Source organism: Hemitrygon akajei, chromosome 32 (assembly GCF_048418815.1).
Source record: "Hemitrygon akajei chromosome 32, sHemAka1.3, whole genome shotgun sequence".
Classification (NCBI taxonomy): Eukaryota; Metazoa; Chordata; class Chondrichthyes; order Myliobatiformes; family Dasyatidae; genus Hemitrygon; species Hemitrygon akajei.
In genome coordinates this window covers 12,786,454-12,850,317 of record NC_133155.1, presented here as the reverse complement: position 1 = coordinate 12,850,317, position 63,864 = coordinate 12,786,454, and the positions used below count along the sequence as shown (strand labels likewise).

The 63,864-nt window shown below is 41.8% G+C and overlaps 1 protein-coding gene across 1 annotated transcript; it reads right to left on the bottom strand.

Annotated features, from left to right (window-relative positions):
- Positions 1-6,265: 6,265 nt before the first annotated feature.
- LOC140719790 (transcription factor GATA-4-like) lies at positions 6,266-35,547 on the bottom strand. Its single transcript, XM_073034659.1, has 6 exons — positions 34,673-35,547; positions 19,728-19,894; positions 12,249-12,374; positions 8,944-9,031; positions 7,576-7,700; positions 6,266-6,906 (listed from the first exon to the last, which is right to left on the bottom strand). Exons 1-6 carry the CDS (start codon positions 35,160-35,162, stop codon positions 6,769-6,771), a joined length of 1,134 nt encoding a protein of 377 aa, XP_072890760.1. The 5' UTR covers positions 35,163-35,547; the 3' UTR covers positions 6,266-6,768.
- Positions 35,548-63,864: the final 28,317 nt, after the last annotated feature.

Sequence of the window (63,864 nt, the reverse complement as noted above, 5' to 3'; positions counted from 1 at the left end):
AGAGGGGAGGCAAAACCTTACTGCATTCATCAATGGTGGATCATAAATGTAAACAGAGGACGTCAAAATTAATACCTTTAAACCACCAGCCCATTATTGAGTGTTTGTTTATGAAGTTACAACTTTTGAACTTCAATTGCTAGTTCCTAAATCTAAAGTAAATTAATTATCAAAGTAAGAATACTTACTTTGCCATATGCTGTCTTGAGTTTCACTTTGTGCAGGCATTTACAGGAAAATAAAGAAATACAGTAAAAAATTGTGAAAAAGAATACATAACAAAGACTGACAAACATTCAAGACTGGCAAGACTGCAAATGAGAACAAATTGTACAAATAGTTTAAAAATAAATAATACAGAGAACATGAGTTGTAGAGTCCTTGAAAGTGAGACTATAGACTATGAAGTTAGTTCAGAGTTGTGGTGAGTGAAGTTATCCACACTCTCTCAGCCTGAGGGATGAAGGGAATAACTGTTCCTGAACTTGGTGATGTGGGTCCTAAAGCTCCTGTGCTCCTTGTAAATGTGTTCACTGATGGGAGGCTTTGCCTGTGATGGACTGTTGGTGCGTTTAACTTTGTTTAAGCACTTCATTAATCAGACAAGTATAATGATATGTATGCAGAAAATCAATTTTTTTCTTTGCATGACTCATAGGTTTTTTCAGCATAATATTTTCTCTCTAAAGAGGCCCAAATCTTTAGTTTAAACACAATACAAAAAGTAGGAGTAGGAGAAGCCCCTCAAACCTACTTCACCACTTAATATGATCATAATGGATCTGTACTGACTTCAACTACTCTTTCATATCACTTCTCCACACTTCTCATTCCCCCAATTTCTCAAATATTCATCCAGCTCCAGTTCAAAAACTTCTAATGATCCAGCTCCCATTCACCACTGTGGGCAGAGAATTCCATGAAGGACAACTTTTCCCAGCTATTGTTCCCCATTCTCTCACATCACTGCTGTTTGTGGCTGACCCAAAGGAATCTAGCCCTCTCCAGGTAGGTGTCACAGCCACGGACTCTGCTGCGGGCTTCTTGCATCCATGTAGACGGGCAGTGCTCAGGTTCAGGAATCGCACTCGTAAGTATGCATGTCCCAGCTCATCACTGTTTCATTATGGTTCTAATTAACTCCTTTCTTTTCGTTCCAGTCTTGTTGAGAGTTAACCAAAATCACAGCAACATTTATGCTCCCTGCTTACCCTCATCCTTGTCTGGGAAAGAGGACTACTGTTTTGATGGATGCTATGAAGAAATAGTATTCATTTAGTATGTAGTCATGCTTCCAGCCATAGTGTTGGCATTAACTTTCAGTTTGAGAGTTTTAGCTAATGTTTCTTTTGGCCTAGAGTTTATTCTTTTTCTTTTCCTTTAATTTCTGCCACAGTTCTCATTAAAGTCAGTGAACCGTCGGCTCGCTTCAGTGCCTCTCTCTCCACACTTGGGCCGTATCAGAGCATTCCGACAGTAGGTGCTTCTTCATCGATAAGCCCTGAATGACAAGTGTCAGCAGATGAATCATCGGACATGGCCTCATGCCAAAGCCTCGTTCAGTGACCTTATACCCACACTTGCAGGACTCCTGACTCCTCAAAGCCTGTCCACCATCTACAAGTCTCAGGTGAGGAGTGTAATGGAATGCTCGCCACTCGCCTGGATGAGTGCAGCTCCATCAACACTCAAGAAGCTTGACACCATCCAGTACAAGGCAGCCCACTTGATTGGTACCCCTTCCACAAGCAACCGATCCCTCCATCGACGAACAGTTGCAGCAGTGTGTACTATCTACAAGATGCACTGTGACAACACACCAAAGTTCTGAAGGCAGCACCTTCCAGACCCATGACCACCACCATCTAGAAGGACGAGAACAGCAGATACCTGGGAACACCACCACTTGGAAATCACCATCCTGACTTGGAAACATATCGCCGTTCCTTCATTGTTGCTGGGTCAAAATCATGGTACTGCATTCCAAACAGCACTGGGGGTGTACCTACACCTCAGGGACTGCAGCGGTTCAAGAAGGCAGCTCATCACCACCTTCTCAAGGCCAACTAGGGATGGGCAATAAATGCTGGCTTAGCTGGCGACACCCACATCCCATGTATTAATATTTTTTAAAAATCACCAAATGGATGTCAGCTGTTTTTTCTGCATCTAGAAACATTGTGATTACCCCTGGTACTATTTTGAATATAATAAGAAATAGGAAGGAAGCTGGTGTTGGAGTTATTGCCTCGAGTGGACATTGATAGGTGACTGTCCATTGCTTCACCAGATCCCACATGACACTTATCAAGACCAAGATTCTTTGCTTTCCATATTCTACTGCAAACATTGCCAATGTCTATATTATCCTTCAGCTGATCTTTAGCATTGGTTAAAATCTTCTGATTGGTGATCAAGGAGCCTGTATTCAAAGTCCACTGCTCAAAGTAAATTTATTACCAAAAGTGCACAACAAGACTGTGTACTTAGCCCCTGCTCTACTTAATTTACACTTATGACTGAGCTCCAATGCCATATTTAAGTTTGCCAAAGACACAAATGGGTGTAGAGCGCTCCTTCCCCCCGCTAGCCTGTAGGTCACCCTTGGGCAAAGCGTAGCATCTGCCTACCACCCCACCCCCGATCAGGGTCATGTGAGTCCATGGGAGCAGGTGGTGGATGGTCATATGAGCAGCTGGAGCATATCACAATTTCTGGTTGTGCAACCACTGACACCTGGCAAACAATCTCTGAAGAGTATTGATAATGTCTGGGGTCACCCATCTTGTAAATACACTACCCAGAAAAGGGCAATGCCACACAACTCCTGTAGAAAAAATTGCCAAGAATAATCATGGTCATGACCACATCATAGGACACGGCACATAATGATGACGGCACCACTGTTGCTGGCGGAATCAAAGGTAGTGACGAATTGGCATATAGGAAGGAGATTTGAAATCTGGTTGAATGTTGCCACAGCAACAACCTCTCACTTGACATCAATAAAGCCAAAGAGCTGATTATTGACCAGAGAAAGAAGAGACTGGAGGTTCATAAGAACTCTCTGGTGTGTGGCAAATGACTACACTTGGCATGTCTGACACTTCTGTTTGCCACATGGGCTCTCTGTAGGTTTTTGCCTAATAAAATCAAAACATAGAAAACTTACAGCACAAAGCTGTGCCGAACATGTACTTACTTTAGAAATTACCTTAGGTTACCCATAGCCCTCTATTTTTCTAAGTTCCATGTACCTATCCAGGAGTCTCTTAAAAGACCCTATTGTTTCCACCTCCACCAAACATCATAATTTTTCTTTCTCTAGGGTTCTTTTGCATAGGAAGGCAGATTGATAAACATATCGTCTTTCAAGCAGGAAGCCTGTTTCACAAGGCTGAGGCAGGCAAGAACAATAGGTGTAATGGGAGAGTGAGAGAATGCTGTGGAACTGAGGAGGCGTCCTGGTCATTTGGATGGAAATCTGATGATAGTTGGTTGTTCCTAATTGCTGGAGGAAGCTTTTGGTGATTTGGGGGGAAATGATATTTAAGTTGTGGACTGCAGGGGGGGGGGGGTCTGTTTATGGGACACTTCAAAAGTTACTGATAGGTTCAGCTTTCATCACTTGTTTTCACCAATGCTGTTTTCCAAAACCAGATATTCTCTGACATAATCCCATCCCATACCATTTCTGAGCATTATTGGTTGAATCCTGTAATTAGAAAAATGCAACTGGGCTTGTAAAAGTGAAACAGAGATGGTTTTAAGAGGGAATGATGACCACAGAGTGAATGCAAGATATGTTAAATGCTGTTCTGGATTTATAAAAGAAATTACAAGCTATACAACACCACAATGGCAGAAGCTGGTGCCAGAGAGGTTGCTTGCAGCGATAAAGGCATATTATTAAAAATTACCCTTGAATGGGTAAATTCTGACTAGTATGAATCCAATTCACATCTTTAACTAGATGTGAATGTTAAATCCTTCAGTGTGATACTATTGGAGTTTAGTTCTGGAAGTTCAGAACAAATTGGACATTTATTAAATGTTGCTAAGTTGCTGCTGTGTCCATTTTATGTTTTCAGAAATTCCATGCTTTAAAAGTAAGTATTTTACCCATATGTAAAGGACAACATCACATTGTTTATTGAATGACTCACAAGGTGCAAATAATGATGCAACATTTGAATTTCTAAGGGTCTCTTAGGGTAAATTCAAGAAAAGTCACACATTCTTCAAAGAGAGATATTTGTTAAAAATTCATTATACCATTCCTCAAATATTTCTCTCCTCTTTCTCTCTTTCTCCCTCCCTCCCTCTCTCTCTGACACTCCCACATCCCTCCATCCTACCCTTCCTCCTGTCTTCCCTTTCCCTCTTCCTCCTTCCCACCACACATTAGCTTCCTGAAGAAAGATATGTATCTGAGATAGTATATTTCAATTAAAAATTAGATGTTGCCTTCACTTTCTGCACGTGCTTTTCATTCACATGCATAGAGTAACTTATGTGTACCATACATTTTGTGTCCATTGAGATCTTGAAGCACTTTCCTTGCATCAAGATCATGTATCTGTAAAATTATGTTCAGTCCACCTATCGATAATAATAATAGTTGGCTGATAGTGTAGTGGCATCAGAACCAGACTTCGAGGCAAATGGTCCCGAGTTCAAATCCAGTTGGCTCCTTGCATGCTCTCCATCCATGCTGGGTTAAACATCGAGCTAGCAACTCAGCCTCGTGACAAACAGACAAATGCTAAGGAAATGGTAAGGTGCTGCCCGATGCACCACAAGGTGTGGAAAGGAATATATGTGAAATAGAGTAGTCAGCATGGTTTCCTCAAGAGAAAATCTTGCCTGACAAATCTGTTGGAATTCTTTGAAGAAAGGGAGGCTACAAAAGGACTTAGACAGATTGGGGGAATGGGCAAAGAAGAGGCAGATGAAATACAGTTTTGGGAAGGGTATGGTAATGTATTTTGGTAGAAAAATGAAAGGTTTGACTATTTTCTAAATGAAGAGAAGATACAAAAATCTGATGCGGGGGATTTGGGAGTCCTTGTGCAGGATTCCCTAAAGCTTAATTTGTAGGTTTAGTTTGTGTAGTGGAAGGCAAATGCAATGTTAGCATTCATTTCAGGAGGAATAGTATAGGTAAGGATGTCATGTTGAGACTTTAAAAAGCACTGGTGAGGTCTCACTTGGAGCAGTTTTGGGCCCCTTATCTTGGAAAGGATGTGCTGAAACTGGAGAGGGTTCAAAGGAGGTTCACAAAAATGACTCCAGGATTAAATGACTTGTCATGTGAAGAGCCATTGATGGCTCTAGGCCTATATTCACTGAAATTTAGAAGAATGAGGGGTGACCTAATTGAAACCTATCCTTGATAGAGTGGATTTGGAAAGACAGTTTCCTATGGTGGGAGTGTCTAAGACCAGAGGGCACAGCCTCAAAATAGAGGACATCCTTTTAGAATGGAGACAAAGAGGAATTTATTTTGCAGGAGACTAGTGAATCTGTGAAATCCATTGCCATAGGCAGCTATGGAAGCCATGACTTTAGGTATAGTTAAGGCAGAGGTTGATAGATTCTTGATTGGTCAGGGCATGAAGGGATACAGGGGAAGGCAAGAGATTGGGATTGAGAGGAAAAATGGATCAGCCATGATGAAATAGAGCAGACTCGATGGGCCAAATGGCCTAATCCTGCTCCTATATCTTATGGTCTGAGATATGTATACCTATCAACGATAGTGTACATTATATACATTGTTCAATCTGTGGGAGTCTTCAACATTGAATGTACTTATAGTTTGAAACACATTATTTAATGCATCTAATGTTATGCTTCCTGCCACTCCCAAGAAAAATTCTTTATTATGCTACCCTTCATTCTGTCGGAGTATTTGATCATCATGTCTCATCTTGCATCTTTTGAACCTCACTACTGCTCTTATCAAATTGTACTAGTCTTTTTGCAAAACAAGAAATGGGCTATTGTGTGTATGGTATCCCTCATATATTTCAATAAGTTGTGTAACAGTGAATGCCATTAGTTTGAAAATATATCTTATTAAAAAAGGATAAATAGTTTTATCTCAAGTCCTTTGAACATACCTGGCCCTGCAAATACCAGCAATTAATCTTTAAAGGCCAGTTTCAAAGATATCATTAAATGCTCCAGTTTTCATTTTGTGGTAAATACCCCGTGTTAAGCCACTTTGATTAATACAGTACACACATTGCAGGAGACAATCTGAATTTATTAAGTTGCATTTTATTATTAGCCTGAACCATCCATAATACAAGAACTACTTACATTAAGAAAAAATAATTTCCCAAAGAAACGCAAACGCACTTTTACCAGAGGCAAGATCTGTTCAAACTGTTCCAAATGTGCAACTGTCCAGGGAGCACACTCCAAATATATCCATTCAAGTGGAAAGTTAGAGATATACAGCAAATGGTGATCCATAAAAGGCACTTAATTACAAATAATGTTGGATCAGGATTGCGCCAAGGTCACCTACAAGGAATTTAGGCAGTGTTAAGCCTTAGCAATAAGACATCATTTTTGCAACACTCACTCTTTTAAATTATAACATGATATGACCCAGCATTCCATTTGATTTTTCTTCCTGGCATTCTTTTATCTTCTTTATCATTTCCAGTTTTCCTTTAAGATAAAAATCTCAGTTGCAAACTCCATCAGTGAAATTGTAGCTTTGAGAGATTTGTGGCGGTGGTGGTCTTGCTGGTGTCAGACCATCTCCATGCTGCCGAAGGAGTAGGACTTGCCTTCCTTGGATTCTCTACTAGTGCTCGGTTCACTTGAGTTTGTCAGTTTCAAAGCTGGAATGCTGAAGCGAAGACAATTGCCACCTGCCCCTAAAGTATCCTGGAAATAACAGACAGAGGAGGCATTGAAGTGGATCATTGGGAGTATCAGAAGTGTCACTTTATGTTAAGTTTTTAATGCTGATATGGTTCTGTATTAAAACTTGACCTCTAGAAACTTTGCATGAACTTGGAACATGTCAGGGAAAAATTGGGAAGAAGCCTAAGTCAATTAAGTAGGCACCTTTGATTGCACTATTTGCCACTGAGGAGGAACAGGGGAGATTCCTTCAAGTACCAAGAAGGTTACTAAATCTCCAGCTATGTGCTGTTCAGATTTTCATGCATTGTCTCATCAGTTTTGTTGTCAGTGGAGCAGGTCTTTAACTTGGCTCAACACTGAGTACACCCTCCCACCCCCCCCCCCCACCCCCCACCACCACCACCACCTTTCAGGAGCAGCAAATTCTACTCCTTCTCCGGACAGACAGAAACTCTGGCCATAGACAAGAATGTTGAACTAAGTCTAGGGTTTGAGACTGGGTTGTGGCGAAACCAAGCGGTGGATGGAGTTAATATCACCTAGTTAATATCACTAATATCACCTTCTAAACTCTTGTAACACATTGCTCTTTTCCACATGCTCGAGAAGACAACTGAGCCATCTTTCCCAGATCCCGGTGGATCATGGAAAGGTTATCCATCAGGTTCTTCACACTTACGGGCTTACCTGAGTGTTAAACCTCTGGGCCCTGCATGCAGGTGAGTAAAGGCCGGGCTCGGTCTTTGGTGTGATAAGCTCTAACGCACCAGCAGAAGTACTAGTAGGGGTGGATGGCAAACTTGAAAAGGGAGCTGAGAGACAAAGATATAACAGAAATAACGGATTTGTGTCAGTTAAACATCAGGTAACCATATTCAAAGTTCCCAGCAAACGTCGCATTCTGTGCCCAAGGTGAGTGATCCACATTCACAGCGAAATGAAACATTATTGAAAACAATGCAGGTTATACGGGTCGTACAGTCTGTTATTATTGTTGTCCCTGCATCTGACACGCCAATGCAAAGGCGCTCAACAACCTGAAAAGAACTGTAAGCAATGTTTCCATTCTGCACGCAATGTCAGACACTGACTGCCACCCTGATCCCTGTGCCACTCCGGTCACAAAACCCCTTGGCAGTTTGCGTCACCGGGTCGGCGGCAGGACAGGGCAAAACTATACTCCCTCATCTCCCGGCAACCGCAACCCTACGCTCTTACTAACCAACCACCCATTATCAGGCACCAAGGCCGGTATGTCTCCCACCAACCGAATCAGCAATCCCATCAATTCCACCCGGCCCAAGAGCACAAGCCCGTGGCTCCTCTGTCTGATCCTCGGGCAGCAGGCCGCCGATTTTTAATGACAGAAAGAGAGGGGATAATGCCAATTCAACGTTACCGGCCGGGCACCTCCCTGCATCTGACAAAAAAAAAGCGCCGTTCGAAAGCAAGCGAAGCAAATTTTCTCGTGCCTGTAATGTTGGCACCGCCTGTTGAACGGTGGGCAGAGAAACCCTCTTGTAGGTGAAGTAGAGGGACCCTGGTTAAAGAAATCCGACCAAAGTAGAGTCGCAGGGTTACCCTGGTCATAACATGCCGGCCTGCCGCTGAGATTTTCGGTAACGCACTGGAACATAATTCTACAGGTTTCTCCAGCCTCAACCAACGCCCACAGTCCTCTGTGTCGCACCAGCCCATTCCCAACCATCTCGGAGAAGTTTCCCTTACACACCTGTCTGCCATTAATCTTTGGCGTAGTTACATATTCTTTGTCAGCGCTTGAACTTCCCGTTTTTTAAAATTATTTTAAACTTTCTATCATTAGGAATGCGATGTGAATTATATATTTTTTCTCTGCGTGGACCTACGTAGGTTGGCTGGAAATGTTTACATGGAGCAAAGAGTTGTAAAAAATGTTTCCCATTGAAAGTCGAGCTTGCCGGTGTACATTATTCCATTAATAATATATCCCGTTCTTTTCCGTTGCTGACTTGGACTAAAAGCTGAAAAGCTGCCTGGTTAAATTTACCAGCGGTTAAATTTATTGTTGCTTACCAGCGGAAGATGTGTCCTTGTTCACATTCTTTGGTTTCCGCTTCCTGGTCTGAATACCCTCTTTTTTCATTGCTAAAGGTCGCGGTATCTACCGGGCGAAACAAAACAGAAGTCAGTGAAAATGGCCAAATCAAAGTAATGTATGAAATATATAAATAGTCCTGATGAAGGGTCTCGGCCCGAAGCGTCGACTTATTATTCCCATCCATAGATGCTGCCTGGCCTGCTGAGCTCCTCTGCCATTCTGTGCGTATTTCCAGTATCTGCAGTAACTCCTGTGTTTATAATGTAATAAATAAAGTGAGGAAAGTTAAGATCCCAGGCACGGTGGGACGTTGGCCTCCCTCAGAGCTGTAATTTGCACCATTACCATTGAAGTGTCACATTACGTCAATGTGGGGGTGACCTGCACTCACGAATTACATTAAACCTTTCAGACTAATGACTGAGTGCGACTTCGCAGTGTAACGTCATTCATATGCCAAGTGGTGTCGAGTAACTAATACCCTGCGCCCAGTTAGAAAGAAAATGTTGGGATTTAAATAGGCTATTGCTCATTCGCGTCGCCTCATGATTATCTTTAAATGAGGAGTTGGCATGTGAGATAACTGGCTGAACTAAAATAGGAGGACTGTATAGGAGGACTGTATAGGAGGACTGTATAGGAGGATTGTATAGGAGGACTGTATAGGAGGATTGTATAGGAGGACTGTATAGGAGGACTGTATAGGAGGATTGTATAGGAGGATTGTATAGGAGGACTGTATAGGAGGACTGTATAGGAGGATTGTATAGGAGGATTGTATAGGAGGATTGTATAGGAGGATTGTATAGGAGGACTGTATAGGAGGATTGTATAGGAGGACTGTTCAAGAAAGGCATTCTCTGTGGCGTGTGGTGTTGTGTACCGCACAGCCTTAATCTCCGCACACTTACTGAACTACATCCATTCTTTTTCGTTCAAATTCCGAGCAGAATGGGATTTAGCGGAATAACGAAATCCGCATTTGTAGCGTCCTGCAACCAATGAAAGGCGTTTTCAAGGGTGGTCTCACTTTGGGAAAAACGGATCCACGATTTTTGCCTCGCACGCCCCCGCGGCGTGATCGTCTGTTTGCATTACTGTTGATTGAGGACTAAACATTGCCCGACGCGCCGGGAGTATGACGCCTCTGCTCTTTTTCCCCAATAGTTCCTTGGGATCATTGCAGCTGGTCTGAAGGAGGCAGTTAGAATCTGGGCGTCACAACGCACACGGAGGGTGGCAGCGCAACTCTGCCGCGCTCGCTCATTGCCCATTCAGCCTGTGGTTCAGTTTACAGCGTGGAATTCCGGCCTCTGGTGTTGACGCGGCCCTGAGGGCGCCACTAACTGAGTCCCTATGAAATTGATCTTCATATGGTGTGTGGTGTGTGTGTTTTCCCCTGCCAACATCCACCTGCCCGACTTTAGAACTGATACTTGAGATTTGGCAAACAAAATATTTTATAATGGTTTTTTTAAATTTATTTCTATAAAATTCGAGCTTCCAAAGGAAAAAATGTAACTGAAATTAGAATTTCTATTTTGGGGCATTGGCAATACACGTACAGAAAATTAAGCAATGCTGATTCGGGAGGCAACAGAAAGTAGCAAAAGTCTGCTTTAGATTCCGTCATTTTATTTTTCAGTGGACTCAGAAGTTGCGACCGTTGTGCTCAGCCGAAGCCAAAAATTAATCCAATCTTCAGTTTTCCAGTATCTGCATTTTTTTACATCGTCAGTTCTCTGGCGTCAGATCAGAATAAGGTTTATTATTACTGACACGTCATGAAATTTGTACTTTTTGTTGTTGTGGCAGCAGTGACGGGGCAATACATTACAATAATGTTTCCTGAAAGGAAAATCCTGCCTGACAAACCTATTGCAATTCTTTGAGGAAATTACACGCAGGGTAGACAAAGGATGTGCAGTAGACGTGGTGTACTTGGATTTTCAGAAGGCCTTTGACAAGATGCCGCACATGAGGCTGCCGAGCAAGATAAGAGCCCATGGAATTACAGGGAAGTTACTAGCATGGGTGGAGCATTGGCTGGTCGGCAGAAAACAGAGAGTGAGAATAAAGGGATCCTGTTCTGGCTGGTTGCCGGTTACCAGTGGAGTTCCACAGGGGCCAGTGTTGGGACCGCTGCTTTTTATGATGTATGTCAACAATTTGAACTACGGTATTAATGGATTTGTGGCTAAATTTGCCGATGATACAAAGATAGATGGAGGAGCGGGTAGTGCTGAGGAAACAGAGAGCCTGCAGAGAGACTTAGATAGTTTAGGGGAATGGGCAAAGAAGTGGCAAATTAAATACAATGTTGGAAAGTGTATGGCCATGCACTTTAGTGGAAGAAATAAAGGGGCAGACTATTATTTGGATGGGGAGAGAATTCAAAATGTAGAAATGCAAAGGGACTTGGGAGTCCTTGTGCAAGATACCCTAAAGTTTCACCTCCATGTTGAGTCGGTTGTGAAGAAGGCGAATGCAATGTTGGCATTCATTTCTAGAGGTACAGAATGTAAGAGCAGAGATGTGATGTTGAGGCTCTATAAGGCACTCGTGAGACCACATGGAGTAGTGTGTGCAGTGTTGGGTTCCTTATACATCCCGAATGTTAAGAGGCCTCAACAAATTACATATGGCAAAGTTATTTCCCATGGTAGGGGACTCTAGGACAAGAGGGCACGACTTCAGGATTGAAGGATGTCCTTTTAGAACTGAAATGGGGAGAAATTACTTTAGTCAGAGGGTGGTAAATATGTGGAATTTATTCCCACGAGCGGCTGTCGAGGCCAAGTCAATGGGTTTATTTAAGGCAGAGATGGATAGGTTCGTGATTAGCCAGGGCATCAAAGGGTATGGGGAGAAGGCCGGGGAGTGGGGATGACTGGTAGAATTGGATCAGCCTATAATCGAATAGCGGAGCAGACTCGATGGGCTGAATGACCTACTTCTGTTCCTATATGGTCTTATCATCTAATAAGTATATTAAAATTTAGATAACCAAAAATGGCGAGTGTTCATGGGTTCATTTGCCGTTCTGAAATCTGATGGCGGAGGGGGAAGAATCTGCCCTAAAACGTTGAGTGTGTGCCTTCAGGTTCCTGCTGTACCTCCTTTCTGACTGTAGTAATTATTACAATGTGCAAATTATCTCTCCGGAGAGGACCAACATTTGCAATGCGAACCAACTGAGGTGACGTTGCCTCAAGTCAGTGGGTGTTGAATCCGCGTGATGCGTTTGGGAAGTGTGCTCCGCCTCTCCCCGTCCACTTACCCCGTGGAGTTTCATGTAGAGCCCGCAGGCGTTGCACACGGGTTCTCCCTCCGCGTTGCGCCGCCACAGGGTGGTGGTAGTGGTGTGACAGTTGGAGCAGGAGAGGCCCTCTCTCCGAGATGCAGACTGAAAAGAGAAAAAAAAACCCGGCGTTACTATCCACCAACGGCAGCCATTATGAAATGAATCTCTATACAATGCCTTTTCCAAATGAGACGAAACACTTACTACAGACAGGAAATTTCAGTCTCCTGGCGGGAAAGATTGGCACCTGCTATTGTGCAAGATCCAAGAAAAAAACTTTGCCAATGGCTCCCTGGCTCGCAGTAACCTTTAGCACTACAGATTGCCTTGGTTCAAGAACCATTTTAAATTGTACCGAACGTATTTACAGAACAATGGCAGATTGAACCTTTGGTCACGTTCGTAAATCATTTAACCTATCTGACAGTCACGCCAAAATAACTTAATATTTACTATTGCTTAATAAGTAAAGCTATTAAGACTATCTGTTAGACTTTAATAATACACGGTGGCCTTTGTTAGTTTTCTGCCTTTAAATGGCTGACCTCACGAAGGGCGTGTACTGTTCTATCGCAGGCTGAGGTGGGGGGGGGGCGGTTGTTATTCCAAGGTGGGCTGAATAGAAATAACTGACCGAGAAGACTGGTTAGTATAATTGACCTAGGTGTGAATTCAGAAGCAGAAACCCGTTGAATGTCGCTGTTCCTGCCCAGTGTTTTATTTGCCTGCGGTCTGATCACTACTTGCGATGCAAAGGCGTGAAAGAACGCGGTTATGTTCTATAAGGCAAGAGCGAGTAAATTCCAGGAAAAGGGGAAAAATTGTCGGCCATATTGCAACGGAATGTGTAAGCTCAGTAATTAGATCACGTTTGGATCTATTTCTGTTTGACGCTTGTTTATTTTCACATTAAACATCTCAGTTACATATTTCGCACAGGAGGAGAAAGCGTTGTTTATTTTTCAGTTTTTTCCCCTTGTCTGTGCAATTTACCAACAGGTTAAATATCCCTTGCTGAACTGCGGCTACCAAATCCGGCTTATTATAAAACTGGCTTGCCTTTACTGTCCCTCCAGTTTACTTCCTGCTCTAAGAGTTGCCAAGTCTTGCTACTGTATTTGGTGGCTGGTTCCACCTGGGCGCTTTTAGGTCTGAATAAGAGAAGCAGGATGGAGCCAATATTTTCCTTCAGAGGATTTGACGCTCATTTTACCGTCTCCAGTTGGCAGAGCGAGGCCTGGACAGGGCACGGAATCATTTCTTATGTTTTCTGATAATGCTTTCATGTCGCAGGGAGTAGGGTCAAAGTGGAAAATCCACCACCGCCTGATTTGCATATATTTTTAAAGAATGCCAGGAACGTGCATTGAACGAGAGGATTAACCTGTCCAAACGTGGATCAGGTGGCAACGCTATCTCGAACCTGGGCTGACAATTCATCAATAATTGACCAAATATACTCTTTTCAGTTTTTGTGAGGGTCTGGCCAAGAATGAGCGTTGAGCTCACATTTAATCTGGGTTCCGGATCCCATTCTACGAAGGAACGCTCGAGAAATTTAACAATAAAACAAACGTTGAGATACATTGTTTTAATCTGCATCTTGTTGGCGAGTTATGGGTATTTTCCCCACCGTTACGACATAACAAATTGACATCATACTGAGCCGGGAATTGTCCAAGTAATCCACGGCTCACCCAGGTTACATTGCACAGACGCGGCATTACCGTAGCAGCAACACAGTTGATAAACCACACGCTAAAAAAGATTGTCATGCGAATGAAATCCCTGCTTCCTTTATCAGGTGTCTGACTGATTAATGGATGGATTGAGAACCTGAAGCATGAACAGTTGCTTGTTTAAAATTAAACGCCTCCTTTGAACCCGAACACAATATTAATTACATTGATAGTGATATTAATTTACAAAACAAACGTAAGTATCACGGGCCCATTGTGTATATGAACAAATTAATTATCCAGTGTGTAGCTGAGAATTAAACCGAACCCTTCCCGCAAATCAGCGAAACGTCCTTGATATCAGTTTTGCTACTTCTAGCCCTTAGCAACCTCTCAGGTGTTTGCAGGCCCTCCGTTTTAGTCAGGGCAAGTTTAAGCTCCAGATAAAGAGGATCCCGTGAGAAGAATTATTATCTCACGAGTTTTAACTAATAAGATATCCAGATAGCTAAAATGAGGATATCTATCCCGCAAGCTAAACAAAAACTTGCTATAAATACGTGGCGCTCAGTATATTATCACATCATTCCGAGCAAAAAATAATTCAGTGAATGTCTAATGTGACTTATTGAGATTCAGCGCGGAATCGGCCCTTACTGCCCTTCGAGACGCGCCGCCCCCGATCTAACGCACGGGCCGATTTACAATGATCCTAACCTAGTAGCCGGTAGGTCTTTGGACTGTGGGAGTAAACCGGAGCAGCCGGAGGAAACCCGCGCCTTCACGGGGAGAACGTACGAACTCCTCACAGGCAGCGGTGTAAATGGAACCCGGGTTGCTGGTACTGTAAAGCGTTTTGCTAACACTACGCTATCCGATCATGTGACCTACTGTCGTCGCTCACACCATGAGAAGCTCCAGCAGTTACCATATCGTATCTACCGGAATGTTCAGCCATTTTAATAAAATACACTAAAATTACATGAAGTGCTTTGTGCAGGAACTCAACGTTCATGGAACAAAATAACTGCGTCAATCTGCCTTCTGAATGGCGATAACCACGTGACGCCCTCCTGTATATGAATAATTTGTATTATAATAGCCTAGTGACAATTTATAAAGGGATAAAGAGATTCTCAGATTCTGGAAATCTTGAACATCACGCACAAAATGCTGGTGGAATACAGCAAGTGCAGCACATCTCTGGGGCCCCCGGGGCCAGGGCGGAGTGAACAATAGTCATTTTGGTCCAAGACCCTTCATCAGGACTGTGCCTGTGACAATTCACATTACCCTGTCACGATGACCGTGAAGGAAAACATTATTTTATAACCAGGTTATATCCGAACGGGAGCTGTTGTTTTCTTTTTGGAATTATTCAGAATTTACATTTTACATCAATCGGCAAATTGTCTGGATTAAGTGGCCGTTTAAATGCTGCTAACCACAGAATTTGCACCATTTCCTTCCATTGTGGTTTAAACTTGCAATAAATCTTGTAGCTGCTAACATTGTAATACAGAACCGTATAAAACATATCAGTTCTTCCATTTCAACTAGTAACTGGAGAATCATTTTTGACATTTGTTTTCGTGGGAAGTGAGTCGCAGGGAAATCGTTTCACAAGAAAATTATTTAATCTGAATAAACGTCTTGAACGTTATGGGAGTAGATAGAGCACATTCGATAAGACTTGCGTTAGGCAAGGGTTGGGGAAAATTTGAAAAATCACGAGAAGAGGTGGGAAACAGTGAATTGTAGCCCAGACAGTCCACCCTTTATTAGAAAATCACCTGTATCCATTATATAGGATGCAACAACTGCACAGTGAACATGTTCACGCAACACACGCAAAATGCTGGAAGAACTCAGCAGTTCAGGCAGCATCTGCTGAAAAGAGTAAACAGTCGACTTTTCAGGCCGAAGCCCCTCATCTTGAGTCCTGGTAAAGGGTCTCGGCCCTAAACTCTCTTCCACAAACGCTGCCTGACCTGCTGAGTTCCTCCAGCATTGTGTGTGTGTGTGTGTGTGTGTGTGTGTGTGTGTGTGTGTGTGTGTGTGTGTGTGTGTGTGTGTGTGTGTGTGTGTGTGTGTGTGTGTGTGTGTGTGTGTGTGTGTGTGTGTGTGTGTGTTGTTCGGATTTCCAGCACCCGCTTGTGCGCGGATATTTTCGGTTGGCTAGAGAGAAATGACAAGAGTTTGAAAGGAAAGCTAATGTCTGATAAGTAGCAGAAGATGAGCTACTGGAAGAACTCAAGCCTGTCAATGGGACGTTCGATGTTTTGTATGGAGACCTTGCATCTGGACGGTGTATGTAGAGAGAAGATAGTGTATTGAAGTGAATGGGAAGGGTGAAGAGGAAGCTCGTAGGTAATAGGTGGAACCAGATCAGGGTATCAGGGCATGATGGGCAGAAGGAAACAGGGTGGGGGAGGGTGGCGTTGCGACAGAAGCGGATAAGGGAGAGCTGATGGGCAGATGGAACCAGATAAAGAAGGATAACCGGTTAGGGAAGGGGAAGATGGAAAGGTTAAAAAAAAACAACGCCCCACAATCCACTTGAGTAGTTTACATTTCAATGTTGTGAACAAAAAATCTTCCAAGTTCATGTAACCCTTACCTTTTGTGTTCCTTTCCCACTCCCGCCAGACCACCAAAGTTTGCTCTCTCTTTGTTTATCTTTGTCATTCGCTCCATCCCATCACTAAATCTGGTTACCCTCCGCCACCGAGCTCTGTCTACTCATCATCTCTCTCGCTTAATTTGGTTCCTCCTATCACCTACCAGCTTCTGTCTCCTCTCACATCTCTATCCTCTTTTGGTTCGGATATAGAACATCGACCCGAAGCACTGACCATCATTTGACTCCACGAATTCTGCCTATCTCGGCGAGTTCTTATAGCAGTCACTTCGTGTTGTGTTTTTTTTTTTTGCTCCGGCTTCTAGTATCAGCGGCCTCATGCGTTTTCAAAGCATTTTTTTTTTGTATAGCCGAAAGTAATCGGCAAGTGAATGTCGAGAGAACTTACATGAACTTCCAGGTAATATTTGAAAAATTCCTTCTTAAGAGACCTCTAGGTAAAGTTGTAAACTGTGGAATTTAATGTTGTAGATCTGAGCAGGAAATGAGTTAACTGGCGGGAGACTGGGGGCATGGACAGGACTGCAAAGTGCTAGAACTTCTGCTGAAGTCGTCATTGGACCATACCTGGAACTCAGCGGGCAACCTTAGCGCAACATCTTAGAAAGAACACATTGCTTTAGGAGGAAGTGTAATATCGGTATCGGCTTGTTATCATCGCTAGTATCGTGATGCAGAGAAAAACTTGTCTTGCTGGCTGCTTGTACAGATAAAATCATTACACAGTGTAATGAGCTAGAGTAAAGTGTAAAAGCTACTGGCAATGTGCGGTGCGGGTAAAAGATAAAGTGCACGATCATAAGGAGGTAGAATAAAAGACAAAGGGGCGATCTTATTGCAAAAGAGGTCCGTTCAAGAGTCTGATATCAGTGAAGGAGAAGCTGTCCTTCACTCTAGCGATATCTGCTATCAGAATAATATCTGGAATCCGGTGATTAAATTGTAAGGCAAAATAATTGAAAATGTGATTGGATTCACTGGAAATTAACAGGCAAATTGAACGGTTATAATAGTTATAACGGACAACTCACTTGATAAATGCAGATAACCTATTTACCCTCATTGGGAAGTCGAGCAGTGTGGTGTAGAATCGAACAGTTGAAGACAATTAACCACTGAGACGACTTGTTATTGCCTTCAAAATAATGACTTTTGAGTATTAAAGGATTTAAGGACAGAAAAGGAAAAACGCGTCGAGGTAAATGATCATTCATAAACTATTTGAATGGCAGAGGAGGCTTGAGGGGCCGAATTGCCTCCTCCTGCTCCTAATTCTTGATTTGGACGAACCAAGCTGGACGTCACTTCCACGTTGGAAGGATGGGGGAGGGGGGCGGCGTGTGTAGACTTGGAACTCTTCCTCAAACAGCCATTGAGGCTAATTAAATTGTTCATGTTATAACTGAAACTAATTAGAAGAACATGGAATATGTGAAATAACATGGTACGACGCAAGGTTACAGGTCAGCTATCAACTCATTGAATGGAGGGTCAGGCTCGATAGGCTAGGTTGTCCTCACCTGTTGCTATGCTCTTAACCGTTTAAGCTCAACTGACTTCGTGCTTGTGTCTTTACCTAATAATAGATTTCTACATTCAAGTTACCAGATCTATCTTGTCTCAGAGGAAAGGAGATCAATGAGAGTGATAAACGCTCGCGTTCTGATCGTTCACTGGAATAAGCACTGCAAGACGAACTAAAGGAATAGGTCGATGCAAGGTATCCGACAGGCATAAGACTTTGCCCCGCTAAGAGTTGAAACATTTTTATATCGCATAGTTCAAATATGGTCCCCTCATTATAAGAATTCGACAGGGTTCAGAGGATGCTGCCTGGTTTCGAGAGCATATACTACGAGGAACGTTTGAGCGAGCTCGGGGTTTTCCCTTTGGAGCGAAGGGATATGAGCGGTAACTTGATATATGTGTATCTATGTAAGAGGCATAGAAAGAGTGGACAGTCATAATCTTTATCCCGCAGGGCGTAAGCAGCTGCGTCTCAATGTCCAACGCTATGTCCCTGTTGTGAGAGGTGGAAACGGGTAAGGCCGACCAACGGGGCTCTAGTGAAGCCGTATCGGCCAGTCCCCCGTACAGTCGACGCAATGGACTGCAGAAGCGATGATGAACTACAACCCAGGGCATTAGAGATGGGAGGTCATCGATGGCTTATGCTCCATTTAGCAGCTAAGTGCCCAAGCAAGCGACAGAAATAGCAAATACGGGTTAATATTGTTTTAAAGTGATTGGCGGAAAGAATAGGGGCGGGACGGGAGCGCGGTCAGAGGTCTGTTCCTTACGCAGAGAGTGGTAAGCGTGTGGCACTTACCGTTCTGTGTGTAAGAAAAATACCTATCCTTTCCTCTGGGATTGGTGATAGTAGCATATATATTGCGGAGATTTAAGAGGATCTTGGATAGGCACGTGGATGAAAGAAAAAGTTGAAGGTTGCGTTGGAGGGAAGCATTTGAGTAGATTAAAAAGTCAGCACAACATCGTCGACCTGAATGGTCTGAACTGCTCTGTAGTGTTCCATCCTCTGTATTCTCAATAATTTATACCCTGCTAACAAAACAATAGTCTCATAAACTGAGCTCTTCAATCTTGTCATCCTAGGATTTTTTTTTTATGTATTGAAGATTTTTAACCGGAATGAATGAAAATCAATGATTGCAAAGCTTAACAAATAATTATATCTCGTAAACAAAATAGAAGTGCTTATCTAAATTAATAATGAGTATCAATGTACACATATTAAGCTGCCTTACTGATCCATCATTAATTAAACTTTGCTTACATGTTTAAAACAAAACAAGGAAATTATTTTAAATCTTTCCTGAGGGCTCTTCAAAGTTCAAAATTCTAGCTTGATTAAAACAAATCATTAAATATAACGGGTACAAACAATGGAAACAAAATGCCTGTTCATCATGAATAACTCCAGCTCGTGCTGAACAATCACGTTAATCAAGCGTGGGGGGGAGCCATTTATTGACTGTCGGAGACCACTTTGAGATTATTACTCAGGAGACGTGTTTATGATTGTTCAGGGGGAAAAAATGAGAACGATTCCTTTCTGTCAACATCAACCTAAATCTCCAACCTCGCTACGGAGCACGCTTTCCTGTATCTTACCAGCCGTTTGAGAGGTTTGATAAGAGGTCGATTAATCCCGTTAATTCTGTTATAGAGTCCACAGGCATTGCACAGATAGTGGCCAGTTCCATCTCTCCGCCACAGTGGAGTAGACATGGCACCGCAATTCACGCACTCCCGGCCTTCAAGGACGTCATCAAGTAGTTCTAGGCAAAAAGAAGATTTCAAAGTAACTGCTATGCACACTCACAAGAGTAATATAAACAAATGCCATTTAAACGACTAACAACACAGTTTATTGTTCTACACGTTAAGAAGGCCAGCCATATTAAATTGAGGATCCAAAAGCAGGGTTCGGCGGATTTTCATATCAAGGGCATCAGTGGACACGGGGCGACCGCTGGAAAATGGCGCTGATATCATCGGATGGTAGAATAGGCCAGAGAGGGCCGAGTGGTCTACTACTACTTTTTACTCATATTTTTTTTAGTGAGATGTATAGCCACTTGTGCATTAACGTAAACAAGTTATTGGCGAGGAATCGGCGGCAAAGAGCTGGTTTTACATTCAGTATGTGACCAATCACAAACGAGTCCAGACTGCAGTCCCTGTCCCCGAATACGGATTTTTGCAAAAAGCACTCACAGCAGCAAAGCCCGCGAGGAGTTTGCATTAAGGTGAGAGTTGGACTAACTAAGCGGCGTCAAGCTAAATATTCGAGAGAAGTGCCGAGTTATTAGACTATGGAGCACAAACCTTTCAAGCAACTTCGTAAGATCGTTCTCAATTTAAAAAAAAAATGATGCCCGTCTCTTGTGAGGTATTAAAATCACTAGGCAATGGTTTGGTTCGAGGATTGGGGGTTGAAGAGGGTCTTAAAGGCGGAAGGCGGAGGAGATCAGAGGGAATTTCGTCCTATCTGGGCGACTATTGGTGGACTACCACATAGAGAATTGGAGGAGCAAACATCTCTGAGATTTATAATACTTAAGGGAATGGCAGAGTTAGAAACGACCAAAGCTTTTAATGTAGCCGAAAAAGAGATCTTAGAATTCCCGTGGAGCCACCGCGTCGCGATGGATGGATCACGGGCGCGTGATAGATATTGATGGGCAGACAGTAGAGTTGTGGATGTCCTCAGGGCTGTACAGAGTAGAACAAAAAAGCTCGCCGATACTTTGTTAGAGTATTCATGCATGAAGTGAGGCATGGCTGAGGTTTTCAGCGGGCTAATGTCGCAATGGATCAAATTAACATCCTTAGTAGAGAGCGGAGGAAGAGTCCGAATCTCAGCACAGGGTCAAACAGGACACTGAAATCATGTGCAGTCCGATTCGACATCAGGCAGTTGCTAGGGATTGGAATGGCTGGAGTACTGGGACAATAGCTTCAACCTGTCCAATACCCCATTCAGTTAAAACAAAACACGGAAGAAGATAAAGCCAGCACATCAGGCAGCATCTGTGTTAAATAATATACAGTTGACGTTTCGAGCCTGATGAAGTCTCGGCCCGAAACGTCAACTGTTTATCCCTTTCCATAGATGCATTTGACTTGCTGATTTCCTCCAGCATTTTGTGTGCGTTGCTCTGGATTTTCAACGGAAGAAGATAACATTTGCAGCAAGTGGGCAGTCCGGTTGTTATTCTGGGTGAACTTTTAAAAAGCAGAATTCTACCCTGCGTAATTCCGCAGGTACAGAATTCATAACGTGATATATAATACAATGTCACCTTGGAAAAATTGCAAAGAGCAATCTTAATTGAAGCATAACTTCAATTAAATAACTAAACAAATTGTCAGGATTAATCGCAGGCCTTTTTTATACTGGCAGTATAATTCGATATTATAATTTTGCACGCCACAGTTCCCGAGGAGACACTGGATTGTGCATAACTAGGCACTGTGGGTAAGTTCCAAAAGAAGTTAGGTTGAAGCAGATCGGCCATTGTGTTGGAGTGGGGAGTCGAGGCTTTGTAGGTCGATTTGTATTCTTCATTAGTTATTCTTTCCTTCTTTCTGACTGAACATTTAGAGCAGCGAGGACGCTAGGTGGAATAGTGGAATGCTCCTTTTAAGAAGTCAGGGAGACTTGCAGTGTCTCTGAAGACTATAACTGCAAGAAGAGTATCGAGCTAGAATTTCTAACAGACCTTGTTAAGGAACTGGAGCTGGAACTGGCTGAACTTCGGGAGGCTGAGGGGGTTGATGGACAGGACATATAGAGAGAAGTGCAGGACGTAGGGGGCAAGGCGATAGGCAGCTCAGCAGAGTACCCTGTGGCTGCTCTCTTCAATAACAGGTATATTGCTTTGGATAATATTGGGGGTGAGGGGAATGTCCTAGTAGAGGACAGCCGCAGTAGTCAAGTCTCCTGCAATGAGTCTAGCGCTGCGGCTCAAAAAATAAGTGGGGAGAAGAGGCGAGGCGTAGTGATAGGGGATTCATTGGTTCAGGAAACGGACAGGAGTTCTGTGGACGAGGAGGAGATCCCCGGGTGGTATGTCACCCACTGGATGCGAAGGTCTGGGACTCCTCCGATCGAGTCCACGGAATTCTTAATTGGGAGGGTGAACAGCCAGAGTTTGTGGTCCTCATCGCTACCAATGACATCGGTGAAGAGCTCTTAGAAAATGGGTTCAGGGGGTTAGCTGCTAAATTAAATGAGAGGAACTCCAGGGCTGTGATCTCAGGAGTGGAACCCATGCCACGTGCTAGTGAGGCCATAAATAGGATGATGGTGCAGTTTAACACGTGGCTAAGGAGGAATTGCCGGGGGTGGATCTTCAGATGTTTGGACCATTGGGCTCTCCTCCAGGGAAGGTGGGTCCTGTACAGAAGGACCGCTTTGCACCCGAACGGGACAGCGGGACCGTCACTAATACGCTAGCGTGGAGGTTTGCAGGTGATATACGGGGGGGGGGGGGTTAAGGTAGAGTTAATGGGTGATGGGAACAAGAGCGCCAGAATAGATAGTGGAACGGTTGTGGACAAAGATGTTGTAAATCCTACATACAAAGTCAGGAATCAAAAGGTCGAGCAAGTTAGGACTGATCTTCTGAGCCGCGTTTACTTCATTGTAAGGAGTGTTGTAGAATTTTGACATTGTACCTATGAGTGAGACTTGGTTCCAGGAGGGGCAGGACTGGCTGCTCAATGTTCCGGGGTACTGTTGTTTTAGGCGTGATAGAGCAAGGAGAATTAAAAGAAGAGGAATGGCATTGGGTACTTGGGGAAAATTTCACGGCAGTGCTCAGACAGGACAGACTGGGGGCTTTATGACTGGGTTAATGGGATTATATCATCGACTCCCCAACAGTCCGCGAGGTTCAGAGAGCAAAATTGTAGCGAGATAGCAAATTGTTGCAAGAAACATACGGTGGCGATAGCTGTTGGTTTTAACTTCCCTCATATTAACTGGGGCTCCCATACAGTAAAAGGGCTGGATGGGAAAGAGTTTGTCAAATGTGATCAGGACAGTTTTCTTAATCAGAATTCTCAACTAGTGAGTGTGATAATGGATCTCCCATTAGGCAATGACTCAGGAGAGGTGACAGAAATTTCTGTAGGGGAACACTTTGCAACTCGTGATCATAATGCCATTGGTTTCATGGTAATTATGGAGAAGGTTAGGTCTGGTCCTTGGGTTGAGATTCTAAACTGGAGAAAAGCCAATTTTGGTGGCATCAGAAAGGATCTAGCAAGTGTGGATTGGGACAGGTTGTTTTCTTGCAAAGGTAAGGTGTACTTGAGATGTGGGAGGTCTTCATAAGTGAAAATTAGAGAGCACAGTGTTTGTACGTGTCTGTCAGAATTAAAGGTAAAGGTAACAGGTTTAGGGAACCTTGGTTTTCGAGAGATATTGAGGCCCTGGTTAAGAAAAAGGAGGTGCACAGCAGGTATAGGCTGGAAGGAACAAATAAAGTACTTGAGGAGTATAAGAAATGCAAGAGAACACCAAATAAGTAAATCAGGAGGGCTAAAACAAGACATGAAGTTGCTCTTGCAGACAAGATGAAGGAGAATCCGAAGGGCTGCTACAGAAATCTTAAGAGGAAAAGGATTGCAGGGAACAAAATTGATCTTCTGGAAGATCAGAATGGTAACTCATGTGTGGAGCCAAGAGAGATGGGGAAGATCTTAAATTGACTTTTTGCATCTGTATTTACTTGGGAGACAAATGCAGTCTATAAAAGTGAGGCAAAGCAGCAGCGAGTTCATCAACCCTATACAGATTATGGAGGTGGAGATGCTTATTGGCTTAATGCAAATTAGGGTGGATAAATCTCCAGGGCCTGAGATGGTGCTCCCTCGGACCCTATAGGTAACCATTTCAGAAATTGCAGGAGCTCCAGCAGGAATATTTTAAACATCCTTAGCCAGGGGCAAGGTGTTGTTGGATTGGAGGATAGTTAATATTCTGATGTTTAAGAAAGCCTCTAAAATAAGCCAGGGAATTATAGGCTGGTGAGCCTGACGTCAGCAGTGAGGAAGTCACTAATGGATATTCTAAGAAATGGGATATATAAGTATTTAGATGGACAGGGTCTGATTAAGGATAGTCAACATGGCTTTTTGTGTGGTACACCATGTCTAACCAAGCTTATAGAATTTTTCTAGGAAATTACCAGGGAAGTTGATGAAGGCAAGGCAGTGGATGTTGTCTACATGGACTTTAGCAAAGCTTTTGACAAGGTCCTACATTGGAGGTTTGTCAAGAAAGTTCAGTCGCTTGGCATCCAGGATGAGACAGTAAACTGGATTAGACACTGACTTCGCAGAGGAAGCCAGAGAGTGCTAGTAGAAAGTTGCCTCTGACTGGAGGCATGTGACTAGTGGTGTGCCAAAGGGATCAGTGCTGGGTCTGTTATTGTTTGTCATCTATATTAATGATCTGGGTGATTATATGAGAAACTGCATCAGCAAATAATCGGATTGGGATTGCAGTGAACAACGAGAAAGACTATCAAAGATTGCAGCAGGATTGGGACCATCTGGAAAAATGGGCTGGAAAATGGCAGATGGAATTTAATGCGGAGAAGTGGGAGTTGTTGCACTTTGGGAGGACCAACCAGGGTAGGTCTTACACGGTGAGCGGTAGGACATCGAGGAATGCAGTCAAACGGGGGATTGGGAACATAGATCCATAATTCCTTGAAATTGGCATCCACAGGGTCTAAAACAAACTTTTGGCATATTGACATTTATAAATCTATGTATTGAGAATAGGAGTTGGGGTGTTATATTGAGTTTCTATAAATGTTGGCAAGGCCTAAATTGGAGCATTATGCACAGTTTTTTTTTGGTCACCAATCTACAAGAAAGATGCAAATAAGATTTAAAGAGTACAGGGAACATTTACAAGGATGTTGCCAGGAATTGAGGACCTGAGTTGTATAGAAAGTTGAATAGGTTAGATCTTTATTCCCTGGTACATAGAAGATTGAGGGGAGATTTGACAAAGGTATACAAAATTATGAGGGGTATAGATAGGATAAATTCAAGCAGGCTTTTTCCTCAGTGCTTGTGTGGCACTATAACTAGAGGTTATGAGCTAAGGGTAAAAGGTGAAATGTTTAAGGGGAACATGAGGGGGAGCTTCTTCACTCGGGGGCGATGAGAGTGTGGAATGAGCTGTCAGTTGAAGTGGTGGATGCAGGTTCGATTTTAACATTTAAGCAAAATTAGGATAGGTACATGGATGGAAGGCGTACAGAGGGCTATGTTCCAGGTGCAGATCAATGGGACTAGACAGATTAATTTTCTGGCATGGACTAGATGGGTCAAAGGGCCTCTTTCTGTGCAGTGGTGTTGCATAATTCTGTAATTCCGACGATCGCCATTGGGCATCGGGTTAGAAATTGTGTCCAAGATTTATTAGTTGGAAGGATATGTATTTAAGTATTTAAGATAAACACTGAATTTGGATTTCCCTTTAAGTAATAATGATTGCAAAGTATTGTTCGTCTTGCACCGGAGACAATAATTGGTCAAACTGAGACATTCTGCTTCAGGTTACTGTTTCAGAACTGCACCTTGGAATGGAATCAAACTCAGTGCAATTATCGTAGTGTCAAGTCCTGGCTGGCCTGAATGCCAACATTAAATTTGGCCCATGTTTTTAAATTTTAGACAAGCTGTAACTCTTCCAGGGAATCTTACTCTGCTTGGTTTTAGTGCTAAGTTGTACCTTAATTTTGACCTGTAGGTCATTTGACTTGTCATTTCGAGGCCAATCCTTTTTTTTTCTATCGGTAGGACACAGTTGGCTATAGTGTTCGCCGCGGTTCTTTTTAAATAATCACAGGTCAAGCAATTCAGCAAGCACTGAGAGACTCTAGATTCCAATTCGGTACGATTTTTTTTCCAAGAGGCGAAATATTTATTATATTAAGCACAGCACTGGGTAGAAAAAGATGCCTTCAAGTCCAAGTGGGGAAAACGTGGAAAAGCCATTGTGATATCGACTATGGCCACTTGCTCGCCCATCGATTGTACGGGACGGCACTCTTCCTATGTTCAAGAAAACGTCGATGTTTGGAACCCGTTAATTACTTTGCGTGCCTCTTTTTTTTATTATCAAAAACTCCCAACTCAGATATAAAGCGTTACAAATAATAAGACGGCTCATCTGCCCCCAACGGCTATCCGGAACAACAAATCCAGTTCGAGTTATCACCTCTGACCCTTCTTTGACCACCAGTCCTGCTCTGAGACTACATTTAGTTGAAAACCAATTAAAGCGGCTATAATGAACCTCATTGACTGTGTGAATAAAGTATTTTCAATCGGTTGCTACTGACTGAAAATAATTTTATTCGCACAATCAATGAAGTTCATTATAGCAGTTTTAATGGTTGCTATCATCAGAAAGGAGATACGGGTGCCTGTTGGCTCATACTCAACGATTCAGGATAGTTTCTTCCCCTCTGCTATCCAATTTCTGCATGGCCAATGATCCCATCAACGCTATATTATTACTTAAAAAAAATTGTACTACTTATTTAATTTAATATATACTTACTGTAATTCAGATTTTAAAATCTATTATTCGGTCTTGCATAGCACTGCTGCCGCTAAGACCGCAAATTTCACGACATTATCTGGTGATATTAAGCCTGACTCTGATTCTCTGGTTTCGGAGATAAAAAGATTAAAAATCCTTGCAACGTAACAAATCGCACAATTGCACATTGGTTGCAGTTCATTCATCTGGGCTTGGGGGAAGTGGAATGATTGATGAAATCAGTGTCTGCACCGAGTTTCAGTATAGCTTCCATGTACAACCGATAAAACAAATAACTGGCAGCCTTGTCTAAAGATGTCACCGTGTTACAAAAGTAACCCGTACAATCATTGTGGCTGTGTCGGTAACTCAACCGAACTTTATCTAGATTTACATATGAGGACTGGTGGATAAATCTTAATCTGCGGCCATTTCAATATTAGGTTGCACGCAATTTTCTCTAAACACTCATCTCAAGCACCCAGTTCTTTGCATTCAGGCACCAGTCAGACCAAAATCCCTTATTTCAATCGAAGACGTGATTTAATTGTAGATCAGATGCCAGATGCCCCTCACTTATCCGTGTACATTCCGCCACCCGCACGTGATCAAGGTGAGAGCACTTCTCCAGGAGGCGGTCAACGTATTTCCGACCGGGTTTTGCAAAAGCAATCAGTCCGCTCATTTATCTTTGACGTGGTTTCATCTCCGTCGGCGATTTATTGTTCACACAAGACACATAATATTAGCGAATCACTGTGTTCAGAGCTTGATGTCGGGACAGATTTCAATGAAAATTATATCCTCTTTCTTAATTCATTTCCGTCCATATTGCCCCAAACTAAGGAAAAGGGATTAAAAGCGGATGTTGACACATCAGCAGGCTCATGAACAGCTATTACCCCCCCCCCCCGCCCCCAGCCATCAGGCTCTTGTACCAGTGGGGATAACTTCACTCAACCCATCACCGAAATGTTCTCACAACCTATGGACTCATGTTCAAGGACTTCATCCCCTGCTCTCTATATTTATTGCTTATTTATTTCTTATTATCATTTCGTTTTTTTTTACCCCTTTTGTATTTACACAGTTTCTTGCTTTTTTTTTGCACATTGGTTGTTTGTCCGCCCTGTTGGGTGCGGTCTTTCACTGATTCCATTATGGTTCTTGGATTTACTGAGCAGGCCGGCTAGAAAGTGAATCTCAGGGTTTTACAAGGCGTTGATAATAAATCGACTTCGAATTTTAGTTGGAAAAGTGAACGGATATCACATTTTCTTCGTCAGTGGAACGTCTCGTCTACTTCTGACGAAATAAATCAACTAGGGTCAAAAGATGAGGGACCTGTACATTTGCAATCTGATGAAAGAAACGGCGGGGATATAGAACGGCGTGCGAATGTGACCCCATTCACCAGAAACCAACAATCCCTTATACTTGGTCCTTTAACTTACTGCCTAACGCTCGTCAAGTTATTTCCACACGCCTGGACAAAAGGGTTTTCTTTGCTTCTAATGAAGCAAAGCAGCCGGTGTCTGCGATATTTAATATTCAGCTCGAGAAGCTGTAAAAATAATCACGTCAGATGAGTTGGATTTTAAAGAGATATAATTATAAAATTACATCATTAAGGAAGGCCGGCCTGCCGCACCAACACGTCTATGGCTTGCAACAGAGACGGGGAAAATGTGTTAATTGGCGAGCAGCGGTAGACTTTGGCCAGAATATCGATGAGCGTTGGTGGTCAAATAAAATAGTAGTGAGCTGTTAATTTGAGGGGGATACATAATGCCCTACAAGACATCTTTAAATGTGAAATACCCTTAGAGAGTAAGACCATATATTTTGGATATATACCTCAAGAATGGTTGAAAAGAGATAAATATTTAATGAATATACTGTTGGTGGCTGGTGAAAAGACTCTTACTAGGAAATGGTTATCACAGGAGAGCCCAACTTTAAATACATGGATGGAAATTACAATGGACATTTACAAAATGGAGAAGATAACAGCATCTGTTAATCATAAGCTGGAACAATTTGATTCATACTGGGGGAAATGGTTTAACTACATAATGCCTCATAGGCCTGATTTTATTCTCACAAATCAATGAATCTGTTGTAAAAAAAAAAGATCACTCCCTACTTGTACATAGTTCTTTCCTTTTGCCTGTTTTTTTCTTTCCACTCTTTTCTATAAGTGTATATCTCAGATAAATACTTTGTGGAGATATATATGATATATATGTACAATGTCTGAAATACGTCTTATGGAAATGTTTGTTTGATGATGAACTTCAATAAAAAAATTACAAAAAAGAAAAAAACCGTGTTCATTATATTTATGAAATAAAAATAATACAGAGGACCTGGACAGGTTCAAGACATAGAACTACTGAGGAAAACTTTAGGAGGCGTTTTCAGATTCTGCTTCAATTGCGAGCTGTGATTTTGACTGCTCCCAATGTGTCCAGACCTCGATCATCTCTAAGTAAAATGATTTGAAAGAAAATGACTTAAACTTTTGATCAGGCAATATTTAATTACGCCTGTGCTTTGTGAAAAAAAGACACGGGTTTAATAAATTATTCTTTAAGAGGCACTGCGTTTACGTTGTTAAAATGGAACCAGTGCTTCTGTGCTGTCGGCGGAGTCGGCGTGTAATTCCAGACTATCGGAAAAGCAATCTTAATTACGTCTGAAATACTGCAGCTTTCTCAAAATCTTAAGTGCCCGCGATGCATAATTCGGGCTTTCAATAAATCCTCGGATTGACTTCAATATCTTGGCAGCTGTGAGTTTGTGAGCGACATTTGTGACGCAGATTACGGAGAGGACAAGAGTAGAAGTGTGAAAGTGATTTTGAGTCTCAAGTGCAAGTTAAACAGACAGTCGCCGGTCGTTCGTCCATATCCACCCCGCCGCAAATTCCCCGTTAGCTTCCGTTACTTATCCAGTTTATATCTCCTCCCTTCCCAGTCGCTCCTAATCCCTCATCCACTTCGCTTTAATGAATGAATTATTCTTCCCAAGGGCATTATTAAAAGCAGTTTACTAGACTGTTAAGGACTGTTCCCAATCTCGTGTAATTTCCACCGACTTTACAGCTCAAAACGGAGTTGATCAATCGGCCCCCCGCTAACCATTGCGTGATGGCAAGAAATTGTTTGTTTTGATCTATAATAACATTTTTGTTCTCATTATAAACCTGGCCACACTGTCAATCTCTACACAGTCCTTCGTGTATCTGTGCACTGCCGAGGCGCTGGGTGTAGTTTTACAGAAATAAGTCACTATCCGAACACAGAAGGTGAATCTCCCAGGGAAGGAGAACCGTTCATCGCTCCGTCTGCATTGCTCATGCCAGAGGTGATTCTGCTCGGAGGGTGCTACCGTCTCCCATCGCCGCTGCGCCCAGACCGGTGAAAGGGCGGAAATGTTTACACAGTCAGACTTCCCTGGGCGCCGAATTATCGGCGGGCCCGAAACAATTCTCAATTCCTGCAATATCTAAATTAATAGCAACAGTTTCAGTTGAGCTTAAACACCGACAACTCTCAATGTGCCCAATCTTTATTGGCGAAAAGCAAAATCAGTGCTGACGAAGGGTCTCGGACCTGAAACTTTATTAATAGTTTCTCCCTCCATGGACGCTGTCCTATTCTCTCTTTCCTTATAGTAGCGGGAGTTTACCAAGACCACGAAGTCTTACTGAAATTCAGCAGGGGAGAAAAAGGATGTATTTTTATGCCGAGAGAAATGCAAATAATAATTGACTTTTGGCATATTCTCCCATGATGGGGAAGCTCGCAAAGTGTAAAATTGATACGTGGCTTTAAGTGATCGATCGCGAGGGATCTCGACGGTAGGTTCCGGAACATGTTGGACGGTAACACCTGTCATAAACCCAGGTACTAGGGTGCTCTGTATTTTAAAATTTTGCATTAATTAACAACCATACTACATTAAAATCAGGAAGATACATTGGTAGCTAGACTGCAGAAGAAATCAATTCCCACTTCGTCCTCAATGGAAACTAGCAAGGTAACTCCACCTGATGCTTGTCCGTTTGAATATTGCAAAGGGTCCATCTTTATAAAGAATCGGCCCTTTCCCTTCCCTATTGTACATCGCCATGTTAGCTGAACAGAAACAGAATCAACTAATATCTGTAAGAGGCGGCTGACGTTCTTCATCCCCCGGCCCAATTCTGCCCACGCATCCAGTCTGCGGTCATTTCCCAAATGATCTCTCTTCGGACCTCTAGGTCCGTAATAGCGTCCCAAAGAGGACGGAAGGTCAAGAAATGGGTGGCTGTGGACCGGTGAGGGAAAAGCGGGCATACATACCCGGCTCTACACCTAACCACGCAAAGTGTCCCATTTCGTACAGGAGCGGCCTCCCCTTGCCCCTCACCTACCTTTCCCTCCCAAAGTGTGTAATAAAGCATGTTTGTAAACTGTCCCGAGACATTATCGACTCAGAACGTCTCGCAGTGTTCCACAATACGATACAAAGCACAGAACAGTGATCGCTGCAGCTTTATGTAATCCTGAAGCTTTTCCTTCCCTCGTGCCGAACTAGTAGCAATCGACAGAACTTTGGGCCCGCCTGCTCTGTCCAAAAAATATGATTTGATCTTAGAAGTAACCATATTAATTATGTCTTTAGCAAGGCAATTAATACAGTTATTTCTCAACTGGCTTTGATCATTTTGCAGTGCTCCTGCACTTTGCTTTAGCACTATCGTTTCACCGGGCCTTGAACCCTAAATTAACCGGCGATAATTTGGGGTAGGGAGTGGTGCAGGAATCAATTTGCGCCCTCCTCGGAAACGCCCCGTTAGGGTTAGGTTTTATTTTACAGAAAGCACGAGGTCCGCCTTGACGTGAGACAGGGGGGAAAAAATCACAAATTAGAACTGGGCGACGATTATCATTGGCATTATTTTGGGATTAACAGCTTGCTCCCCATATCGTACTGGCCAGGTTTGCGTGTACAGACAGCCAGGAAGCAATATCCATGGTCAAATCTGACAACGGAGGCCTCACACTTTTCGGGAATATTACAGCGGGATCAGATCTTATCTGTTAGGGCCTGGTTGATTTTGCAATGGACGAAGAGCCTTGTGTACCGACACATTCTAACATTTGTGAGATTTTGAGCCTACTCACAAACAATTCCTTGCATGACTTATTGGCCGTCAGCAACCGGTTGTGTTTTAATTTTTTGACCAATTCCAACTACAGATGAGGGTATAGTTGATTTCTACAAGGACGCATTTACACTTTTAATTCAAACCAAGACTGGGAGAAACTTGCGGTCCAGGCATTTTTATAAAGAGAATGCTCAGCACCAAGTCGACCAGTATTTATTGATTAATTCAAGAAAGGTTCTCAAGCCCAATTTGCGAACCGCCTTATCATCCCCATATTTACACGTATCACACAAATCTGGCACCGTTCTATACAAACCAGGCTAATTAATCTTTTGAAAATTATCTTTGCAAAACAGCAGCTTACTTTATTTGTATGTGATAGTTAGGTCTAGACATTTAAGAAATACCTAAGAAAAAAAAAGTGACCATGTATTTCAATCACTGCTGTGTGGGCCGGAGCTCTGAACGCGAACGCACTACCTATAGGCCCTGTTTTGTTTTTAAAAAAACATAACATTCAGTAAAGATTTATATTTCAACAATCGAAATCTTCTAAGTTCAGCAAAAAAAAACAGAACTTTCCATGATTCCCTTCCTGATACAAAACATGTACCGCTCCTGCCAAACACCTTTTCCTGTAACTCTCCCACTCACAGCTATATCATTCTGCAACTACAAAGGAAATCGACTCCCTTTAAACTAAGCAGCAACGCCGTTCCAAAGCGGCCTGCAGAGCCTGAACAGACTCAGTAAAGCGCTCAGGAAAATCGCCCTTACTTTCCGTTGCCTGCTTACAGACCGAAGCAGTAGGCGGATATACTGTATATGAACTTTCTTTCCCACATTTAGTAATTACACGACTTCTGGGTTACGTACGTTTTACTGATTCGTCTAACACGGAAAAATTAAGTGTAAGATGGGATGTTGGAAGCGAATTTTCTTCACTCTTCACTCCTTTGATTTTTTAATAATCTATACCTTACAATATGGATGAAGAATGTGGTAGCATAATACACAGATTTTCTCTTACCGCATTTCCGAGGAGTTGGAGAACGAAAGTCTCAGGGAACTCGCAAACCTGACGTGCTTTGCTAAAATATATTTTAATATTGTCAACAGTGTTCTGTTTTTCAATGGGCCAAGCATCTATCCCACTCCCAACCTCACTCACTCCTGCACTTACAGCTATTATGCACAACGTACACTAAAGGCGTTTACACCTCCCCGGGAATCAGAGCTGGGCCGTCACAACGGACTACATTGAAAAGCTAATTACAGACCTTACTCGAAGTATGTGAAAACTTAAGCGCAATTCTACGAAAATAAACACTGCGGCCAGCCATTGCTACCGACCCTTAAAGTGCAAATCAAGGAATCAGGGAGGAATTGTAGGGAAAGTGCTCTAAGTTTACTTGGAATATGTGGCATTGGTCCTTAAGAAAATATGTACTTTATCAAGTATTAGGGGCAACATCTGGATACAGAATTCAAGTTATTGGTTTGCGGGCTTCTTTCTAGTTGTTGCCCGATCGATCCCTTTCTCAGCATGTTCTGAATCTGAGGGATAACACTACCCATTTAGTGAGTTTGTAACTCATAAGGAGGCAAAGTGGACAACATTCACCGTAGTGAGGTTTTGACTGTGAAGTCGGCCGCTCGATTACCTTTAAATTACTGGAAGCTTTAGCCTAGTAATGCTGCCAATCTCTAACCAGGCTCCGTTGCCAACTCATCAGTTTGATCACTGTAAGGTTAATAGACAGAAACCGGAATCGGAGTAGCAGAACTACATAACACACACACATCAAAATAAGGTTTGGAACCTAAACTAACGTAACCTCACAGCGTCAGAAACGTTTTGTTTCTCTTTTTCCCGGGGGTGTGATTCTGCTCCGCACAGACGGCCTAATAAACGAAGCCGGGCGACTTGTTCGTTAACCTCCGTGTTTCTAAATCCTCATTTTAATCACTGAATTGCGAACTTATTTTTTTTTTAAAAAAGCAGAATCGACTGTCTCTCTCTTAAACTAATTGAATCTCATGTTCCAACGTGTACGTTCTGCTTAAGCCAGGCATAGAATCGCTACAAATTTCTACAAGGCCTCATCTACGCTTGTTCAGCAATCGAGGTACGATCAACCCCCCTTCGTTTGGATTCAAAGCACAATTTGTGCGCCGTCCTAATCTATTCCAGTTAATTGACATCACGGTTTGAACACAATCTGCGAAAACACAGATTACGAAAACTAGCGCCTGAAAAAAAATTACAAAATTAGCTGGCCACGTCATAAAATCTGTTGCTTTCAAAAGTAAGTCGAGAATGACACAGTTTGTCCGTAACATCTTTCCATTAATGAAACAGGGAAACTAAGTACGGGTACATTGACAGCTTCTTTAAAGTTATCAGAATGATCTATTTTAGTCCGATCGTGAACCCACACTGTGAAACCGGTGATGTTTATAAAGCTATAGATAGCATCAACACTTTCATTGTAACAATAACTTTTAATGTTTCCAAATTGTAGATTTCAGGTAAAGCAAATTAAAATGCCAATATTAAGCATTAGAAATACGTTTCTTGATTTTCTTCCGTACCTAAACCTACGAATAACAAGATTCGTTGGAACTCCACTTTATGTTGGAAGTAAATAAATGAATTGTAGTCGAGACCCGCGGGCGGACAGAACAAGGGAAAGGTTCGGAACAGTTATTTTGGCGCACAATAAATGGGCTCAGTACCCGCTGCTCCCGTGCCTCTCTTTTGTTTTGGAACATTTCCCCCACATTCCCTAGTCCACAAACAGCAAGATCGCGTCTTACCTTCGCCGTGCCTGCGAGCCGGGATGAAACTGAAGGCAGGATTGTCCATGGGAGCCGAACTCCAGGCAGTAGCCGCCTCTGAACTCAGGTACTGTGGGTAGTGATTGGGGAAGGAGCCACTGAGGGTCCAGCTGATGCTGACCTGGTCCCGCACGGCGGCAGCGGCGGCGGCGGCCGAGGAGATGGACAGAGGGCTGCTGAAGGCGGGGGTTCCGCTGGAGATGGGCGGGCTGGAAGAGTAGGAACCATGGTTGCGGCTGCACGAAGGCTCGCTGCTCGCCGCCTGAGCCTGCGTCTGAGCCCAAGATGGGTGCGGCGACACCGGGCTGCCTTGTTGGGGGGAGCCGCCCTGCAGGTAAGAAAAACCCGAGAGCCCGCTGGTCATCCTGGTGCCGGGGACGTAGACGGCGGAACTGGCTGAGTGCAGGAAAGCCCCGACCGGGTCAGGGTGCGCCGTGTACGGCGAGGGATTGGCCAAACCCTGGTACATCTCCGGGGCAGGGTACCGGGCAACGGGAGGGCAGTCCCCTACCGAGAGAAACTTCAGCAGTGCCACCCGCCTGATGTCCCGGGATACCGGGACCCGGCTTAGGGACGCACAGTGTTGCCCCCCTCTCACTGAATATAGATGTCCTTTAGTGGAAAGTCCTGGCGATCTCAGTTGGTGCCAAATGGTGCCGGTTCCGAGTCCGTCCCAAAGCAGGAGAGTAAATCCAGACCACTGACATCCGCCGAGGGAGGGGATTGACTGACAGAACTACTGAGAGAGGGTGCGAGTGAGAGAGCGAGAGGCAGAGTTCATCAGCTGGTCAAAGATCGAAGGAAAAAGGGAAAGGAAATGGAAGTCAAATCATGGGGGATTTTGGCGGAACCTCCCACCTGCCAGCGTCTCCCAGTGAATGCATCTCGCTGTCAATCTGCCATTTAACTATTTCAGCCCCAGCCCTCAGTCAACTTCCCTGGGCGGTCTTTATTCTGCTCTGTTTACCCGGCTCTGCAGCCGGCGGAAATCCCGGCAGATTCCGCTCTCCAGGTGCGGGGACGCGCGCCTTTACCCACCTCGTTTACTCCCCTCGTTTACCGGCGCTGCTTATGGCTGCTCAGCAGGTCGAAAGGCTCGCAAATACTATTATTTGTCGTTATAATAACAAGATCCAAATAAGGATTTTGATTTCAAGAAAGGAGTGACCAATTCAACCTGTAAAATTTTCTTTTGATTTGCTGCTAACTCTCTAAATTGCTCTTTTTAGTTAGTAGATTCAAGACTCCCATTCTTTCTATAACCCGTCTTCTGTTATTCTTATTCTACGTGGTTGTAACCGGATTAAGAGAATACGCGTGCGAGAACATTTAAACTTCAGAGATTCTGATGCCGTGCAAAATCTGAAAAGGGGACTTTATGATCTTTTCGTTACGCAGGAATACGCGTGATAAGATCGCTCTAGGCAGCGGACAATAATTCATCCAGAAGCAAAAACGGCGGCGACAGAAATAACCCAGTTTGACCGAAGATTCGGGGCAGATGCAAATACACTAAACAAGTGCGTTGCGTCTGAGCTGGGAACATGGCGGCACGTTCAGACTTCGCGGTTTCCACCTGGGCTAACAGTTCATGAAAGGAAAATCAGGACAGATTTGTGCTGGGATGTTGAAAATATTAAACCATTATTCAAAGCATAGAGCTGATGGTAACACATGGACATTTACTCAACTTAAATACTTTTACTTGACGATCTGCAATCTCTTTCGACGAAAATTTTAATCGAATAAAAGAAATTCTTAGATCTTGTAACATATTTATTTTTCTTTGGTATCAAGTGAATTCTATGTCACACCGGAGCGATACCAACCAACAGCTTTTGCACTCTGACAACCGTTCATCTGGTGTTATTCCAAAGCGATGCCTTAAATGTTTGGAACAGACTAGGTAAACTGTGGCCACGAGCCCATCTAGTATATTAATTTTCTCTCTCATGCAACTTTTGAAAAACAAAAATTGGGACTCTATACTTTGTGGAAAGTCAGTAAATGGTCTAGACTAGGGAAATAAACCCCCTCCAACGCGCCAATAAGCAATCCAGATAAAGCGCCCTGAGATGGCTCCAGAACGAAGCAGAATTCTGCTTTTACATGAAGGGAAAGATGATGATAAATATATACAAGGCCACACTAGATTTCAGTACCGTTTAAGGCATCGTTGCAGAAAGGAAACAAGTAACTTGGCATGATTCATCCAGACCTTTTGAAGAATAGAACGTTATGGCCATCGAAGGAAGGCGTGAGATTTGGGGACGATTGCCACAGAGATAGAGAGAGAGAGAAAAAATTAAAATTATGATGAGGTTTAAGGATTGCCTTTGCTTATACATTTTCAAGAATTTAAACAGCTCGTGAGGAAAAGCTGCTGCTGACTGGGCCGATTATTTAATTAACATTATGGGGCTGGGGAGAAAGGTGAGGAAATTATTGGTTACAAAGTGATATTCCTAAAAGATGGCTGGAAGGAAGATCAACTTTGAAACTAGGACATGAAATGGGATTAATTTCGCCTTGTGCTAACTCGCAGCGGGTGCAGACGCATCGGGTCGAAGGGCCTTGCAGTGGCCTGAAAACCTTCCTTCAGCTGAATGCACCTACGGAACAAGGCTGATGGGGGGGGGGGGGGTGGCAAACTGAGGTGATTCTTATAGGACTGAGTCTTTGAATTAACCCAAACTGACATTTAACCTGCTGATCTATCCAGTACCGTGCTTTGGAAGCAGTCTACAAAATGTTCATTGTTGAAAGCTCCACATACATTAACATCAAATCCCACGAGTGTCTTTTCTATCATAAAAAAACGATTTCCCCAGCAATATTATCAACCATGGACTGGCACAACCTTACCTACCTACTTTCTTCTTGTTGCACTTTACCGCTTTATCTGATGGCGTTGACGTTAAAAGAACTTCTGTTGATAGGCCTCTGCCTGGCATGGAATGTAGCAGGTTTGGGGTTCATCGTTTCTGCGCGAAAACAGAGCATGACCAAATCTGACACTGAGAAGCTAGAAGGTTTTGCTCATTAGGTAGACTTGACTTTTTTGCCCCAAGACCGTTGTCGCAGGAAACGTGAGGGACCCCACTACCCAGGACATGCTCTCTTCTCGCTGCTGAAGGTACAGGAGCCTCGACACTCACAGCCCCAGGTTCAGGAACAATTATTACTCCTCAAGCACCAGGCTCTCGAACCAAAGGGAATATTTTCCCTTGCCCCATCGCTGAAATGCTCCCATAACAATGGACTCACTTTCAAGGACTCTTCATCCCACGTTCTCAAAACTTACTGCTTATTTATTTATTCTTATTATTTCTTTCTTTTCGTTTTTGCACAGTCTGTTGTCTTTTGCACGCTGGTCGAACGCCCAGTTGGTGCCTTTCATTGATTCTGTTATGATTACTATTCTATAGATTTGCTGAGTGTGCCCGCAGGGAAATGAATCTCAGGGTTGTTTATGATGACATACATGTATTTTGATAATAAATTTACTTTGAACTTTGAACTCTGAACACGACGTATCTCTCTTACTGTTATAAAAATTGGGCTCATGTATATCAGTTTTGAAAGTGCACAGCTGACAAGGGCCTGCGTGAGAAAATATACATACCTGAACATTAATGTACATACTTTCTGCCCTTGAACAGATTAACCCCATTACATTTACATATCATTTTTATCTCACTAAATCCTGTATTTAAGTGCTGAGAAAAAACACGTGTTTACTGCGGATTTTAACATCATTCTTTAGTCAATTTAGACCTTTTCCATCTCTTAATCTAATCACTGAAGACTTTTACATATTGAAGCAACAAGAGTTCCCACCCCTTTCAACCACTGGAAGTTAGTCACAGGGCACAGTTTGACCCTCTTTATGTTAAAAGTGTTGGTTTTGGCATTGATTTTAAGCGACACATTAAACAGGACACCACTCCCCTTCCATGTGCGATAAAAATGTGTCAGGAGATAGGTGTGAAGGCTGCTTTACACTTGTTCCATTTATTCTGCATTGTCAGGTGAACTTCTTTTCACAGTCACCTCATTAATTACAATAATCAAACTTAACGTTGTTTGAGAATGATTGTTAGCACATTTTATCTATCCGTTCAAAAGATGTTTGAGCAAAAGAAAATGTTGTCTTCCTTAGCTAGCACAAGACTCAAGGTGATACTCAGTGGGAAAATGGGACCTGTAAAGGCAGTATTGCAGAGATCTTTTTTTGTCGCTGGTAATTACAATATTGACAGGGAAGTAGTTAGAAAACTATTAAAACCCCAGTTAGCAAAATTGTTATATGATTTTATTTTTAACATAGTATAACAAACATTATCAAATCATGTTTATAAGCAATTGTTATGGTAAAATTAACTAAGCAGGAAATAATCCGATTGCTTTGGAAGAGGTAATGAAAAAACAAACTATTCCCATTGAGAAATTATCGGAAGAGCTACTGTGAATTTTTTCCGTGACCATTTCAAAGTTGAAAGCAAATTTTATTATGGGAGTACATATATGACACCACATACAACCCTGAGATCATTTCCTGCTGGCATACTCAGCAAATCTATAGAATAGTAACTACTGTATAAAACGATCAATGAAAGATCGAGTAGAGCGCACCGTGCAAATGCAAATACAAATAGCAAATAAATATCGAGAGCATGAAATAGCAAGATAAAGAGAACCGAAGGTAAGGAACATTTTTGAATATGTGATCTCTTCTGTTGTGCTTTAAGACATCACAAAAGAAGAAAAAAGTTTAAATGTTGTGGAAAGGTGAGAATAAAAAAAAGACGAAGTAAATGTCACAAGAATGAACAGAGGTTATTTTTGCTCCCTTTTGAATGTCTGAATAATGCTATTTCTTAAATCATGTTACTTTAAACATCTTTTTAGACATGAAAATAGCCTCAATATGCCTCGTTTGATGATATTCACGTACAATTTGTCATACAGTATATCTCCTAGCTGGTCAAGGTCTGGTGACACCCACACAGCCATGGTATATCCTGCAAGGCAACGCACATTACTAGCAGTTACATTATCTGCATTTTCCAGGTATTTTTCCAATCATTTACACAAATTTAATAAAACATATTAACACCATTATGCTTTGGAATAAAGTTATCAGTTTAATATCCTTATGGTTCTCACTTTTTACCAAAATTCATGACATGAGCTGACAAGATTACTTTGTGGAATATGATTCCCTTACAATGTAGGCACATAAATATAACACGGCGGGGACCTAATAAGGGCTTAAAACAACATTACGTAAATCTTTCAGTCCAACAGACTCCAATGGTATTTATGCTACGCTCAAAGTTAAATATCCTAATCTCATGATTAACCAGCCACCCAGCATTCTTAAATCATGACAATAACAAATGCAGAAATATCACTCAGGAAACAACATGGAACGTGCAAAACTAAACAGTAAATGATTCGCATTTTCTGGAAATTACTTGTTTATATTTTGAAACTGGCTGATCACTTCTATAAAAATAAAGATATTAGGGTTCCCCCCAAATATCACTATGATTTATTCTTATTTAATTGAATGCAATACTTATTAATATACAGGGCAGAATAGGCCCTTCCGGTCCTTCAAGCTGCGATACCTAGCAACCCCCGATTTAATCCTAGCTGAATCATGGGATAGTTTACAGCGACCAATTAACCTATCATCTGGTACGTCTTTGGACTGTGGGCGGAAACTGGAGCACCCAGAGGAAACCCACGCCAACACAGGGAGAATGTACAAACTCCTTACAGGCTGCGGCACGGATTGAATCCAATCACCTGTACAATCAAGCGGTTTCCTAACCACTGCGCGACCATGACACAATAGTTTTTAAATTCACGACGCCTTTGGTCTAACAGTTTTGAAAGCATGAAAAATGAATCAGATGCTCTTTCTTCAGCTGTAAGTAAAACAAAACATTCATAATCTGGAAATCGATTCAAACGGTAGAGCCGTACTAAAAAGTAAATTTCTTTTCAATGTGTAGTGTTAAGATAATCTGACAGCATCTACTGTGTTTAGTGGTTCCTCCCTTGTGCAATTTCATTTAGCTATTTTGATATCATTGGCTGACCTAAGGTTCAACAAGAAACGCTTTCACTGAAATGACTCTGATTGGTGGGTGCACGTCGACTATAGCAGATGGCAGAAAATGTAGAATACACAAAGCAAGATAATTAATATTTTGCTTAAGTCTGCAGTAGCTACTGCAGTGATGGGAAAATGATGCAAGGACAATGTGAGAATTCATTTTTATTCAGAGGGTGTTAATGTGGACCTTATTGCTCGAAATGGTTTGAGAAATAGAAGCAATTGAGGTTTCATGAGGTAGATAGATATTATTTAAAATATCTTTGATGGTGGCCCTAGACAAATAATGGAGGAAATCAAGGATCTAACGTAATAAAAAAGTAAAAATAAGTAAACGTAAATTTATTAGTTTAGTACATATGTCTCCATATACAACCCTGAGATTTATTTCCTTGTGGGCATTCTCGATAAATCCAATAATCATAATGGAATCAGTGAAAGACCAAACCAACCGAGCAGACAACCAGAGTGCAGAAGACAACAAACTGTGCAAATACAAAATAAAAGAAAGATAATAATAAAGAATAAATAAGCAATAAATATTGAGAGCATGAGACAAAGAGTTTCTGAAAGTGAGTCCGTAGATTGTGTGAACAGTTCAGTGAAGGGGCAAGTGAAGTTATCCCCTCTGGTTCAAGAGCCTGATGGTTGAGGGGTAATAAGTGTTCATGAACCTGGTGGAGCGAGTCCTGAGGCTCCTGTACCTTCTTCCTGATGGCAGCAGTGAGAAGAGAGCATGTCCTGGGTGATGGGATGAAGTGCTTTATTCTGTACTGTAACTATTCTGGGATTCCATTTTAAGATTTGTAACTAACATCTCTCACCTGGCATTGCCCAATTATAAATCATAAGCAGCAAAGATTTAGCAAAATATTACTTATTGAGAACCCATCCCTTCAGTCTTTTATAGGTAATTTCTTGGAATCTACCATCACCTGAGAGAGATTTGCAAAATGGGCAACTAAATAGTAAGGTTATTATTTATTATCAGAATTTAGACAGAGTAACAGACAACAAAAGTAAATTTTAAATAGTTTGTGGATGTCATCTGGACCAGAAGATAAATACAATCTACAGTTTTATACAAAGTATTATCTCAATAATCTTTAATTAACTATCTATAATTAAAATTTAAATTACATTACTATGTGAAATGTTTAAGATTTAAACAATCAAGTCCCACTTTGTTAGCTCGTAAGGATAAGATTGTATTTTAATTAGTTTAATTTTCCTTTAACATAACTCAAAGAGGAACTAACATGCTGGGTGCAGACAATAACATTTTCAGAGCACTTAAGATTGGAAATTTAAAATCCTGCTGTGATTTTATTGTTGCAGAACCTTCTTGCCAGAGAAAATGATCCCAAAAGAATTTTCAATGCATCTAAAACAGGAGGTTCCCAACCTTTTGGTTAATAGTAGGGGTCCATGGCATAATAAGGTTGGTAACCAGTGATCTAATATGAAATTAATTAATTTAGAACCTAGAATATATTAAATAAAAGGTATTACTTAATTAATGAGGTTTTTGAATAAATTATGGTTTGCTACAGATCACTATGGCACAAATAGACCATTGAGTCAGCCCATCTATCCGATAAAAACATAATTGATCCTACACCATCCACTTTAGTGTTTAATTTCCTTTAGCCCACAAATACCTTAAGTAATCCCTCCCTGTCCTGTATATATACGTTGGTCAAATATCCACTGTCTCCTGGGTAATAGTAAAGGACCTATGAATTGGTAAATAGTCTATGGTTAGCCTCGATGCTCTTAAATTGAGTGAGAGTTAAAGTGGTTTGATTCCCTTCCAACTGTCCATCCAGCTATTCTAAGGGTCAGGCTGGTATTGCTGTCGACATTACCACTGCGGCAAGTTCAACAGAATTTCCAATCACATTCACAGCTAGAAAATTGTCATAAAACAAAATAAAACATTTCATTCACAAAATGCTGGTGGGACACAGCAGGCCAGGCAGCATCTATAAGGAGAAGCGCTGTCGGTGTTTCGGGCCGAGACCCTTCGTCAGGGTCAGGGTCTCAGCCCGAAACGTTGACAGTACTTCTTCCTTTAGATGCTGCCTGGCCTGCTGTGCTCCACCAGCATTTTGTGTGTGTTGTTTGAATTTCCAGCATCTGCAGATTTCCCCGTGTTTGCTCTTAAAACATTTCATTAATGTGTTCCCAAGGCATCACAAAGTATTTTACAGCTGATGATGCACTTTTGAAGTATAGCTATATTTATTATGTAGGAATTGTACAGGCCTATTTGCCTAATCAGCAACGTGATAATGACCAGAAATATATTGAGGAATAAATGTTGACCATGACGCAGGAGAACATTTATAAAATAGCATCAAAGGATCTAATAAATTCACCTGAGGCAGTGGTTGAGGTCTCAGTTTAATGTCTTAACTAAAAGATGCTACTCCCCAAAGCACAAAATGGCCTCCCTGAGACTGAAAAATTGCCGAAGGAACCCAGCAGGCCAGTTAGCATTTATGGAAAAAGAGTACAGTTGATGATTCAGGCTGAGGTCCTTCATCAGGACTCAGCCCAAAGGGTCTCGGCCTAGAACGTTGACTGTACTCTTTTCCACAGATGCTGCCTGGCCTGCTGAGTTCCTCCAGCGTTTTATTTGTTTGGCTTGGATTTCTAACATCTGAAGATTTTCTCTTGTTTGTCCTTGAAACTTAGTGTAGGTTTTTGTGGCTACATTTCTGGAATATGAAAAGTGTTTTCAAAGTATAGGTGAAGAGGTGAGTTTGTTACCAGCTGTGTAGCTTACACAGAACAATGAGAAATTTGGAGAAGATGATGAAAACAAGGTATGAACAAACATCATCTCAGATATTTAAAAGAAGAAAAAAAATTAAAATATACAAAAGGACACTGGAAATAAATGTTACTTTGCAACAAAATGCACTGAAGATCAGTAATGGATCTCTTGTGTTTGCCAAAACAATCTGAAAAAATAAGTTAAAAACTAAATAATGGAATATTAATATTTGACCATATTGCTGTAATAGTTTGAAATTGATTTATGAGTGAGGGTGCTAATCTATTGTGTTTTTAATGAATAACATCTCGATAAACAGCCAGTGTCCAAGGTCATTAACCAGCAAGTTTAGTTCCATTTCTATGTCTTCAGGCACAGTCTGGCCTGCTGAGATTTTCAGCATATAATTTCCTTGTTTCTTGCTGCCAACATTGGCAGTATTTTGCTGGAGTACTTTTGAGGCGTAGTCCCTGTTGCCATTTGTGTACCGTAAGGTCCCACAAACAGCAACGTGTTAACAACAGCATAATCTTTTTGAAGTATATCAGAAAAGGGAAAAAACAGTGGCTTTAGAGGGACTACTCCCTCCATTGTCTGTAGGTGTGTGGTGGGATTGTCACCATCATCCTATGTGACATTATAATGCTTCACTGTTGGTATAACATTAGTATAGCACTCCTTTAGAATTACATTGATAAGGGCACCAGGAGGTTTGCAATATTTCCATGCAAGTGAGTGACTGAGCCACTTTTTAGCTAACAATATCATGTTTAAGAATGCAACTAATTATGATGCCATTTATCACAGACAGTAAATATTGACAGTTTGGTTATTAGGCAAAAATGCTGGCACCCAATACTCTAGTGAAACCTCTTATATTGGAAACGTTAGTACAGATCATAAAAAGAATGGAAAAATCCAGCAAAGGTGAGACAGGAAATGAGTTACTCGGAACTGCTAACCAAATAAATTAATAAGTTCAACATAAAATAAAAATCAAGAAGTTTGGCAGTCTCACACACAAATAGTCTTATTGACATTACTTTCTGCCTGTTAAGCTGCTGGTGTTTAGGACAACAATAAAGGTCTTCCCTCTCTGGTGGTGTTCAGGACTTGCCTCATCATGCTAGTAGCTTCCTCTTGGTTTTCACTACTGTCCATCATGCAAGTCCCAGGTGGGGACTCAGGAATACCGTCGCAGTCAGAGTTCTTCATTACTGTTTCCGTAACAATTCAGGGTTGTTAGCCGTGAGCTGAATCCCCGAACCTGGAGGACTGGTGGACCACTCTTAGTCTGGCCTCTACCCTTTGACCTGTTTGGCATGGGTGACTCTACCAAGAGCCAAAGCATAAAAGCCCTGACTCCAGCCAACACAGCTCTCTGGATCATTGAGGCACACAAGCCTCCAAACCATGTCAAAGTTGTGGTCCTCGTGCAGGATATTGACATTATTAACTTGATAATTACTAATTTAATTGGCTCATCAAATAGGATTGATCTGGGGAACAATTGTAACAGGGGAAAGTGCTGCATGTTGCAGAACTATAGAATCAGCTACTTTTCTATCTATTGATAGTTGTCTTGATTTCTTCCTGCTGGTCTTTAGAACCGAAATGCCAAGAGATGAAGACCATGAACAGATGAATCAAACTTTCATTAAAATACCATGCTCTGACTATAGATAAATGCCCACAATTTTTGCTTAAATGGATTGAACGGAAAAATTTCCACCTTTGTGCAATTATATTTCGTTGTGCGCCATTCTTGTGAGATAGCATTCATTGTCCAAGGGCTTCTGTATAATAACAGGTATCTCTATTTTATTCATTGAATGTTCCTGGAATCAGTTATCTTGTTAATCCATGCAGTGACAATGGCAAAGGAATGCTTAAAGGATGGAAGGAAAATTGAGGGAGGGATAGAGTAGTGAGCGGAAAGAAGGAATGCATGAAAAGGAGAGAAGGAGAGAAGGAAGAAAGAAACTTTCATTACCCCAGGATATCCCGAACTGCTTTGCTGCCAATTAAGGACGGCACGTAGTGTAGTGGTTAGCACACCTTACAGTACAGGTGATCCTGGTTCAATTCCTGTCTCTGCCCGTCAGGAGTTTGTACTTCATCCAGAGACAGAGAAGCAGTTTCAGCGACAGGTTACTATCGATGCAATGCTCCTCAGACAGGATGAAGAGGTCAATACTCCCCAATGCCATTAGGCTTTACAATTCTACTGCCAGGACTTAAGAACTTTTTAAAAGCTATTAATGCTTTTTGAGATAGTGATTTAGATGCATATCATATTTTTTACTGAGTTAAGTATTGTATGTAATTAGTTTTGCTACAACAAGTGTATGGGACATTGGAAAAAAAGTTGAATTTCCCCATGGGGATGAATAAAGTATCTATCTATCTATCTGTGGAATGCATGGATTTCCTCCGAGTTCTCTGGTTTCCTTCCACAGTCCAAAGACGTACTGGTTAGTGGTTTAATTGGTCATTCTAAATCGTTCTGTGATTAGGTTAGGATTAAATCGGGGGAGTGCTGGCTGGTGAGGCTCCAGGGGCCAGAAGGGCCTATTGCATGCTGAATTTCAATAAAATAAGAATAGAAGTATTTTTCTGCAATGTAATTACTGTAGTAATAATTTTGTCATAGAGAATCCATGAACTACTTTCCATTTACAGTGATGACTAACCAGAAGGGTCACTGATTGTAAATTTTAACTATTATTCTTGAATTGGAATTTGCTAGGTGTGTACATAGCATTCGTTGATAACTTAGGGTTGACGTCCCATTACTTACACAAGGTACAATTTTACCAAACCGGTAATATTCTATGTCATTCTTCTTACTTGCAGCATGTTTAACTATCATCGCATCTATTAGGAGACCAAAATGATCTTCATACAGTGTTGTTTATTATAACCTGTCATAATGTTTGCTGGTTATCGGCATCAGCTTCCTGATTGCAAGCTTGTTTCTCACATTTCCTAACCTGAATTGATTTCTTGATATTAGGATACCATAAACTAGTATGGACAAAGTACACTGCTGCATCAAGGAATTTTTACATTTGGGTGTAAGCATTATTAAAATTTGTTATGAATTACTATATGATATAATATTTAAGTACTAGGACTGCAAATAGAAACTGTCTGGAAAATGTTTACTTTTTACTGCCTTTAAACACACCTCTTCTCCAATGTCAGAAGTTTAATTGAATGGTAAAAAATTAAAATCAAATGTGACTTATTTAAAAAAATGGCTTTTCTATTAAAGCATGTGTGTCTTTTGTCTGTCTGTGTGACATTCTGTTGTCTCTCTTTCTCTCCATTATTCTGTATTTTCACTCTATTCTTATCACTGTGACTTTTGTTTATGTTCCTTTCCTTGCCAGGGTTTGGAAGGAGAAAGCTTTTCAAAGTCAGCTTCCCTATGGACTGTGTGCTGTCTCTCTCTGGTACAGATTGCTCAATGAGCAGCCCTCCTCCACAACTCCGTTTGAATCCCGTGTTTTAGCAACAACCTCCCTAAGTGCCTTGCCACATTGGAATTTGTAGAGCTTGCCCAATTAGCAATGAGTTTAAACAAAACCATCTCAGACATCAAGGTTTTCTCAGAATTGCCCTATCGTGCATGTATCAGTTATCTTTGTATTAAATGATTATAGTATGCAAAAGGCAGAGGCAACCTTGTACGCAGCTGCAAGAGTGTTTTCAATGCCAGTGGAAGTCAATTAATCATCCTGTGTGTTTCTGGTTCCTGCACTTTTATTTTCAAACCTGCTTATTTCAAATCATTTGTAGCCCAATACTTAGATTATGAGTCATAAATTTACCTTAATAAACTGTGTGAAACCACATCAGGCTCTGACTAATTTCCTGATTAGGGAATAATTGCCAATTCAGGAACCTGAAAAATAGCAAAATAGGGATCGTAGTTACTTTTGGAGGTATGGAGCTTTTTTAATGAATTCACCTACTTACGTATGTTAAATTACTAGGCAAATTAATGCCGCAGAATAAAATATACGTCAGGAATAAACACGAGATTCTGCAGATGCTGGAAATCCAGAGCAACAAACACAAAATGTTGGGAGGAGGCAGCATCTATGAAGAGGAAAAGTATTTTTCAGGCAGGAGAAAACCATTAGATACAATTTGAAACAAGCCGAGAAAATGCTGGAAATATTCAGCTGGTCAGGCTGCATCTTTGGAACGAGAAACAGACTCAGTGTCAATGGATTTTTTTCTCTCTCTTTCCATAGAAGCGGCCAAACTCAACATCAGAGTCAGGTCTACTATCACTGATGTATTTCATAAAATTCCTAGTTTTGCACCAACAGTATAGTGCAATGCATAACAATTACCATAAGTTACATAAATCAGTCGATTGTGCATAGGACAAATAGTATTGTTCATGGTTCATAGACCATTCAGAAATCTGGTGGCAGTGGAGAAGAAGCTGTTCTTAAAGCACTGGGTCTTCAGGCTTCTATTCCTCCTCTTCGATGGTAGTAATGCAAAGAGGGTATGTCCTGGGTGGTGAGGCTCCTTGATGATAGTTGCTGGCTACTTGAGGCATTGATGCACCATCAATAACTCTCCGAGACGTGAGGCGAGATATTGGCTTTTATTGACTGGAAGAAAGAACAAGCAGCAATTGACCACCATGCTACATCCTGGAGACTGAGAGGCAGGGCTCAGGCCCCAATCGCCTTTATACCGGGGTCTGTGGGAGGAGCCACGGTCAGTGGGAGGAGCCACAGGAGCAGTCAGCGGTGGGGGGGGGGGGCGTGTCCAGACAGGTATATGTAGTTCACCACATGCATCAGCTCTTGACGATGTCCTAGATGGCAGGAAGGTTGTGCCTGTGATGGAATTAACTGTGTCTATAGCCTCTTGTCATCCCGTGCACTGCCATTTATGCTGTTAAGTTTTATCTTATAGGAAGTAACTGACTGAATAGTTCCAGCTTTCCCTGTATTGATTTTGGATTTCCAAATTGGTATTCTTTTAAATATTTTTACTACAATTTATTTATTTGGTCTTTCATTCCAGTGAAATATCATTTAATCCTTTTAAAAGATAAGAATTGATTAGCTAACGTTTCCCATTGGAAAGTTTGCAGTTGGCTTCACCCACTGATCATCCTTTTGGGCAACCAAATTACCTAGTTTGCAGTTTGGGTGAATTCCTCATTTATTTTAATTTTTTCTACCCTCAATCTCGGGTTTTTCGCAAGGAAACATCTATTTTACCAGCTTATTGAATTAAAAGGATGAATCATGCAAACTAGGAGCAGGAGCATAGTCACCTAACCTCAAGCTATAGTTGGTCTTCATATAATGTTACCTTGGTTGACGGTGCATCCCTGTCTACCCGCTATCACACTTGCTTATCTATCTACCTCTGCCTTCATAATCTAAAAGAGAGCTCTGACAAGTATTAACCAGAAAGAAAACATCTATGCTGGGCAACCACTTTTCATCAATAAAAACAAAATGTTGAGGGGGGTTAAACAGGTAGAATTCTTGGCAAGGCTTGCATCTGAAAGATTGACTCTTTCCTGTGTGTTGAGAGGGGAAAGGGAGACATGTTATCTTCAATGCAATTTAGATATCCCCCTTCCGAATGAACAAGATAGGAATTTCATTTTTTAAGAACTAATTTTAATCTACCTGGAAATCAAAAGCAGCATAAAAAAGTGATATTTTTTGCTTGATCTTCTGTATATTTCCAGCATTTTCTGTTTTCTTTTAATTTCAAATTTCCAGTATCTGCATATTTTAGACATTCAATTTCTTTTCACTCCTTTAACATCTAGTTTTCTTATAAGCTCCCACTAAATGTCCTTCCTTAATAGTATATCCCATTTAATTTGCGGGCCAAAAACGGATGGGATATTCTAGAAACAAACAAGAAAAAATCTGCAGATGCTGGAACTCCGAACAACACACACAAAATGCTGGAGGAACTCAGCAGGCCAGGCGGCATCTATGGAGAAAAGTACAGTCGACGTATCGGGCCGAGGCCCTTCGACAAGACTGTCTTCGGTCATGGCCCGAAATGTCGACTGTTCTTTTTCCATAGATACTGCCTGGCCTGCTGAGTTCCTCCAGCATTTTGTAGGGATATTCTAGAATATTGTAGCAAAAAAATTATATAATTTTAAAATCCTTTTTCAATTCGTACCTGCCACCCTTTGTTATGTAGTTCATACGTTTTTAACACTACTTAGAAATACTAAGGTTAACATTGCCAGATTCCTATTCAAGTATTTCAAGATCACATCTTGACTTTGATTTTTTTTCTACTTGTTCCTACTGGATGCCTGTACTATGTTAACTCCCTTTCATAATATTCACTACTGCATTTTTACTCATTTTTCTGCCTTCAAACCCGCATTTTCTGTGCAGAGTTTCATGCAGCAATGTAGCTGAAATTACTAACATTGCTATTAAAATCCATGGAACTGGCACCTTGTCTGGGATTTCTGCACTTTCCTAGTTTAATGTGGAACTCCAAAAACTGAAGTGACTGGTTCAGGCTTCCTCTATAGCCTGCACTGTTTGCAGCTGTTTAAGATGGAATGGGGGGTGGGGGGAGTCATCTGTAATAATATTAAGTTAAGCTATTTTTAAGAACTAGCCCCATTACAAAATATGCTGAAAATCTTTTTCGTGTACGCAAGGTTTTAATTTTACACTCAGTCATAATTACAGCTTGGCAGAGTATTTGACCCTTAAACAAAACCGAACAAACTTCATTTATCTGTGATTTAATTCCGTTACATTAATATTTGAAATTTAAGGCATTTAAAACTTATTTTTAAGTTTATTTGTGATATTGCAGATACTATCTTAATTGCTTGTTTTATTCCAGATTGAATTTAACAATCCATAAAAAGTTAGAAGCAATATTAAAAAAAATTACATCCTGCCCCCTTGCAAGTTATGAGTATTCTTTGATATAACTGGTTGCTAGAAGCTGGTGATGTACTTGAAATGGCAGAAGCCATTAACAGATAAGGGGAAGTTCTCAGCAAAAATAATTTTGTGAGAAACTTTCTTTGGGGTCAGTGATGAGTGACCATTAATTCTGGGTCAATATCTTGAAAAACCTTTTGAGGCTGGAATCCTTCTTCAGGGACCCCATTTTTGTGTTATCTGTAAACAGAGACAACTTTGAACTGATTCCATTTAAAAACAAGATGAATAACAGTGATCCCACTACTTAGTTAATTACATCCCATTCTGAATTTACTTGGACTCATATTTTCTTTCCACTAGTAAATTTTAATAGATGCTCTGCATTTAATAATGGAACCCTGAGCAGCAATATTTTTGATGATAAATAAAATTCAAGGACTTACACTGACAAATACAATACAAATTCCAGATTATTTACCAGCTCTATCTCCCACTCCATTAATCTGCTCTTGCCAGGTGGTCTCTTCTGTCTCTGAGCATTGTTTTAAACAAGTTTCTCACATTGTTACTTGGAAGTCTAAAATTAGATGGTTCATCCCTAACCTTCTGAAGGCAGGAGTTTCAGCTTGTTATTTTCCAGTCCCCTATGACCTGCTGTGATCTCTGGAAACAAAGTCACCCACATGGGGGGGCTGAAGATAATCAGTGCCCTGCCTTATCCACTATTAGTTTCTTCAACCTTCCCCTGTGTGACTCCAGACTCGGAAAGTGCAAGGAGTTGCAAATGTTATTTCTCATATTTCTCCTCGTACTTCATCGGTCAATGCTTCCAGTTAGACATTTCACCTATTGCATTATCCTCATAGACAATCAGCTTACATATTTAGTGGAAAAATGATTTTTATTTGGAGAATACTTTACTGGTTGTCTGAACATTTGCCGCTCTATTTTCTTCACTAAATTTTTATTACAGCTTCTTATCAGTCTAGTATATAGCTACCTTTATAGACCTTCAAAAGCAGCAGATTCTGCAGATTCTTGTAATCTTGACAACTCACACAAAATGCTGGAGGTATTCTGCAAGTCAGGTATAATCCATGGAAACAGAAATAACCAGCGAACTTCAGTTACCTTTACTGACCTTGCCTTGTTCATTGCCCGAGTATTGGTACAATTTGACACTTTTTCTCCCTTTTTAACTTTTTTTTGATTCTTTGTGATGTAGCTGCAGTGGTTTAATCCTTATTTTCCCTCTGCTCTTTGTGATAAATTCTTTTTGTACTTGAGATACACGTTCAGATCATATTTCTACTCCTCAGCTTGTCCGTGCCCTGCCTTCTTGCATTTGACATTTCTTCTTCATGGGCCCCCAAAGGAGCATAGACCATTGGTGACCTCCTGTCTCCATCGTCCAAAGTCAATGGTATGGCTGGAGTTCATTAATGTTTCTGCAATCCATTGTATTCACTGTACAGAAGATTGACTTATATAGCTTCACCAGAGCCCTGTTGGCCAGTCTTACCCATTTCCACCTCGCATGACAGGGACATTGGGTTGGACTTTATGAGGTGCATTTTCCCCTTCCTCCTTGAAAACATTTCTATCCAAGTACCTGTCTAAACATCTTTGAAATATTACAGTCACACCCACATCTATACCTTTCACTGGTTGCTCATTCTAGGTACAGACCAACCACTGTATGAAAAGGATTCCTCTTGAATACTTCTCCCATCTGTTTAAATCAATTTTCTCTAGTTTTAAATATAGTGGCTTGTCCTCACACTGTATTTTAAAATTCAGTACATTACAGTCTTTCCTTCAGATTTCTTTGCAAGAATATATTTTTCTTTTCAATTTGGACTGTTATTTTTGATTTAATTCTTCTTGTATCCTTCCTATTGGTTTCTTGTTTTACATATTATTTAGTCACAGGATGTGGGTGTTGCTGGCAAGGCTACCATCTATTGCCAAATCCGATCAGTTCCTGAGAAGAAGCTGCTGTTCTGGCTCTTTAACTGATGCTGCCCTTGTACTGTAGATATTTGAATGGTCTAAGGGAGAAACTGTCAGGAATTTTCACTGAATGAGGAAGGAGGTGTGATAACCTTCAAAGCCAGCGCAATCTGTAAACTGCAGTGAAGGTCTAGTGTCCAGACTCCTCACGTGATTAATAATGCAATTGTAAACACATCAGGAAATTGTTGCCTGCAGTGTCAACGTTGGTCATTTTTATGAAAGTAATCTATGACAGTATTGTGTGCATACACTACGTGATTGAATTTTCTCCTACAACCTATGGACTCACTTTTGAAGACTCTTCATCTCACGTTCTCAATATTTAATGCTTATTTGTTTATTTAATGTTGTGATGTTTGCTGAGCTCGGCAATTAGCTTGCAGACGTTTCATCAGCAGTTGAGGTGACACCTACAATGAGCAGTTGTCGGTGTTTCTCACTTTATGTAGCACCCGGCCCCCCCCCCCCCCCCCCCATTTGCTTCTTTGGTCCTGATTGGCTACCCCTTCAGTTGACCTTTGAATTCTATTGGCTTCTTTGGTGTTTGTAGATGGCATTTATTTTGTTATTATTTTTTTTCTCATCTCAAGCTGGTAAACCCTGAGGTACAGGCATAGCCAAGCACTCTCATTTCTCAATTGCTAGGAACTTTCGGACTAATCTAGTGGTGTTTACTATTGTGGCTTTCTGGAGATTTACATAAAGAGTGCTGTGTCGGCCTAATTGTTTAATGTGACTTTATTATGACTTTTTTTTGTATCTGCAGTTTGTTGTCTTTTGCATGCTAGTTGTCCACTCCATTGGCGTGGTAGTTCATTGATTCTATAATGGTCATTGGATTTATTGAGTATGCCTGCAAGAAAATGTATCTTAGAGTTGTATATGGTAGCATATACGTACTTTGATAATAAATTAACTCTGAATGTTGAACTTTGAGAAGATCTTCAAAGTGCAAAATAAATTTTTATCAAGGTACATATACCATATAGAGATTCTTTATTTCATTAAATAAACATTATTTTGCCAATTTTCAAATTAATGCAGGTGATGCTATTTTCATATATTTGATTCCTGTGTCCTAATAATTTGTAGAAGCCATTGGTCTGGTTGGTATCATTGATGAATTCTTGCTGAGTGCTTCCATACAGCTTATTGACGACGGACACTAGGAACAGTGATAGGGAAAATGGAAGTTGAAGATGGAAAGGGCGCCAATCAATCAGGCTGCTGTTTCTTTGATAGTGTTCAGATTTCCATGTATTTCAGCATGCAGAACACAAGAACCAAGGGTAATTATCCATTACTATATATTTCTCATTTTGAATGAATAATTAATATTTGGACTGTTGACTTGGTTGGGTCATCCTTGCTTTTGGTTGTGTCAATGACAAGGTAGTCAGCAGCAGAAGGAGGATAAGATACGAACTTTGTGGCGTGAAGAGCATTTTACTTATTCATGAGATGTGGGCATTGTTGTTTATACTTCCCACAATTGTCCTGGAGATGTTGACGGGGAATCGTCTTCATGAAATGATTTTAGTGAACTACGACTACACGGTGCAATTGGGCAGTGGATACCAATGCCTACAAGGATCAGTGTCTTTGGCAGCCTTCTGTGCATTTGATGACATCACAGTAAAGTTCATTCTGCTGCGCTCCTCAACTCATAGCGGAGCACGAGTCATGCTAAATACTTGCAAGCAGAATTTGCCTGATAAGAGAAGGTGGATCAGTGCCCAGAGCTCTGATTTGTGGGTTATAGTTCACGTTCAGAGTTGAAACCTCATGTTGCAGTAAGTTGGAACAATAATCTCTCCTCCTGCAGTGGAAGAGGTTCTGCTGAATGTAAATATATTCCAGTGTTGCAAAATTGGGGTTTGCTGAAAAAAAATGTAGAAACCTTAGGCAAAAGTTGCTTATTTTCGAAAATATATTTAGTTCGGATTATCTTCAGATGCTGAGATATATCCTAGGAAGTGCTGGGACACATCATCAGTGATGTAACCTGGGGTCACTGGGTGTTTCGGGTTTTTCAGCATCAGACACTCACGCTCAGGTGACCCAGCCAGGGTTGATCAGGCCATGTCTTGCGTCCCAGCAGAACTGGTCCACAGGTCAATCCTCTTGATCCATGGTCACCTGGAGGCTCGATGACTGATGGCTCATTTCTTTGCAGCCCCGTAAGGCCAAGGAGAGAGTAGGGTCTGCGCAGCGAGTAGCCAGCCAAATGCCTACACCCCACCCCTATAGGCTCGCATCGACAAATCAAGCAAAAGTGTCGCAATCTATCTGCTAGAGAAATAAAACAATTTCTGAGAAAAAGACATAAAATATTTCTCTCTGCTTGATTGTAACACTGCATTATAATTGATATATGTTTAAATTCAAGTGAGAAGTTCTTCTTCATTCCTTTCCATTGGCAGTAAAGTGTGCCTCTGTGCATGATCTCCATGTGATTGACATGTAAAATATATCAGCACATTGCTCCCTGTCGTATCAGAATCCTGGTTAAGATCATCGGCGTACGTTGTGAAATTTGTTAACTTTGCGGCAGCAGTACAATGCAATATATAATATAAAATACTGTGAACTGCAGTTAGCATCTATATATTAAATAGCTAAATTAAATAAGTAGTACTGAAATACATAAAAAAGTAGAGAGGTAGTGTTCATTGGTTCAATGTCCATTCAGAAATCGGATGGCAGAGGGGAAGAAGCTATTCCTAAATTGTGGAGTGTGTGACTTCAGGTTTCTCTACCCCCTTCCTGATGGTAGCAATGAGAAGAGGGCATGTCCTGGGTGATAGGGGCCTTACTTCTGAGGCATTGGCCCTTGAAGATGTCCTGGATACCACCGAGGCTAGTGCCCATGATAGAGCTGATTAAGTTTACAAATCTCAGCAGCTTACTTCGATCTTGAGCATAGCCTACCCCCATACCAGACAGTGTTGCATGGTACATCTGTAGAAATTTGTGAGTGTTTTAGGTGACATAGCAAATCTCCTCAAACTGCTGTGGCACCCAGAATCAGAATCAATGTTGCTGATTTTTATGCAAATAATCTACGAGGTCTTAATAGAGCTGCTTAAGCACAGACACGCTCAGAGTTTGCAACAGCCGCGGAGCCGGCCTGAAGATTATAAGTGGATCCCGAGGAAGTCAGCTTTGAAAGAGTTAATATTTATCTTGTGTTTCATGAGTGCCCCTCCCTCTCCTCTTGTTTGTGCAGTTGCTGGGATTCCTCCTTGTCAATTAGCTCCCGCTATTGCTGGGATCAGACCTATTTATTGATGCATGCGAGAAGGATACACAACATATAAAAAACGCACTCTTGCACTAATTTCATGTGATTCAATTTTCTTCTGTAATGGAGCTGTTCTTTTCTTTCGAAGGGTCCTAATGTGGAAACAGGCAAAACTCAATTTTTGAACTATTTTCACAAGACGTATTTCACCAGGCTTTTAAAGTACTTGCTGTATTTTGAAATCTGAGCTTTCATAGCAAATAGTCCCCTCCTCCCTTACACTGTGGACGGTCTCTTGTCTGAATGTCTGTTGTCAGGTAATTAAAATGACAACCTGCACCAATTTGTGGAAAGCAAGGTAGGCAGATGAATCACCTATTTCCTACTTTAATGAGATTTCCTGATGATTTTTTTTGTGTCTTTTTAACTTGATGGAAATGTTATTGGAATGAAAAATATCCAGGTTGCAGATGAAGTCGAGCGCAAGTACCAAGTTGTAAATTTTGTTGTAAGATAGTTAACATTTGTTGGAAGGTTGTGAATTTTCTTGGTATTTCTCACAAAAGTTGTTATGTAAGTTTTCCAGCAATTACATGTACTTCCTGTTATCACCTGTACTTCTTTAGGAATTTGCAAAGATTCAGTGTGACATCTAAAACTCATATAGATGTGTAGTGCAGGGTATACTGACTGGCTGCATCACAGCCTGGTACGGAAACACCAATGCCCTGGAATGGAAAATCCTACAAAAAGTCGTGGATAATGGCCCAGTCCGCAGGTAAAGTCCTCCCAACTGTTGAGTATATCTACATGAAACGTTGTCACAGGAAAGCAGCATCCATCATCAGGGAACCCCACCACCCAGGACATGCTCTCTTCTTGCCGCTGCCATCTCCTGAGGAGATTTAGCTGAGTGAGCCCCCCCCCCCCCCACTCCCCCCATTTTAACTGAACTTTACAGGAGCACAATTGGGAGCATCCAGACAAGCTGCATCTCCGTCTGGTACGGGAGCAGCCGAGCATCGGATCAGAAGCCCCTACAAAGGACCGTGAGAAGGGCCAAGAGGATCACAGGGGTCTCCCTACCATCCATCGGGGGCATTTATCAGGAGCACTGCATACACAGGGCCCTTAGTGGTATCAAGAATCTCAACCATCCATCCAACATCCTCTTTGACTTTCTACCATCAGGCAGGAGACTCTGATGGATAAAAACAAGAACGGTGAGGATGGGAAACAGTTTCTTCCCTCAGGCCATTAGGCTTCTGCACTCACTGGCGCATCGCATTCGAAGTGTCACTGGATAGTTTTTATTGTACCCTACAATATTTAATATTCAATTGTTACTTAAACATTTATCGTCTCTTACTTCTCACTTGCTGTTGAAGTTTTAAAGTGGTGTTTTTAAGCAGGAGGAAAGAATAGAAGTGACAGGAGGATGAGCTGGTTTCCTTCCCTGCTTCGGCACATCTATCTTCACCTGAACCTTCTCCACATGCTGCCTCTGACAACCTATGAATGCCCTTCCTTAGTTCCCAAGCCATCCTGGGATGTGACCAGTGCCCACCACACATTCAGAGGAAGTGGGCAAATTGGGCTGCACAGATTGCTGTGCAGAAGTTGCCTAATCAATGCCTGGGTGTTAATACATTAACCTACTTTTTATCCTTTTGTTAAAATATTACCCACCTCACCACACCCTCTCCCATTGCAGAGAGCCTGCATTATTAAAATTCCCGATGAGCGGTCTAGACCCGAAACGTTGACTGTTTACCCTTACCTTTAGTTGCTGCCTGGCTTGCTGAGTTCCTCCAGGTCAGAGCTTCCCAACCTGGGGTCCACAGACCCCTCTGTTAATGTTAGGGGTCCATGATATAAAAAAAAAAGTTGGGAACCCGTGTTCTAGGCATTGGTCGATGGAACCAAGCAGAATAAAAGTACAGCATTGAATAAATGGCCTGAAGGGCCTCTCCCTGTGCTGCAGAGCTCTATGACTCTATGACATCATAAAACAAAAATAATAATACATTTGTCAAGATGGCAACTTAGCTCCTTTTACAGCAGGGCTGTCTGTTGATTCCTGACTGTGGCATAGATGTCCAGAGATGAAATCGTGGTCTGACATTTGATAGCATTTCCAGAGATATACATCCCTTGTGCTAAAAGGCACCATGGGAATACTTTCATGGGTTAAACACTAAACATAGTATCTCTGTTTATTTTGCATTAAGTGTCTGGGAGCAGCCTGCAGGATCAGATATAGTTTTCAGGATAGCGCTGGATTACTGAGTAATAAGCAATCAATCCACATACAATTAGTTAAAGTTAATCGTTGAAGAAAAATAAATATTTTGGTAAAATAAAAGAAAATAGTTACCTATCAAAGCAATCAGTACCTAGGATTGCAATGTTTGTTTAATGTGGTTAACCTTTTACCCCTAGAGATGGCCGTTTGATTTAAGGCCTGATAATGCATTGGCCCCGTCTGATTGCATGGTGGGGTAATAGGTAAACAGCACTTGATTTGGAAAGGTTGTCTTCATCACTGAGAGCAGTGTCTATTTCCGTACGATACCAGCGAACTGGATTCAGAGTCCATGTTTTTAGCAGATAAGGGACCATAGTGAGAATTCATTCCACCAGGCCCTGTTACCTGGGTATGGAAGAGGAGGAACTGAAAGTAACCATGTTTGTGAGTAAAGCCAACTCAAAAGTCAAATTATATAAACTGTGGATCAGGAAAACATGGAATAAAAAGGGTGAGGCTATTAATCTGCCAGAATGATGATGGCAGCTACTAATCATTGCTATTCTAATTTGAACTAGAATAGAGCCCGCTCTGGGAACACCAAAGCCCTTGAACAGCAAATCATCCAAAAGGTAATGGATTCAGCCCTGTACATCACAGGTAGTCTTTCCAACCATTGAGCACATCTACATGAAATGCTGTCACAGGAAAGCAGCATCCATCATCCGAGATCCCCTCCACCCAGGCCATGTTCTCATCTCATTGCTGCCATCAGGTAGAAGGTACAAGAGCCTCAGGACTCTGATGCTCAAGGACAGAGTTTACGGAGAGTTTCCTTGGTTCAAGGACAATTACTACCCCTCAACCATTAGACTCTTGAATAAATGGATGACTATACTCACTTGGTCCATCACTGAGATGTTCCCACAACTAATAATCTTACTTTAAGGACTCTTTATCTCTCATGTTCTCATTATTTATTGCTATTTATTTATAATTGCATTTGCACAGTTTGTTGTCTTCTGCATTTTGGTTGATCTTTCATTGACCCTGGTAGAGTTACTATAGATTCTATAGATGGATCCTATAGATTTATTGAGTATGCCCATAAGGCTGATATGGCTGATGACACGGCCATAGTGGGGTGTGTCAGGAATGGACAGGAGGAGGAGTATAGGAAACTGATACAGGACTTTGTGATATGGTGCAACTCAAACTACCTGCGTCTCAATATCACCAAGACCAAGGAGATGGTGGTGGACTTTAGGAGATCTAGGCCTCATATGGAGCCAGTGATCATTAATGGAGAATGTGTGGAGCAGGTTAAGACCTACAAGTATCTGGGAGTACAGTTAGACGAGAAGCTAGACTGGACTGCCAACACAGATGCCTTGTGCAGGAAGGCACAGAGTCGACTGTACTTCCTAAGAAGGTTGGCGTCATTCAATGTCTGTAGTGAGATGCTGAAGATGTTCTATAGGACAGTTGTGGAGAGTGCCCTCTTCTTTGTGGTGGCGTGTTGGGGAGGAAGCATTAAGAAGAGGGACGCCTCACGTCTTAATAAGCTGGTAAGGAAGGTGGGCAAAGTACTGGAGAGTTTAACATCGGTAGTTGAGCGAAGGGCGCTGAGTAGGCTACGGTCAATTATGGATAACTCTGAACATCCTCTACATAGCACCATCCAGAGACAGAGAAGCAGTTTCAGCGACAGGTTACTATCGATGCAATGCTCCTCAGACAGGATGAAGAGGTCAATACTCCCCAATGCCATTAGGCTTTACAATTCTACCGCCAGGGCTTAAGAACTTTTTAAAAGCTATTATTAATGCTTTTTGAGATAGTGATTTAGATGTATATCATATTTTTTACTGAGTTAAGTATTGTATGTAATTAGTTTTGCTACAACAAGTGTATGGGACATTGGAAAAAAGTTGAATTTCCCCATGGGGATGAATAAAGTATCTATCTATCTATCTATCTATCTATCTAAGAAAATGAATCTGAGTTGTATATGGTGACATATTGTATATGTACTTTGATAATAAAGTTTACTTTAAAATTTGAACTTCGAAATAGCTATGAATTGGACAGTTATAATAGACACCTGTGCCAAGGCATCAGCTCTTCCTGTTTATTTTAGCTCAGGGGTTCCCAACTTTTTTTATGCCATGGACCCTTTCCATTAACCAAGAGATCTGTAGACCCTAGGCTGGTGCTCCTGTTACCCAGGAAGAGCAACTTTTGCAGGCTGATTGGTTAAGCTGTTCAAGTACTAGTCAATATTTATCAGTTGCACAACCTGACTAAAATAGATCAACTGCTTGTTATCTTGTTTGTGGTTTGTAGGACTTCGCTGTGCTGAAATTGAATGTTACATTCCCACAAAGTAGAGCAGGTATTTCACTGGGGTATCCTGGATCACCTTATCTTCTGGAATTAGCTATCTTGTTTCCTGACTCACAGATGCATGCTAACTCAGAAAGATTGCAAAAAAAAAATGCCCTTTTGTTAAAATGTCGGTAGGAATGTGTGGATGAGTTGGATGAGGTCAGGAGAGCAGCTTGTAGAGTTGCTGCCTCGTAGCTTTGATCCAGTTCACTTGTGCCGACTGTTGGGTTTCTCCTGGGTGCCTTGGTTTCTTTCTGCACTCCAGACATGTGTAGGTTAGCTGACCACTACAAGTTTCCCCTAGTGCATTGGTGAGCGGTAGATTCTTGGCATAGTTGATGGGAAAATGGTCTGGTGTGTCAGGTTGTCAGAACTGTGACATAGCAGCTTTGCTGTGATCCATGCCAGTGTCGCTCTGTCTCCCCTCAGAGGTGGTCATTGTGGGTCACCATCTGAATCACGGCTGATTGGTTTCACAAGTAAATTTGGGTACCCATTTTTTTTCCTGTGTGTTAGGCTAAATTTTCTCATAAACTCCTTCAAAACTGATCAGCAGAGTGACTTGTCAATCAAGATATACATTGCAATGTAAGTAGAATTTAATGATTCTGAAGTTATTCAGACAAGACCTTTCATTGTCGAAGCAGTAATGGCCAAGTGGCAGGATACCATGTTGAAACTGAATAGCATATTACATCTTCTGGGTGACAACTGAGAGAGAAATACCACAGGACTAAAAGGCAACAGAAAAATCAGGAAACTGAAGGTCCTGGTCAGTATAGACCCACTTAAGGGGAACGTGAAAAGTCCTGTTTGGTATAGACCCCCTTAAGGGGAACATGAAGGTCCTAGTGGGTATAGACCCCCTTAATGGAAACATGAAAGGTCCTGGTGGGTATAGACATCCTTAAGGGGAACTTGAAGGTCCTAGTGGGTATAGAATCCCTTAAGGGGAACGTGAAAGGTCCTGGTCTGTATATACCTCCTTAAGGGAAACGTGAAATGTCCTGGTGGGTATAGACCCCCTTAAGGGAAACATGAAGGTCCTAGTGGGTATAGACCCCCTTAAGGGGAATGTGAAGGTCCTAGTGGTATAGACCTCCTTAAGGGAAATGTGAAAGGTCCTGGTGGGTATAGACCTCCTTAAGGGAAACATGAAAGGTCCTGTTCGGTATAGACCTCCTTAAGGGAAACATGAAAGGTCCTGGTAGGTATAGACCTCCTTAAGGGAAATGTGAAAGGTCCTAGTGGGTATAGACCCCCTTAAGGGGAACGTGAAGGTCCTAGTGGGTATAGACCTCCTTAAGGGAAACGTGAAAGGTCCTGGTGGGTATAGACCTCCTTAAGGGAAACATGAAAGGTCCTGGTGGGTATAGACCTCCTTAAGGGAAACGTGAAAGGTCCTGTTCGGTATAGACCTCCTTAAGGGAAATGTGAAAGGTCCTGGTAGGTATAGATCTCCTTAAGGGAAACGTGAAAGGTCCTGGTGGGTATAGACCTTAAGGGAAATGTGAAAGTTTTCCCTTAAGTCCTCCTTAAGGGAAACGTGAAAGGTCCTGGTCTGTATAGACCTCCTTAAGGGAACATGATCGTGAACATGTATGTATGAAATGGAAATGTGGTGGACTGGGAGGTAATATACCACATATTACAGTGTGTCATGCATGTCAGCCTCTGATTTTTCATATTTTTTTCAGAAAAGACTTAAAACAGGGGCAGTGATCAAAACAGGACATCAGAAAGGATTGTAAGAGTGGACAGTAATGCGACCAGTGCAAAAGAGAAAGGAAGGAAGTACAATCAAATGGAGGTCAAATGTTAACACAAGGAAAGGAAGCCAACAGTTTTGCCTGCAGTCCGCTGGGTGTGTGCTTCTCTGGGTGTGAGTGGACCTTTACCCTCGTGACTCGTGCCAACCCATATTCCACCGGCGTCATTCAGTTACTGGAGCTGTGCCCTGAGCTCCAATCTTTCTGCTCACAGTTTCCTAATCGGCTCTATTGCAGCATGACACTTCCTGAACTGAGAGAGTGGATTTACATAAACAGATAAATCACTCTCCATTATTACATCCGCAGCTTCTGGTGCAAGCAGCAAGGCTTATGAACGCGCCGCAGAGGAAGAGTCTAAAACTTCCTCCATCCTGCAATTTGGAATTCCACGCGGTGATATTCTAAGAGATTTGCTGCTCGGGCAGCCTACGGATAAAAGGAAAAGACGATGAAATGTCAGCAACCGAAATGGAACAAAGGAATAAAAATAGAACCAGTGTGGAAATTGGTGGGAAATGAAATGTTAGCAAAAAACGATTGGTAGAGAATTTCCACCAATATCTGGGGCCAAGAAGATGTGGAATTCAGCGCTGTGCTGAATTACTGACATGAGCAGCACCACAGTGACAACACTGGAGTCGAGGCACTTCCCAGGAGGGAGAAAAATTGCTGAAAGAGGGTGATACTAGTTCTTCAGGCTGGCATTGACCACCCCAACTCCTACCAGGTCATTCAAAGCAACTGTGAGGTGTCTGGGGCCAAATTAACCCTTTTCTCCACAGTTGAATTCAGAAGTGAAAAGTAGCTACCTGAAGCATGCAGGGTATTGCTAAAAAAAAACTATTCTTTGCATGGTAGCGTAGTGCTTTATAGTACAAGGGAGCTGGGTTAAATTCCTGCTGCTGCCTGTAAGAGTTTGTACATTCTTCCAGTGACTGCATGGGTTTCCTCTGGGTGCTCTGGTTTCCTCCCAAAGTCCAAAGACAAACTGGTTGGTAGGTTAACTGGTTGTTGTAAATTGTCCTGTGATTAGTCTAGTATTAAATTGAGGGATTGCTGGGTGGCACGGCATGAAGGGCCGGGAGGGCTTTTTTTGGTGCTATATCTCAATAAATATAAATAAATATTTTTATTGTGTTAACCCTGAATGTGCCATGGTTCAAAAGGTCCAGACCCCATCCACCAGTGGGTGGCCGGTAGCAATGCTGGGTGGGGCAGCGAAGACTGGTTCTTTGCAGGCACATGAAGCTGCAGATGCCCAAACCTGGAGGATCAATCTGCTGGAAGAAGTCAGTTGGTTGAGCAGCGTTTGTATGGGGAAAGGAATTGGTTGACATTTTGGGTCAAAAACCCTGATTGTTTCTTGTTAAAAATCGATACTTGGTTCCTGGTGATGGGAGGCCGTGAACTAACTGTATCAAAAGGGAAATACAAAGCTTGCTCATGAATGCTTGTATCTAGCATTGATACCTTTTTTAAAATGCACTTTGGTTCAGATGTCAATATTGGAAAACCAGGTAACTTTACTGCTCTCATTGAAGGGTTTTGAAAGGTTAGGTTGTTGGGTGAGGTGCTGTCTCCTTCTATCCTTGCCGAGGATTATATGCCAAAGCCCAGAGGGCGGCACGGTAGCGTAGTGGTTAGTACAGAACTTTATAGTAC

Excerpts from the sequence above, each read along its gene's own strand:
- LOC140719790 (XM_073034659.1), bottom strand. The coding sequence starts at position 35,162 with ATGTACCAGGGTTTGGCCAATCCCTCGCCGTACACGGCGCACCCTGAC. Across the intron at positions 19,895-34,672 it reads GGCTCGCAGGCACGGCGAAG|AACTACTTGATGACGTCCTT; the intron begins GTAAGACGCGAT and ends CTTTTTGCCTAG. Across the intron at positions 6,907-7,575 it reads CCCAGAGGTTTAACACTCAG|GATACTTTAGGGGCAGGTGG; the intron begins GTAAGCCCGTAA and ends TGTTATTTCCAG.